The 72,089-nt window shown below is 35.6% G+C and overlaps 1 long non-coding RNA gene across 2 annotated transcripts; it reads left to right on the top strand.

Annotated features, from left to right (window-relative positions):
* The first annotated feature begins 25,196 nt into the window (after positions 1 to 25,196).
* LOC135289092 (uncharacterized) lies at positions 25,197 to 35,179 on the top strand. 2 transcript variants are annotated; one of them, XR_010351892.1, is made up of 3 exons: positions 25,197 to 25,252; positions 33,394 to 33,563; positions 35,111 to 35,179. It is a non-coding gene; the product is annotated as an uncharacterized LOC135289092 (long non-coding RNA). The 2 variants fall into 2 exon arrangements; XR_010351893.1 differs by having other exon boundaries at positions 35,114 to 35,165.
* Positions 35,180 to 72,089: the final 36,910 nt, after the last annotated feature.

Raw genomic sequence — 72,089 nt, forward strand, 5'->3', positions numbered from 1 at the left:
CAGATCACAATACTTCTGTGTGAAAATCAGAGCAATGTAAGTACAGAAAGGCAGAAAAATGGGGAGGAAAAAGAAAATTATTCTATATATGGTATTAAAGGGAAAAAATTAGCAGTAGATATAATAATTGCTGAATGATGAAAACAATACTGTTAAACAGAAAATCAATTGCAACATTTGTACACAAAGTGACTTATATTACAGCCTGTCATTGAACCTTAGACCTAATTGACACTCAATAGGTCTGTCCTGTCCAGTTATCTTTTCTATTTTATTTCTGTGTTAAAAAATGACAAGTCCAAGACAGCACATTATCTGATATTCTAAAAAGCTTTTATTGCATAGGTCAATTTTCTAGTGTTCCTAAGGGCTCATATGAAAGAAAGAGTTTTACCTTGAGTAAGTCAATGTGAAATAAAATTTTGGTGAAGAAAACATAGACACTGATTTAACAAGCTTCATCAAATTCAGTGAAGGCTTAATATATTCTTCATCACTGAAAGCAGTTCTTAAATGCACTGTTTTTGTAGCAGCAGAGTCACGTACCTAAACTCCCCGTATGTTACTCAGAGAGAGATAAGTGTCAGCAAATAAGTTTCTTGACTGCTATAATACCCTGAGTCAGGAGGAACTAATAAAGAGAGATTGTATCTTGACTCCCTCACACTCTGAGTCTTCAGGCTATGCACTTCCATAAGAACAGTGGCAGGTCACAATTGGATCTGGAATTTCTCTTAAATGAAGTAGCAGATCGTTGTTCTAAAATTTAACAAGGAAAGGGGAGGTGTAGAATCAGTTACATCTGCAGCTGGGAGAGACTTAGGGCCATAGAAACAGACCCACTACTAGTTTAATTTTACTGGCGGAAACAGCCAGAAACAGTTCTGAATAAACTAGTAACTAAGAAGCTGTTGTCTAGCAAATTTCTTATAAGATAGATCTTCATGGGAGCACAGGCATGAGACAATTCTGAATATTTGCTTACTGGTGAATGTGTAAACAGACAGAAAATATAAACAGTTTTGGGCTTTTTTAATGTTAGTTCTTCCTCCCCAGAAAAAAAAAAAAAACAAACAACTAAAATGCTTAAAGCATAGTCAAGCTAGGCCTTGACTGGATGAAAATAAATATCTGGTTTCAGTATAAGGCAGCTCAGTTTATTCTTCCACCTGTATCCTGTACCACATAGAGAACTTTTGCTCTTCTACCTGTATCTCTTATGACTCACTCCAGTGTTGTGTCTGGTGCCCCATGTGTGGAGACGTGAATCTCAACTCCATGTTTCAGAAGGCTGGTTTATTATATTATGATATATATTCTATTAAAATACTATACTAAAAAACTATACTAAAAGGACAGAGAGAAAAGGATTCATCAGAAGGCTAGAAAGAACAAGAATGGAATGCATAACAAAGACTTGTGACTCTCAGAGTCCAATGAAGCTCCATCTGTGATTTGCCATCAATTAGAAACAACCAACATGCACCAATCACAGATGCACCTGTTGCATTCTACAGCAGCAGATAGTCATTGTTGACATTGCCTTTTTCCTGAGGCCCTCAGCTCCTCAGCAGGGAAAAATCCTAGCAAAGGATTTTTCATAAAATATCATGGGTACACTCCAGAATGTGAGGTTCTTGTTAATAGATCCCTTGGGGCACATTAGAGTGAAAGAGCACTGAATGATCAGAGTTCATAAATACATAGATCTATGTATGTTTTATTATAGGACAATTTAGTTGCTAAGGAAAGCAGGTAAGTAGCCATTTTGCTTATTGTATATTGTAATACAGTGATACAAAAGCATAAAAATGTATAAGGAAAAACAAAGAAATTACGAGTAAAAAGATACATAATCACCACCATGGATCCAGAAATAAGAATTAATTGTTGGAATTTCAATATATGTTGACATTGTCTGTTGTACTGTATCACAATGCCCTAAGCATATTAGCCAAGAAAGATTGCTTAAAGGTGCAAACTTCATAAAGGTAACTTTCCATTTAAGAAATAAAAAATCAGAATAAATTGAAAAGTCTGGGATTTCCATACTTCTTCATGGAAATGCTCTTTAACGTGTGCATTTCTGTCTTAATTTAAAACTATCTTGAAGTTTACTAAATTAAGTACCCTAACTCTAAAATATTGTTTGTAAATGATGCAGAAATGTTTCAGGGCAAGTTTGCTTTTTCATCCATAATTATATATCTATATATCTCACAGGATCTTGGTAGCCATTTACCTTATCTAAGAAGTAGTAGTATATATGTAATTCTAAATTACTTGAAAATTGAATAATGCAGGGAATATCTCACTCAGATAATATATCAGTCTGTAATACTATTAGAGCCCTACATTTGCATTTTGTATGTATCAGGCACATTTGTTTAGGTCCATTATTAAAGCAGATGTAATGAATGATTTAATGAATCAAGAACAGAAATCTATACTAAGGTTAATTGATATTGATTTGTAACTAGCACCACATGCAACAACATTGAGATCACAAGAAGTGATAACATAAATTAGTGAAATTATTCTGTCAGATCTAATGGCAAAAAAAATTGTAGTATTTAATTGTCCCAGAGAACTTTTTCTACAATAAATGAATCTACTTCTAGCACCATTTTACAGTCTAGTCCATTAGTAATCACATGAATTTAGAGAAGAAAATATATCAGTCAGAGTTGCTAGAGGAGTTTTCAATTTGTACAATGGATCAAAAATAAGAACCAAAACATGTCTTCACTGGATTGTATTAACACACATTTAGAAGGACAAACCTGGGGGTCCTAACAGATCTATCAGAATAGCATGATCAAGGAACTTGATGCACTTAAGCCAGAAATAATGCACTTGTCTTTCTGGGAAATGGCCTTAATTAAAACAGAAGACTTTTCCCGGCACTCTGTGCTCAGTAGGCCAACTTTATTTTAAGAGTTTGCTCTTAGTATTTGTTCTGGTGTATTATGTTTTTATTTCAAACAAGTGAACAAAACGATCTGATTTGAAAACATTTCCTGGAGAAAAATGACCTGAAGTTTATGCCAAATGGCATCCAAAAAACCAGTTTGCCAATACATAAATGCCTATGTATGCAAAACACAAGCTTTATTTTTAATGTATCACTTTCAGCATAGCTGAAAATAAGTACTCTTAAAATTTTTTTTAGAAATTTTGTTATGTAAAGCATAAGAAAAAAGTGTAAGTGAAATATATGACTAGGGGCACCTTCAACTACATTGGATTACTCAGAGCCTTGTCCAACCTGACCTTGAATGTTTCCAGGGGTGTAGAATGCACCATTTCTCTGTGCCAGCGTTTCATCATCCTCACCACAAAAATGTCTTCCTTATTAAAAAAAAAATATATCCGTTGTCCTATTACTGCTAAAAATCTTGTACATATCTTTCGTATAGGCCCCCTTTAAGTACTGGAAGGCTGCTATAAGTTCTCCCCGGAACCTTCTCCAGGCTGAACAGCACTGACTCTCAGGCTCTCCTCATAGGGGAGGTACTCCCTCCCTCTGATCTTCTTCATGACCCTTATCTGGAATGGATCCAAGAGGTCCATGTCCTTCTTGCAGCAGGAATCCCAGAGCTGGACCCAGTGTTACAGGTGGGGTCTTGCCAGAAAAGAGCAGAGGGGCAGAATCCCCTCCCTCATCCTGCTGGCCACGCTGCTTTGGACGCAGCCCATGTGCTGTTGGCTTTCTGGGCTGTAAGTGTATGTTTGTATATTCCTTGATCACATCCAGCTTTTCACCCAACAGTCCTTCCAAGTCCTCCCCAGCAGGGCTGCTCTCAGACTTCATCCACTGAACAGTCCATCCATCAAATCCACATGTCTCTAATTTAGAGTGAAGGATGTTGTGGGGGGGACCATGCCAAAGGCCTTTCAGAATTCCAGAGAGATGACTTCTTGGTGGGGTATATGATATTTTATTCATTTCACAGTTTAGCAAGCTATCAAGATGCCACAGGAATTCTTGGTGTTTAAAGCATTTATTACCTAAAAGTGTTTAAATACCTGCCACAGGACATTGTGTTGTGGTGGCCAATCTCTCGTTTAGATTCTAACACCCCTACCAATGTAGTACTTATCCATTTGGCAGTTGTCTTGATCAGATATCATCAGAATAAAGAAAAAAAAAACAGGAAAAGAAACTTCAGTAGGATGGAAGCAAAAGGAGGAAAATAAGGGAGACTGACATTTGGAATGCATAAAAATTTAGGTTCCTTTTAACATATTTTTTTGTCTACAGAATTTAGCATTCCAATTAACACTATATTAAAAAAAAAAAAAGACCAAAAAAATCAACCCATAAAATGAAAAAGAAATTCACTGTTACTGCAGTTCATTCCATGAGAGGAAAATAATAAATTGAAATATTTAAATTATATTCTCTGTTATCTTTCACCTTGTACTGAATATATTCAACTGTCCTCTATTAACCAAAATAACTTAACATTATTAGGATATTCTTGTTCACCACTATTGGACTTTGAAATTGGTTTTGGTAATCAGTAAATAGTTACATGTACAAAAGAAACCCACAGGTATTCCCATCTCTTATAAGGGAATCGAAGGAAAAAAATTAATTTTTAATACTGTACAAAATAAGCCTGTTTTGGAAAAAGTGCTGCTATGGCTTAAGCATTGTTAGCTATTCTTCAGATGTACTCACCGAATCTCTTAAACAGAAGAATTTAGTGACACTAATATAATATAAACTCAAAAACAAGTTAAGCTCAAGAAGAAATAGAACTTTATTTTAAAATCAAATCTATTTTATAACTGTTGATTTCATTTTCCTCAAATATTTCTTCAAACACAAAACAATCAGAACAAATTTCTCCAAATCGTAAAGTAGGAAAGGACCAAGAGACATATCAAAATACGTACCAAGGGAGATTAATATTTTATTTTGCATTCCTTTGCCATTCAGACACAATGATCATAACCTTATTTTAATATAAATCAAATCACACCTAAGAGAAAAATCTCTGAGATTCATTATCTATTTACAGTAAGAACACTATGCATTAATAATAAATAATTTGCAGCAGCTTAGAATGGGACCTTGCCTAATTAGGAATGGTCTCCCTACAGCCCTCAAAGGGAATAATTAGTTCTTATTCTATCAGGATATTTCAGATTTATTTTAACATTAAAAAAGGAAAAATATTAATGAGTGAAATTTCTTTAGTAATAATGAAGAGATATGTATTTCTTGCACATTTGAGTGCTTCTGAAATTCTGTATAAAATTCATTTCTTTCCTTCACAAAGTACCAAACTCAAAGTCCCAGATATTTGCATACTCTATTGAGAATGTTCAACAGGCATCATGAGATACCTGTAGAACTGATGGAAAATCTTATAAATTTTAGCTACATTTGATCATATTATATTTTACATTCAATATGTTTCTAGTATAGAATTAACTTATTTGGTTTTCAAGTTAGATTGAAAATTGATTAATTAGCAGATTAGCTAATTGATTAGCAGATTAATTAGCAGATGTTCAAGTTTCAAACTATTCACACTTCCTAAGCATGAAGAAAATTGTTGCAAGTTTACAATTAAACAGTCAGAAAGGGGAGGAGAAACCATGGGGAAAGAGTGGAGAACATAAGGCTGTCATCAACAGCTCAAAAGATTGGATAGCTCCAGAAAAAACATGACCATTTGAAATGATCACCCTATGTTAAAAGTACGATATTTCCAGTGAGATTAGGTTTAAGATTAGGAAGAAGGAGAAATTACTTGTTTAATTCCTCTTCTTTTGCAAACATCTTAAATTGGCTACAAAGAAACTTGGGTACATAATACTGCTTTATTAGTTAAAAACTAAAATAAACTTTTGGGAAGTCTCTAACTGGATCTCATGTAGGAACATGAGGAACATGTAGGTCAGGTCAAGTCTTTTGGTCAAAACTTTTCCAGGTCCTGGCAAACAAAGGTGACATGGATTTGCAAGAGTGTGGACAGTCTATCAATTTTCTAAATGAGGAATAGGGGATGGGCTTCAAAATAATTGTCAGACATACCCTGACTGACAATGCAGCACTGAAATATCCATCTCACAATCTGTGTGATGTTCTCTGTATTATTTGTATTTCTTATTGAATGGACTGCGGAACAAAAAATCTGGATGCCATGGATTTATCTGTCACAGCCATGAAAGACATCCTACTCTGTAGCCCTGCCAGTGTGTCTGTTGCAGGAGATCAGTTGTCTCTCTTTGATTGGATATGTCCAAAAAATGGAAAACGTGGGAAGTAGACAGGCACAGATTGCTTCAGATGAAAACAGAAAGATGTTTTCACAAGTCGTTCTACAGGCACAGAGGAAGACTAAAACATGGAAAGGCAAATGTAATTGGGTATAACAGCAACAAAGGTACCTGGAATACAAACACTAGGGATTAACCAGTTTTACAAAGATTTTTAGGCTCAGGATATTTATCCGGGTTATGATGAAAAACTGGACAAAATATTATGAAGTAGGCATAGATAGCTGAAAATCTCTACAAATAGCGGTGGGATTTCTTCAACCTACTGAGAAATTTCAAATAAATGAACTTTCCAGTCTTTAGAAAAGCTTTTCATTTTTCCAAAGCTGTGGGAGAACTTACACTGTTTGCAAAGGACAACCTAAAAAGTCAATTGAGGACTTGGAAGGATATGGAGGAGTTGTTATCCCACTTGATCTGTGAGCACTTCTAGTTTAAATTAGCTATAAAGCTGTAAAATTCTGTAAAATTAAGCATTGCCACTTAACAACACAAAGTCATCATGAGGGAAAAAAGCTTATGAAATAAAATGTTGGTGGTTTCTTCCCATATGGGAAAGACAAGAAGAGTGTAGTAGACTTGAACCAGTATGCTAAGGACTGGCACAACAAACAAGTTAAATAAAAGACATTTGAAAAAACTTCAGCATCTAACACTTTCATATCTATTCATCGGGTATTTTAAGGAAAAACCATTTACATGGTAAATATTTTTCTAAATGCGTTTGTTGAGTGACCGTTGCCATGACCGTTGAGTGACCAGTAAAGCCTCCAAAAACATCTTGAACCAACCGCTACTTCCCTGATCTCTTCCTTTTGGACACAACCTGCAAGGTAAATATCCATGTGGCAATATTTGTACCTCTATTTATATCCAAATCTTAGGTGATATTGAAGAAATTTTCCTGTGTAGATCAATCTAAATCTATATTCTCTGTAAATATTTTTAACAGTGAAATTTTTCTCTTACTTGTTGAATAGAATCAATGATTTAAAAGAAACAGTAGAGCTGGAACTGGAAGTGGCAATAGCCCATAAAACAGTGTTGATAATTATCAGACTTCTGCAAAGATAAAAGGCTGGAGCATTAGTCTTAGAAAAGGATAGAAAATTCTGCATGTTTCCATAATCTTACCTTTGAGAAGCACCATATCTTATTCTTAAATGTTGCACTTCCTTTAGTTTGTACCTTAAAGTCATCCAACAAAAAATACTGTAAATGATGCTTAAAATTGTTCTTGATAAAGAACATCAGGAGTGGAGGGAATTTTCTTTTTCTACTAGTAATTTAAGTTCTGACAAGGAAAATATTCCTGGGTATTAAAAATTTTCAAATATTTTCATGACCAAAAAAATCCAAAAATTATTTTTAGGCCAACAACAATCAACTCCAAAAATTCTGTACCATTTTTAATTTGATTCAAATATGGTATGTTGTTTTAAGGAAACCACAGGTATTATTTGTATTTCTAAAAAACATAAATGGTACTAGTAATAAATAGACTGTTCAACTGCAAAAAAATTCCATATGCAAATTAAACCCCCTCTGCACTTAAATAAGATAAACTATGCTCTGCATTAATGGTACTTGTTTTGTGCACTTTCTTGCCAAACACCTGCTGGTTGAGCAAGATTGCTGACTGGTTAAATTGATTAAACTCCCATGTGGGGATACTGTGCTATTTCTTTAACTCACTGAAATACAACACTTCACTTGGTGAGTGACAAAATGTTTTTGAGTAGATTATGTGTTTAATAAACAGCTATGTGGTGCCCTAGGAAAAAAATCGTTCTTGGGAAAATTCTCCTTTTAAATGTTACTTTCTTTTCACCTTTTACTATCTCTACTAAAGGAAAGGAACCTACATTTATAAAATTTTCTATACTGATTATAGGAAAAATAGGTTATCAGAATTTTCTACTGTAATATACAATAATATTTCACAGTTTTGTCATTTTAGTTTTTGTGCAATTTAAGTTGCACATGTCATGAGGATGTTCACATTCATGTGACAGACAGGGAAAAGAATTGTTAGTTACAACATCTTAATCCATCAAAAAAGAAAGCTAATAGTGTGGGAAAACTCTCAGTAGATGTAAGAGAAGTAACACTAATTCATGGAAGCCATCAGCTAGTTTACAAATCCAGAAAAATAGTGTTGATATGCATAAAACAAAATATGTAATGAAAGAGTCATAGATCCATGTGGAAGTTTTATTGATCTGAATTACTAATGAATAATAAATGAAAAAATGTTCATGATGTGGAGGACACCAGAGTGCATTTCTAGTATATGCTTTAAATACATAAGTAATATTTATTAATAGTTGATTCAATCTTGAATGCTAGTAATATAATATTGAAAGGATAGATAAACTTATACTGAAACTGAAGGGAAAGTGTTTTGCACCACACAGACCTCAGTCCTGGTTTAGCAATTACACAGATTGTTAACCTGTCATAGAAACCTATTTTTCCTTCTTCCCTGTGAAACGAGGGCTCATTTTTATTTAAACAGAAGTAGATTCAAGTACTTTCTATGGCAAAAATTACAATGACAGGAGTGGGGACGGCTCATATTTCAGTTTCATTCTGATGGGAAGTTAAAGAATTACAAAAGCTGAAAAACATTCAGAAATGCTACAGTTAAGATACAAACACTTAATCTTTAAAAGTAATGTTTTTGCACATCTGACATTTTTTTCTAATAAACTACTAGTCCATTTTAGAGGAAATTTCTGAAATTTCTTTACAAAAGAAATTTAAAATAAATGCCCTTTTTTCCTGTTCTGATCTTGCTAATAACTAAGCTAATAGAACTAACAGAGGAAATATGCAGCCTGTTCCATGGGTTCTTAGTACCAGTGCTTTCATGCTTCATTTCATAAATATAATTTGTATCATAATTGAAATAAAGAAAATATCAAGAAAATGAATTTTCCTTGATGAATTATTTCTTCTCTTTTTGTATCTTCAGAGAGGCCTTGAAGTTGCTAACAAAAAGAGAGCTCAGCCCCAAGCGTTATACGAAACAGCTTCTTGAAAGCTGCCTCTTTCCTTCACAACAGGATGTTAAATCCAGGTAATTGTTCTTTAGCAGCCTTTTCAATTCCTGGAGTAGCCAAAGAGTTCAGAAAGTGTTTTACAACTACAAGTCCTTCAGAAACATGAAGGTCTGTGGAGTCTGTGAGGAGACCATATATTAAATAGGCAAAAGGATGCATGTGCTGTCAGAGCTCTTCTGAAGTCTTTGGTAGAATTTCTTGTGCTGATATTTGTCTTATCAAAGCCACAAAGTATGCTCAAACTAATAAGCAAGAAAAAACATGTATTACTTTCTTAAGTAGAAGGGGATAAAATATGAGAAGAAGCCTTGCTGAGGAAGACATTGGGATGCTGGTAAGTAAAGCTGCACATGACCCAGCAGGGTGCACTTGCAGCCCAGAAAGCCAAACATGTCCTGGGCTGCATCCAGATTTGGGGTCCTCAGTACAGGAAAGGCATGGACCTGTTGGAGTGAGCCAGAGAGGGGCCACCAAGATAGTCAGAGGGTTGGAGCACCTCTTCCGAGAGGAAAGACAAACAGAATTGGCGTTGTTCAGCCTGGAAAAGAGAAGGCTTTAGAGTGACCTAATTGCACCCCTCCAGTACCTGAAGGGAGGCTACAGAAAAGATGGAGACTGTTCACCAGAATGTGTAGACATAGGACAAGGGAGAAGGGATTCAAACTGAAAGACCATTGGTTTAGAGTAGATATTGGGAAGAAATTCTTGGCTGTGAGGGTAGTAAGGCACTGGAACATGTTGCCCAGAGAAATTGGGGATGCCCCATCTCTGGAAGTATTTGGGACCAGGCTGGATGGGGCTCTGAGCAATCTGGTCTAGTGGAGGATGTTCCTACCCATGCCATGGCAGTGCGGTTGGAACTAGACAATCTTTCAATCTGCCTTTTGATGCAAAGCATTCCATGATTCTATGATATCATGCTCTGGGTTACCATACACAGTCAAAGCTGATGTCCAGGCCAAAACTAATAAAGTTCAATGGCACTACTCTCTGTGTCTAAGTATAGTTGGCTATGTGATACAGAATTAACCCCAACCCTTATCTTCTTAAACAATCTCTTGGTTTTTTTCCCTTTGTAGGCACTTCTTCAATCATGAAGTTGTTGTCTGCTCTGTATTTTAGAGAGCCTTATACACACCTCTGAAAGAGCTTTACAAGATTCTGTGAAAGGTTTACTTGACAAATTGCTGTTTGGCAGAAAGTCATTGGCAGCAAACTACAGACTGATAGATGTATAGATACAGCAAGGCATTGAAATATTAAAGGAATGTGTGCGACCCATGATTTGAAGGCTGGCATTTAAAACAAAGTTCACGAATGCCTTTTCCTTTCCACGTGCAATTTCAACCTGTGACTGAGTTCAGTGTTTATTAAAGCTATCACTCAGTTAAATGGGAGTTAACAAAGACAGCAAGAACAAAGAGGGGGGGAAAGGTAGAGCTGGGGATCTCCAGAGAATTAAAGCAATTTAGGAAAACTGCTGATTTCTAAATTCTTTGAAGTTAAGGCTAGGTTTTTGATAATATTATTTTAACTACTTGAGAAAAAAAATCTCTTCTGTATATAAGCTGTGTGGAAAGGAAGAAGGTGAGACAAAAATAGGTGTAAGAAATGTAAAGGTGAAGAATCATTTGCCTGCATTCTCATTCTCTTTAAAATAGCATTTCTCACAATGGACAATTTTTATTATGAAGCAGGAAGTTCACAGCCATGAAAAAGAAATATATGCATATCTACCCAGCTAGCTAGCAGTCTGTTTGTATATGCACACAATGCATTCATGCAAACGTTCACACAAAGTTTTTCTAATTTCCAGTTTGGAATGGATCACAGTGAATGGCAGCATCGCATTGTGCATTTTCAGGAGCTGGAAGTGACATGATCAGATATTTTTAAAAACTGTTCTCAGTGCCAATTTACTAATAAAGTTTTTTTCATGTTAAATAAGCAGAACAAAAATGCTCATACTGGGAAAAAAATGAGGAAAAGTGGAAAAGGAAAGAGGGAGAGTAGCACAGGAACTCTACTAGAAACTAACTACTTCTGCAAAGAAAATGTACTAGAATTAAGGTTTGTATTGTTAACTGAAAGCCTGATAGTGAGTGTTGTACATTCTTTTTAGTCACCATCTTCTGGGAAAGGCACTGGACTGTAACTTAGAAAACCATGATGATGATGACAATGTGGCTAGCCAGGACACTCTGCTTTCTCACAGTGCAGAATCTTCCCATGTAGAAATCTATAATCAAAGTGCTGACAAAAGCTTTTTTTGTATTGTGTGGTGATGTTAAAAAGTCAGGCTTCTTAGAGTGAGTTCAGAGAGCAGCTTCTAGCCCTGCAGCTGCCCTGTCCCTGCAGCCTCTCAAGGATATGAGAAGAGGAAGGGAACACCAGCCACCTCCATTCACATTCTCTGTGAGTAAGCTTTGGAACCACCAAGCAAATTTATAGCCAACAAGAGCACTTAAGGAGAAACACAGACCAGGTCACACAGGCAGAAATTGTCTAAAAAGCATTTGTCAATGTGTCAGCGACTTTTCCCCTTTGGTGTTCACCTGAAGGTGTGCTGTCTCTTATTCCAAGACACTTCAAATAAGGTATGTAGTAATGTGTTGATATCAGGAGGGGACCCATCTAAGTAACAATATTGACATATTACTTGTGATGGAATGACTTTACATTGCTGCCTGAAGACATATTCATTTAAAGTGCTGCAGAAAGGCCACGGAATATGAATTCCCTGCTGAATTACTGTATCTCATTCATAACTCAGTAATAACTGGGGAGTTTCTTTAGTCCAGATCTATATCACACAAGTAATATATGATGTAGGGACTAACTCAAAGTGCCGAAACACCAGGATCCCCTGAGAGCAGAATACAGATAATTGGTTCACCATGAACCCTTAATATCCATTTTTAGTGTTATTTTTTGTTCTAGAATTTTTAAAACAGACAGTAGGTACTTTTTATTTGGCAATGACAAAAAGCAGGTAAGATGGAGAGATGCCTCCATGGTATGTTTTCTACCCTGCCTAGAAACTCAACTTAGATCTGTCAAAAGGAAACTAAATGGAACTAATGAACATTTTGTTTTCAAGATCTGTGAAGTCTGAGCTTGGTAAATAACAAATTCATATTTCATAATATAAAACACAGAAATTATAAGAACAGGTTACACCAAAGGTGTATGTTCATATCTTGTCCTTTCTGTTTCCTCTTTTATTTTTTCTAAACAACAGAACAACATCCACAGCTGAAGTGTTTCACAGTAGAGATTATTCAGGCGGGAAGACAGGCTGCTTATGATTAACAACATTTTTTCTCTTCGAACAAGGAATAGAGAGAGGCTACATATTGATAGAATTAACATAAATTAGCTTTACAACAGACTCCTCTTCCTTTCTAACTATTGATAGGTAGAGTCTGCTAGTCAGAACAGTTTTCTTTTTCCACAGTATAGACATAAGACTGACAGTATAATTTTCTAATTCTCCCAATTCTAGGTCTGTGGTGTGATTGCCAACATTCATTCTCATTATATATATCATGTAAAATAGAGACAACTAAATTGGAAAGTGCAATGGGAAATAACTTACTTTGGCTGGACTCTGGTGTGTGACCACATCACCTGACTAGGAGCACTTCTGTGTAGTCTGTCCATACTGGAAAATGTTACCACTTTTAAAGAACTATGAAGTCTCAGGGACTGGATACTGTTGAACACTGAGAAGCTTCTCTTTTCTTGGTGTGGCAAAATAGCTAGCAAAAGGTTTGTACATGGATTCATGTGTTCTAAAAATGGAATTGAATGTATGACCATTTGGTACAAATTTATACAGAGAATGAAGAAAGGTCATAAAACTGAAGGGCATGAAAAGATACAAACAAATGCAATGGAAGACTTTCATCATCTCCAAAGTTATGGAAACTAATTTTCAAATTGCTCAAACAAAAAAGCATTAACTTTGCTTGTTGATCTATTCGATAATTTTAATAATATAACAAGTCCTGATGACTCAAGCATGTTAACATAGATATTCCAGTCATAAATTTCTTCATGCACTTTTTGAGAATAAATCTTCAGTTGTGACACCTTCTAATTCAAAATTATAAACAAAATATTTTGCAACCTGTACATTTCAAGATGTTTCTGAAATTTACAAATATTTCTCTTCATCTCTTCAGTTGTAAACCTTCAATTACCCACTGGTGGGATCGGATTTTACTACTGGAAACAGGAAAATATAATAATATCCTTCATTAGGGTGATTCCAAAGTATGCTGGATACTATTTTGACACTATTGCAATGAAGGTGAAACACAGGTTTCTCTTTAATCTAGCCTTACATAGAAGCTTCCTAAAATCTAGAACAGTCACAGCATTTTGCATGTACCACACTGTACCACTTCTTCTCTCTGTTATCAAAGATATCATACAACTTGTCAGTGTTAAATAAATAGAAAATTTTCTTACCATAGCAAAGGTCTTGTTTTAATCTCTTGGTGAGCTACTGGCATGTTCCGATATGCCTATTACAAACATTGCTGGCCATAAATACGTTTATTTATTCTCTACAGTATTTCAAAAGGAATTATGTAAAAAAGCTCATGCAGAGCAAATTATTCTGAAACTTTCAAAGAATCATGTATTGCTGAAGTACTATTCACAGAATTTATTCTATTTCAGAAAAGGTGAAATGAGGATAAAGTTAGTAATGTTATTTCATTGAAACTATTTCTTACAATCACTGGTTTTTTCCAGCTTTTGTCAAACAGATGTAATAGCAATGTAATATAATTATATAACAAAACAACTTCTGTGTGCTTATTCTGATTTATACACTAAGTTACATAGGTTCTGTGAAAGAAATAACATTTTTCCCTCTGAGTCTTATTTTCCTTGTGATGTGACTGTAATCAACATGCCACATCAAATCACTGGAGTCACTTGAATCTAGTGCAACTACAAAGTCAGATAAATTTGGGAGTTCATTTCCCTTCCTGGCTGCTATTGCAAGATAAAAAAGCAGAATGGGGGCAGGAGGAAATTTTGAATGACATGAAGAAAAGTGCCTACAGACTGTTGTAAATTACACCTTTATTACAGTGCACTCTTGGCATTTTCTGAAGAAATGTGTAAATCAGCTGATTTTTTTGCAACCGACCTTGTTAACAATGGGATTCTTTTCCCTGTTTGTAAGACTGTCTTTAAAAAACTAAAGTCTGAAAGTTTCGGGTATTGAAGAAATTTAATATTTACAGAACTGGATGGGTCTTTTTTTTTGAAGCTCTGGTGTGACACATAAAATCAAGACTTCATCTCTGGAAATGTCACACCTTTCACTTCTGACATTGAATAAGGCATTCTTTCTATACAGGTAGACACTTCAGCTAGCTATAAATAAAAGCAGAAAACTTATTTTACACTTACTCTTTTTTTCTTTCCAGATGTATTTATTGACTATCATCTGGGATCTGTACATTCATCAGCAATAAATCCTCCAAGTGGTATAAATTGTTTTGGGTTTTTTTCCCCCAAATATGTACTCTTTCAAGCTGGCTTCCTCTCTCTTGTTTGACATGACTAAGATATGCAGTTTCCTAATTTGGGAGCACTGACATCACATGTATGAGCATTTTCTGTGCTGTACTTGCATAAAAACCCCCACGGATAATACTACATAGGGGGAAATGTAATAATTTTGTTTGACAAACAAAATATTTTAGGTTATTTTTAAAGCAGATATTTATAAAGACATTCCTATGTCTTTAGGACATATAAAGACATTCAATTTCTTCTAAAGCTTGACTACCAGCACCAATATCCATAAAAAAAAATTAAATATATATTATGTTTTTCTTGTCATTCAACAACTTGTCCAGTTTGATTGCTTAAGCTTCATCTGCCATCCAGCTTGCATGGCAAATGAACATACCTGAACAGTTTGTTAATGAACCCAGAGTCTTTTTTCCTTGTTTTTGGAGCTACCACTGCTACCTCTCTGCTGGACCACCACTGCTAAATTGTTTCTGTTGCAAAGAAGAAAGGTATGATCAAAGGTTTAATTTTTTCAAAGTACTTGTTGAAATTTTGCCAGTTCTTTGCCATCTCCCAAGGTGCTGAATTTTATACTCTAATTATTTTTCATATTATAACTCCAACCTCAACATCAGAAACACATATTGGATTTTTTTTTTGCCTCTTCCTGGGAGTATCACTAATTCCCTTGTTTTTAAGAGGAAAGAACCTTAACTGTGATCCTAAAAACTATGGTCTGACCTTCAGAAATAAGTCCAAAAGCACAGTAAGTTGAGACAGCAGGTTTCTCTTAAGCAACAGCAGCAGCTGTGGGAGATCTGACAAGTCTGAATAACTGATTAATTTTTAGGTTGCCATGGTGAAGCTTCTAATTTATAAACCATTAATGTTATCCTTTTGTTCCTCAAAGCCAAAATTAATTGTTTAGCAAATGTCTTCCACAGGAGGTGAGTTAATGAAATAAATCAGTGTACAAATCCTACAAAATAAACTAGTAATCTATCCTTTCAGGATCTCCTCTTTTGAAAGTCTTATTTTTTAAATTCCTCATTAAAATCGTGCATGAGTTTTCAGTTGTCCATACATTATTATTTCAGGTAAAATAAACTTTTTTTAAGTTTCCTCAATGCTATCTCAGCTCTCAATGCAATGCATGGATCCTGCAGCCTGTCTTGGCAACAACTTGTAATTAATATGTGTTGACCAAAGAAACTCTTCTGATTATAAACAAATCACTTACTGAAGTTACAAATTTCAAAGCAACAACTTTATATCATAAAACATATTTTCTACACAAAATTGGTGATTACATTCCAGGTCTCTCAGTTTTATTCTTTATACATCCTCTTTGCTTGTCTTTAATTTCTAGCTGTTATAGAGAAGTCCCGCATTTAGTACGATTGCCACACTAATAAATTTCAAACCTACAACACCCTTATTTCAAATAAATATTAAAAAAGCAAACCCATTATACAAGCTGTATTAAAATGGTCCAAAAAACCAACCACAGTGACAAGTACGCTAATTAGTATCATTTGGACCATAGGAATATATTCTTTTATATTTTGGGGCTACTAAGTATTATCAATTTTTCTAAAAGTAAAATTCAATCACTTTGTTTTCAGCTCCTGAAACAAAAGTGTCTGGACATGTGATTTATATCTGATGGCCAAATCATATATGCACCACTACAACTTCATTTCAAATGATGCAGAAAAGATTGGTCCCCAGGCATTAATCCTCCAGAAACTGAACATTTAGCTTTTCAGGAGCACCTATTTGCTAAAAACACAAGCATGGCACAGGAATAAGTAGTTAGTGATTTATGGTGATGAAGGCTAATCAGGGCTATCTGTAATATGAGAGAGATTCAACTCAGAATGCTTTTCTTCAGGATCTGAAGGGTTCATCTGGAATAGTACAGGTGAAGACAGCAAAATAAATGGAATGAAGTGTCACGTGAAAAAGAGACATTTGAAAAAGAAAAAAAAACATGCAAAACCAGGTGTACATAAAAATGAAAGAAATATACACTCATCAAATTGAAATGATATGAAGTACCAGTACATGGAGAAGTGATAGGGAGGGAATAGTCAAACAGCCAGCTGAGGAATCATAGCTGGAGCACAGCTGCTGCAAATGGCCAAACCTTCAGCCTTCAAGTGTATTATTTTGATAACAGAGTGTGCAACTTTTCTGTACAATTAAGAAACATACTGGTACATAACTCAGCTGCTGGCCTAACCTTTTGAACAACTGTTGTCATTAATTCTACATATTTAATGTACTGAAAAACTGAAGTCTCCAAAGAAAATTAATTAGCATATAAAAATTGTGCATTTAGGACCTGAATTGCTGAGAGGAAAGTAGAGAACATTTCTTGTCTAAATCCCATTGAAATGAACTTCTAGTTCAAGCATCTTTGACAGAATTTACAGGTTCCCATGATAGCGGTGTTATGCTTGCCATAACGAAAAATTTCAAGGAAGCACAGCTAAATTTTGTGGCAATATTTATATTTCATATATTCCTCTCATATCTGCGTTATTGTGACTTATGTTAAAAATACACATTACTAAACCATTTTAGCAAAATTATATATTTCTATTAAATTATTTATCTTGAGTACAATGACTACAATAGAGACCCCAGTCAAACAATTCAGAATCTCCTTACCTCTTTTCATGAGTGTTTGAGAACTGGAGCACTAGTCCCATCATCAGTCCACTTTCTCATACCCTTTGCTGCTGTTCTCTTCAGATGTAGTCCTTATTTTCCAGAATTATCTGCCTGTGACAGGAATCCTTGCTCTTTCTCTTCTCTTGTGTTTGTTTCCAGAAATACTGGAGACATCTGCAAAGTAGTCCTCCTTGAAGAAAAATGGAGAGCAGTGGGCAGGTTCAGGAAAATTCTCTGAAAATGGATTGACAGAAGCTTATACTTGTGAACCTGAACACCCTAGGGCTGCCTGATAGAAAGTACCCATGGAACAGGGTACCATCCATAGGTACCAACTTACTCCTATAGATGTGATGGCAAAAGTGTGTTCTAGTGACAGATTTTGAAGAGGATGGAGCTGTACTGTTTTTAACACCCACTGGGACCTCTTCCAAGGCATGAGTGACAAAGTTGAAGAACACATCCAAGTATTTGTTTGAAAATTTTAGTGGAGAATGAGAATGAAAACCGGCAGTAGAGATTTCATTTTATCTGAAGGAACTGTTCACTTCTCATAATGGGCATAAAGATGGAATCAGTATCTCTTGCAGTTTTGGGGGTTTTCCCCCATCCCTTGAAATAAAGAGAAATAACTGATTAACTGATTCCCTGACAAATCCACTGACATTTATGGATGAAATAGTCTGAGGCAGTTTATGTCTCACAGGGTCCTTGCACACAGCTGAGCTTCTAATACACATTTTTAATCTCTTACATTAATAAGGGTTTGAAATGTTTTATTCCCCCAGATGAGAGCTCTGATTCTCCAGTGAGATGGAGTAATAAGTTTGTAATTTGTAAAGCAATTTGTTGATTGTAAAATGCACATTATATTGTGATTATATTATTTGAAAGCCGTCAACATTTTTAAACAAAAACACTAACATTCCTCTCTTCCTCGCAAAATTTATTATACTTTCTGTCTGGTATCAGATCAATAGTATTAATGTGAAATTGAGTTTATGGTTTGACAAAGATACCAAGCTCATTGTGCTAGACCAAGTCATGTTATTCCATTCATGTTCATGATTTTGTAGAAACAAATAATAGTCTGTGTTGGAAGCAAACTTGAAGATTTTTGGTTCATTGCCATGGTCGTGGACACCTTCCACTAGACCAAGTTGCTCAGACCCCCATCAATCCTGGCCTTAAAAACTTCCAAAGATGGGGCATGCCCAGCTTCCCTGGGCAACCTGTGCCAGTTGACCTCCACAGTAGGAATTTCTTCCTTAATCTGTCTAAACTGATGCCCTTTCAGTTTGAAGCCATTCCCCCTTGTCCTGTCTCTACATGCTTTTGTATAGAGTCCCTCTTCATCTTTCTTGTAGGCTCCCTTCAGGTAGTGGAAGGCCACAATTAGGCCACCCTAAAGCCTTCTCTTTTCCAGGCTGAGCTATTCCAGTTCTGTTCACATTTGCTCTTCTAAGAGGTGCTCCATGCCTCTAATCATCGTGGCCTCCTCTGTACTCACTCCAATGAATCCATGTCCTTCTTGTGCCAGGGACCCCAGAGCAGGATGTAGCATTCCAGGTGTGCTCCCATGAGAGCAGAGCAGAGGAGCAGGTTTTATGCATTACTGTTTACTCTGGTCTTTTTGAATCAAGCACCAACAAAGAGTCAACTGGAAAAATCAGCAAATAAATATTTTAACATATTACTGTTTTGTTTGTTGGTTTTTTTAATGCCAAATGCTCCAATTAAACAACCTTGTGGAAACAACCTCATAGAAGTAACGTCTCCTCCCATATACCTCTTGAAAAATTAAAGGATTTTTTTCCTTCCATTCTGACATGGATTTAGGTCCTGAAACAACCATTGTCATTAATTCAACAGATGTTTGTAATATTTCAATGTCTTGGGCAATCAGATTTGAATAGTTTGCTAAGTATTTCATATTTCCCCCAAATACTAATGAATATATCCAAGAATGTCCTGAATCTAAACAAGCACTTTCACGTGTTCCTACCAATGCTTTAGTCATGATAGTGGTTTCATTATTAATAATGTAATATTTATAATGTAGTATTAATGTATATGTAATAATGTTGATTACAGGAAGCCCAAAAAGTCAGCTTTTTCTTCATTTTCCATAAATCTTCCATAAAGCATGACTGTAGTTCATAATCGGCTTTGCATCCATACAAAAATACATAAACACTCCACAACACAAAGCACAATAGCGGCTGTTATAGCAAGATCTTCCCATAATTGCCTTTATCTTGGCATGAAAACATGTTTTTAAAACCAAAATCAGAATTAGAAGAAGTTCTTCAGGAATGAATTTTCTCCTAAGGTTAGCTATGAAAGCAGGTCTCCTCCCCTAGTTGCTGCTTACAACATGAATAAATGCTGCAGGGAACAGGTAGCGGCTGTAATTCTGCTACATCATTCTGTAAGAGCAGCACAAGGGTGTGGCTGCAATTCTTTGAATGTCTGCGTAAGCACAATTCTCCATGTATTATTCATGTCCACAGGAAGTTCAGGTTCATGCTTAGCACTCTCTGCCTTCTCTTCTTGCTGCATGCGATACATGGAACTGGGCATCCACATCAATATCAAAGAAGGTATTTAGGTTGATCTAATTTTTAATTTTATAATATTATAATTTTTATTTAAAAGTTACAGAGTGAATTAAAATCAGGCACTGGAGACCTTTTTTACAAAAATCCCTCATTGAAAATATTTGCATGAAGAATTTAAATTAAATTGTAGCTTACACGTTGAACATATTAAATGCCAGTTTTTATATTTTATGTTTTTTTTTTCTTTCAAAGTCTTGGGTTTTGCACCTTGGGTAATCTTAATATCATGTAGTCTGGAAACTAACTGAAAAACATAATAATTTCTGCTCTCAAAAATTAAAATTATCATATATATACGTCTCTCTACATTGCTTTACAAATTCTATCCACTATAAATTATTCAAATTTCATGTGCTTTAAAATCCACAAATAATGCAATGTTATATGACACAAATTGAATCAGGAAAAGTTGTCTTAGAGTGATTTTGTGCTGTGATTATATCATTTGTGATAAGACTTGCCTACCAATTTATAAAACAAAACATTTTTTTCATGTCAAAATATTATGAGTGTAAGAGATGTCAGTAGTAATAGAACACACCATTTTTCAATCAGTAAATATATTTAAATTGTATTCAGCATTACAAAACCATGTTTATTACATAAAAATATGAAATGTATAAACAAATAAATAAATCAGTTTTGAGGTATTTTGTGTGTTGTACAACATATTTACATTTTTAAAAGCCATGAATGTTATATGAGATAATTAAAACTCAGAAAAAAAAAATAAACACCACATTTCCTTGGAAGATTTCTATCTACTTCTGTTCCACTCAACAACCAGTTTCCCAAAGGATTGTTTTTAATATATGACAGAGAGGTGCTATATAAAAATTATATTATATTCACTATCCATAAAAGCTTCTTTTAAAGTTCAGAACAATCTTAGTCATAAAAAGATTTCAATCAGACATTATCAATCAAGTTTTTACCAAAACCTTTAGGCAGAGAGGAGATATAAATTATCTGTATTCTTTACACTTTATATTAGGTCGCCCAATGAACCTCTTCTAAGTAAATGTACATGAGTGGGGCATTAAAAACTTTTGAACAACTGAATGAAAAATATTTTTAATAGCTAAATATCTTCTTCATGTATCCCAATCATAGTCAAAATGTTTCTCCTCATGATTACTTGGAACTTCATTAAATCCTCTGAATTCTCTTTGTCTTCTTAGCTGAAAGTGAGAGTTTATCTACAAAATTACATTGAGCATATTTTTTGTGCAAAGATTTTTTTTGCATTTCAGCATAATAATTTGAATATAGAAGAATAAATATATTGGAAAAAAAACATAAGTTTTCAGAAGCAGTTGAGATTTTGCAAAACTTGCCCTTCTTACACCTGTGTCTATTTCTCCTAAAATAGAGTGGGGATACTACTTTATGCACCTGTTCCAAAATACCAGTGGTTAAGGCAAACCAACATAGTGGCAATTGTCACAAAGAAGGCTGAAAAATATTCAAAGTTTTAAAATCTTCTATACAGTTTTGCTACATTGAAGTAAGAGGGTCTGCCATAATTAATTTGATAAGCTATATTCCCTCCCAACTCTGAAGTTTCAAGAGTAGTATCAAAACTTGCAAAATACTGTAATATTGTACACAAAAATGTCAAAATTAAATTAAATTTCATGTTTCAAAATATGAAAACCCTAGTAAGCTACCTTAATTCTGGCATATAAAACTATTTAAGCAATTATTTATAAATTGTATTTATATATTGTATTTTATCTTTAATTTTTGATAGAAAATATATTTAAATGCTAAAGTTTTAATAGATAGTTTCATCATAAGCTGATTTCAACATGAACAGTACTCAGAAATTCATCTCTGCTTCTTCATCCATTTAACACCACTCAGACACATTAACCGGAAGCTAATAGTAATTGTCTACAGCATGTCAAAACAGATAAAATTAAACTTCTTCTTTTTAAAATCATAAGGTATTTAAACACATCTCAGGACTGTGTTTAAATGAATGGCAGTAGAGCTGCCTCTGCCCATGAGATAACAGAGTACCTTGTGAAAGTGTCTGCCCTGATTTGCTCTGACTGTGAGACATTGAGCAATTTAAGAAAGCTGCTAAACAACAGGCTTTCTACTTTGAAAGTCCACCATTGCAGAAAGTTGAGGAAAAATGGAGGAGAAAAAAATGTAAAGATTAGCTGTCAGGTGTATTAAAACAGTTATTTACTGGAACAAATCAGGAATTCTGCTTCCATGGTCATTAAATGTTAGTTTAATGTAAAAATACGCCTGCAGACAGTGTGTGACTTATTAAAAGACATAAAATATATTGAATACACCATTTTTTTAAGTATTTCAGCCCAGTTTTTATGATTCATCAAATTTCAGTCTCAACACATCACCCAGAGTCTTCCCAGTATGAAATACCCAAAAGCAGCACAATAAAAAAGAAGTATTTTTCTGCTATATACATCAGGGTTCAGACACTTCTTTTGAAACAGGTTTTTAACTAGATTAACTAGTCAGCCTGAAGGCACACCTAACATTCATCCTTGGCTGCATCTGTACAACCTGGTCTACAGCACATCCTAAATATGAGAAATTATACAATCAGAATGTTTAAGGATCTGTTATTAATTTTCAAAAACTGGAAAATAATAAAGCTATATTATTATTCTAATTCTAAGAGTGCCAAGCATCTAGCATGAGAACCAGGCCCATACAAATACACTCCTGAGACCCCTAAAAATAGGTATCAGGATAGGCATTCTCACTGCAATATTAAGGTGATGAGTTTGTGAATCCACGTCAAAGGAAAAGCTTCTGCATGAGAAACATAGACTTAAAATCTTATAAATCAATATTAACATCTCTCCATACAAACATAAAATATTTAAAACTGTATTTGTAATATGCCCCTTTTTGAAGACAAGGAGATTAAGCTGATAACAAGGTTCAACATTCAAGCTGATCACTGTGAAAATCTTAGTGATATATTGAATAAGCTTTTATTTTTAGACTTAAGTCCAGCTCAGAATTTGCATTTGTGCAATGGTTGATTTAAGTTTAAATATTCCATTTGCAGTGAGACAATATAAACACTACAGGCTAGATATTTTTCTTGGTTTCATGTAGAGTCCATCTGGACTTACAGTATATTCATCTAGAATCATAGTAAATTAAACAAGAATTTGGTTTTGTAATAAATACTCTTTAAAACTATATTCTGATATCTCAGAAGCTATTTTGCATGAGGTTTACATCACATTTTTATGAAGGTGACTTGTGGCTAGCTTTGGAAAAGACTGTCAAGGGAAGTGGAGAAATCATCCTTTGAAATGTGCAAAAAACGTGAACGTGGCGTGTGGGGACAGGGTTTAGTGGGGAGCTCGGATTTCATGATCTCAGAGGTATTTTACAACTTATTGATTCTGTGATTCAAATTCTGTCATGAGAGTGATTTAGAAATATCTTTTTGTGTCAAGATAACCTCAAATATTCTACCACTTACATTGCATGGTTTCGAATGAATGGACTTAATTAGAAGTTGATCTTTAAGAAATTTTTGTTGTTGTTTGGTGAAAAACCATTGCTTTTTCAAGAATAGATCTATCTGGATGCATTTCAATATGAAACAAAGAAATAAAATGCAGCAGAAGATAAAAATTTAAGAGGGGAAAATATGCTTATGGTACTGCTCCTTTCTTTACAATGAGCGAAGTCAACCTTGAAAAATAAAAATACTTCATTAGGCAAAAGAAGCATTCATATGTTAAATAAAGGCTCTGTGATTCTTTAAACTATGCATCTTAATTGAAATGTGTGTGTCTATGAGTGAGAATAAAGTATGTAAATATTTATACATGCCTGCATACATTTATGTAAATATCCCCCACTGGAACTAGGTGCTGTTATTATTGATATTATTATTTATATTATTAAGGAGGCAGTCCATTTTCTGACTCTCAATTATTCAGCATTTTTAAGTGAGTCACACACAGTGTATTAACTTGATATGAACAACTTCATCTGAATTTGGAATCTTCCTGCTTTTCACATGTTTCTCTTTCCTGTATTTCTTCTTTCATATGCTGAAGATTTCTATTCTAAATTCTCATTTGGGAAAAAAAAGTCAAAACATAGTCAAATTATAAAATAAAGACATTGATTATATCCTTCAGAATCTACATAATGCATATAAATGCAAGTAGGTGCTGGATGCTCAAGTAACTGAGTAAGGTCAATAGAGATTTCTATATGTTCATTTTAAAGGTATAATTGGCATCTTAAATAAAGACTGTATAATAAGAGGTGTGAGGAGTAACTGTGACAGCTTATCCTATCCTGTGTTTAGTACACATTTTCATATGTATTCACATGTAATTTCAGTTAGGTGTGCTTTCTTAAGATGCTTTATTATGTATTTTTATTGTATTGCTCTATCACATATGCCTCTTATAGTGCTTTTTCTTTGTTTTGAAGACAATTCAGTTTTATGGGTTCTGTTTTGTTCATCCTTTCTTTCAGTTGTCCTTCTTTTCATGATTATATTAGTAAAATTCTGCCATACTTTGATTTTGGTTTTGTTCATTCTAGTCACCAAAAATATTTTGTCTCTCCAAATTTGTTCCTTTGTCTTACCTGTTATTTTTCAGAGATGACTGGGCAGCCTTTGCACAGTTTATCTGCTTTGCAGTCTGTCTGCTGCTCTTTTGTGCTGTTTGGCATGTGATGTTTGCTCACACTGCTCGGGATAAGAGGTGAAAATATCCTTGATCAACTGATCCTTCAAGATTGCTAAAGGGCAACAGATCTTCAGCTGAAAAAAAAAAAGCTGCCACCACAAAATGCTGTTGTACTGAAATATCTAGTATTTTATGAGTATTTTACAAAGTTTGAGGACTTCCAAACCCATTGGTTCGCTAACACTGTCCAGAGTTTGCCCCCTATTATGACAGAGAAGGCCTTGTATCTGTGACCCAACAAAAGTAAAAATGTTAGTTCATTTTCATGTTTGAATCTTTTCTCTGCATGAGCATCTTACCAAGCACCATGACAGATTTTCGTATAATTAAGGTATTTGAGCACTTTTTAAAAAAGCTAAAATCAATCTGTTGACAGCTCCTTCCTCTTACACCTGCTCCTCTACTACTGAATCATCTTTGTGCTCATCAGAAATATATTATTTCCACTGTAGTTCATATCTTTTTATGCCTTGATTTGGAATGCCTCATCTTCCAAATTTTTTTTTATTTTAATTGATTCCTTTCTTTTACCAAAAGATACTTTTTCTTTTCCTGAACTTTAGGAGATAATAAGAATTCTTTTGCGGGTTAACCTAACTACATTGCTTCTAACATATAATTATGTGGTACACAAATATCTGTGAGTATTTTCAAGGTACTCTTCTAGGTATTTCTAAATGTAAAAGAACAAGCTCATTATCAGTTCAATAATTTGTTGGTTTATGATCCTCTGTCCCATATAACAGAGCCCACAGCCACAAAGAATACCACACAGTTTAGGAAGAGAAAATATTTTCTATATGCACAAAGAATCTCTTTCAAAAACAGAAGTCAGAAGTCTGAATCAGAGAGAAGGTAACTGAGTCATGATAATAATAATTTAAAAAAAAAAAAGGTAAATAAAAACTTAATGTGGAAAAAAAATCACTTTATATAATTAAGGAATTTTTACTGACATTTTGGGTGTCAGATGGATGCACAAGCTCTAACATGACCTCATATAGAAAGAGAAGTAGGTGAATCAACCAGTAAACCCAGGCTAAGGGGCAAGTATAATCAAACAAACCCATGTAAATTATTTACTCAGGAGGGAATACTGACAGTTCTTCTGCATGGTAACATTAATAATCACATCTATTAGGGATCTCTAAGTCTGTACAAATGCCATTCATCTTTACTTCATCTTCTGCAAAATTCTTGTTCTTTAAAATTTTAGCTTTCATAATATAATAAAATATACAAAATACAGAGAAAAATTTTATCAATTCTTGTAGCCTTAACTGATAATACTTACTAAGAAAATGGAAAAAATAAAATTAATCAAAACAAATAAGAATTTAATTAGATAATAAATAGAATTGGTTAATAAAATAAAATTAAATAAAAGAAAATTTATAAAATAATGTACAACTGGGAAGAAGTGGAAGAATGCAAATTACCTGTACTTAATAAGACTAGGACAAAATGCTTAAAAAAAAAAATAGAGACATCAGGCTAAATTACCAGGCTAAAACTGGAGTATATTAGGAAAGCTGAAGTAAAGTTATTCAGGAACAGTTAAATAGAGGAGATTTTTGCCACCAAATGCTGAACCAGCAGAATTTGTCTTTCATTGCTGCCATCTCTCCCAACAAACATGAAAATCTTGTCTTGTCTAAAATCTAATGTCAGTTTTTTGTGGCATCTGATGGAGTGTCTGCCTTCACAAGGTCTGCTGCTCTGAGCTCAGCTCTGCATGTACACTGCCTTGGGGACAGGGACCTGGTGCTTTCAGAAACTCCTGCTCTGTAAAGAGCAGCCAGGTGTACAGGTTGGGGTCACAGCCATAAAGGCTTCCAGATTTCCAGAGCAGCTGGTGCTCTGCACTACCTGGCATCCACAGTTACAGAAAACATCTGAGCAGACTCAGGAGAACACAATTGCACAGATTCTTTGCTACAATGTGATCTTTTTTGTAAAATCCACATTAAAAGTTACAATTTGAGCCAGACAGGTAGGAGTACTTTTGACCCTTTGAGAATGTGGTAACAAAATGTCCCAGGAGGAGACTGGCAAATGGTTTTTCCAATCCTGTACCATAGCTACACTGTTCTTCCTATAGGTAGTCCCTCCTTGTCTGTCCAAGGTATTGCTGCAATCTTTTCAGATACAAACATCTATTACAGAGAGATATTTTCTTAAATTGCATGCATATTACACAAATATGGACATAAACGCCAGTATTGAATCAAATGAAATGTCCCAAACATATAATTCCTCAAGTGGTAGTGTTACCTTCCATAGGAATTCATGAAGTGTTTTTTAAATTCTGTTAGAGGAAAAAAGGACAAACTATTAAATCTGAATAATTTTAACCATTAAGCAATGATACATGTATCAGAATTTTTAGAAAACTATTCACACAACTGTTTGTAATTTTACTTTATAGCTTTCAAAAACGGTTGCGCTCTCACTTATAACCTTTTACCTGCAAAATGCTAAAAATCAAAACCTGAAAAGTTTCCTTTAATTTCTGTTATAGTTCCATGTCAACAGAATTAATTAGGACCTCACTTATCAACAAGAATCTTTTTGGTTGTAACACAGTTCTCAGACAAAACAGCAAAAGTATACGATACAAATTTAAAAAAACAAGGGTTTTTAGAAATTTCACTGATGTCAACATCTGTGCATATTTGGGAACAAGGGGGGGAGTTAAAAGCATATAACCATAAAAGAGACATCATTTGTATATATATAACTATTTCATTTGATGCAGAAATATTTTAAAGTTCTCAGCAAAAATTCTTCATTTTTGGAATCATAGTAAGCAAACTTTCTTTATGTCTGTAACAAGCCATAACCTCTGAAACTTAAAATCTGTAATGAAAATGTTCCTGCACGTTTGTGGAAACTCCATGGTTTCCAAAAGTTTTGACAAATTGCAATCTGCTATTTTAAAAAATCTGTATAATATCCAAAAACACAACCTTCTTTCATTTGACTGTGCATGACCATACACAGATCTCAGAGTCCTCAGATATATTTTCAGTAATTCAGCCTAGGAATCTGTAGGAGCCCCTGTGAGTCTCCCATTTAGCCCGTGCACACACATCCAGCATACAAATATAAAGTTAACAAACTCAATGGACTTTAGATCCCATTTCAAATGAAAAAGCCTAAAGATATCAGAAACCTTCTCAAAACTGAAGCATTTAATGTGTCAAAAATATCTTTAAGGAAAAGATGAACACTTTGTTCATGTTCTGTAGGAGAAAAATACTGGTAATAGGAATTTCCAGTTTAGATTTCCAGTTAAAACTCTCTGTACATCACACCATTAGCAAAATTTGGAATTCTGTTTGATGCTAGCAAGTACAACTTTCTGAGAGAAGTAGTAGGAAAATGAGAATTGTAGTTTGACAGTACACACAAAAAATTCTTCAAAGAAAACACCACTATATGTTCTGCAACATATTTCGCTTTTTAATCAACACATAACCCTACAGACATCTTAACAAAAAGAAATACTTAGTAAAATACATATGATATTGCATGAGTTTGTATAAATGGAGTAACAGTTTTTACATGCATATAATCAAAGGAAAAATTAAATTATTTTCCCTCAGTCCAGAACATAATACTTGTATGTTTTTATTTTTAAAATAATTAATCTTTAAGAAATATATAAGTAAAATTTAAAAATGTGATTTCCTATTGCAAATTTGACCATTTTTGATAGCTGTTTTTACATGCAAAGCATCTACACATAGTTCTCATGTTATCTTATTTTATATTTTATGCTATGTTGTTACATTATGTTATGTTTGTTAGGTTATGTTATGCTATGTGTGCTATGCTTCTGCAATGTAATATTTCATCCTGAAAGCTGATCTTCTACATTTTTTTTTAATAGCAGTCTTTAAAAGTTTTGAAATTTGGATTACAATGTCCTATCTCTTACAATGTTGCTCCTGCAATATTCCACCAGAAGTAAAGCTTCTCAAGACTTTATTTGAAAAGGATACTTTATTAAAACTAAAGTTGTTTCAAAACAAATTTTAAGAGGACAGGGGAATATTTGGGTAAAAGGAAAAAATATTCTTGAGCATGCAGCTCTTTGGTTATGAGTGTGCTTATTTGGAAACATTGAAAAGCAAGGGTTTGAGGGGGTTGGGGTTTTTTATTTGTTTTGATGTTTGTTTCTTTTTTTTGCGGGGTGGAAGGGTGTTCTGGCTATTATGAGGGATATGGAGCATTCATATTCATGCTCAGATCCTTCAGTGTCAAAGTACTTTTTTACCAACCTCCTATTTCACCACCTAAATTTCAGTATTTGTCTGCTTTCAGATTAGTGTTTCCCACTGAATAGCTACTCGGTATATTTAATAAATGGTACAGGGTCCCTTGTTTCATTTTTTGTTATTAATTATGTCATGCCTTATTTCCTTATAAGATTTTTTACATTATGGTCATCGATAGTCACTCTTTCAAATCCTCCTGACAAGAAAAATAATGTTCCACAGGGTTAACGTAGATTAAAATGTCCATTGTAGAGCATCCATGTGAGACTGAGAGATAAACTTTTCTTGCTCAGTAAACAACACCTGGGACCACGTTCTGTAACAATGCAAATAATTAGGAAATTGCATGAACAGCTTTTATTCTCCTCCAGAAGAGAAATGAAAAGAAACTATTAGCTCTGGGAAAGGAGCTCAATTCTTTGTAACATGCCAAGACAAAAAGCTATTAAAGAAAACATAATGATCACATTTTTAAAACAACAGAGTAATTTCTAAATATAAAAGAGTTCCATCCCTAAGCATTAAACTATCTAAAAGTCTGAACCAGATTCTGTACATGCTAAATACTAATTGCAAGGTAGGAGTTTAAGGGAAACTGAAAATCATGGAATACAAAATATCAATAATTGCTGTTGCCTCATATCAACCCAAATATCTTTAGCTATGGCTGCAATGAATTCTCTGGTATCAGATCGATTTTCTGTACTCCTCAGTATTAGAGAAAATAATTTTTATGGCAAAATCCTTTTTGGGCACTATAAAAATGTAAAGAATATAATATTTCAAATATAAATTGGAACTTGATATAGAAACAGCAACAAGAGCTTAATTTGGTACAATAAAATATCAGCTTAATTCTTAATTTTAAAAAAAGGAAAAAAAAAAAGAAACATATATATGCAATACCCTAAAGAAAATAACGAAGAGCAGTGAGCCACATGAATGTATTGTGATCCATGACATCAATAACATTAGTCTAGACACAAGACAATAAATTACTAAATATTTTATTCTATGTAATCTAACAACTTCAGGCCTGGAAACCTGCAGAGACATGAATTTGCAGTAAAGAGGAAATACCTCTCATGATTTTTTTTTAATTTATGCCATTATTTTTTTGGGGGCAGCTTCAATATGGTCTGCCCAGGAAGTCTTTCTTGGAAAATATCTACATTCTCTGTGCTTCAACATAAGCTTGGTGAGACATGTTATGTTCTTAGTGTCAACCTTATGACATAGCTCCTTGAGAAATCTAGTCCATGACAGCACAATATGGCTTATGAGGATATCAGGAAGTAAATGTAAAGGTATTATAGAGCATTACCAATGCTAAAGGGTGATTATTTTGAAGCTCAGGATAAGCTACATTTCTAGCTGTCTTTCTTACTTTCCCAGACTTCTAATTTGAAAGATATGTTTCAGTCACTCCTTGCAAAAGCAGATTTTGAAGCAGCCCTGGGAGAGAGAAAAAGTGCTGGAGCATTTATTACAGTCTGTCCAAGAAATAACAGGGTTAATAATGTTTGATAAGCCTACGCAATGTAAACAGTGAAAAGAACTGATGCATTTTTAAAGGGATTGTCAGTCTCACTCGAGGCAGGTGCAATAGTCACCCAGCGAACTCCATCAGTAAGCAGTGTCATTAATAATGATTCATGGATATGGATATTCACAACAGCTGTGTCCTCACCTTTAAGTACCTCATACAATATTTAGGAAGTGCTGGGCGATATTGCAGCAGGGAAGCAACTAAATTGCTAGAAGGCAATGCTGGTTTAAATTGTTTAATGTTCCTCCTCAAAACGGGTGTACCGATTTTTCAGAGTAAATGTCCCTTCCTCTGTCTCTCTCCAATAAACCTGTGGCAAGCAAAATGAGCAACATGCTAATCAACTAGTCAGTAAAACCTTAAAATGCGGTGATGTGTTGGCATCAACACGAATATATATCATCAGCTTATGAATAAGTTGTCTGTTACCAATCTTCCTTCCTCCATTAACATAGAAAAGAAACATGTGGAACAGTTTCCCTGGAACACCTTGAATTTTAAAATTCAGAAGTACATACTTAATGTTCCTTTTTTTTTTTTTTTTTTTACTCTGAGCTGTTGTAGTTCAAAAGCATGAATTTGTTGTTTTCATAAAATAAGATATATTTCACCATCACACTCAGAAAAAAAATTGTCTAACTACAATCTAATTATTCTTGAAAACAGGACAAATTACTAGTAAAGTATTCTTTTGGTCTATTTCTCCTCATCTTTAGGAATATGAAAAATGGGCCCTAAAATTACAAACTAAAACTTCTTAAATGTTAACACTATTGCCTAGATTGCAATGTTCAAAAGAACTTAGTGAATTTTTGGAAGGAATCACCATAAGGTGAGTCCATGCACAGTTCCTGGACCCTTCCTAATTTCCTGAATGACTGTACTTTGGCCCCAGAACTTGCTCATGGATGGCATGCAGGTGATCAAAAACACAAAAAAATTACAAGTCCTTAATTTTTGCAGCAATTCAGGACCATCTTCAAGCCAAGGTCTGATTCAATTTACCAGTATGTATCTCAGAAGGTATCCTAAGCACACTACTGCTGCTTCAACACCTTCTCAAATTGTGTTCTTCTTCTGCTGGTCCTCAATGTAGCAGAACTGACAAACTTTTGCACTGTCATTGCTGGCTTTGCATTAACAGTGCATGGCTGTCACAGACAGAGTGGGAGCTTCAGATGAAGCTGATTAAAGAAATCCTCACATTGAGTGTCAAGGTGCAGGAAAGACCCCCTTTGCTTCCTAAACCCTTCCTCAGGATTGCCTGGATGCGGCTGGATCCAATCCTAGGCCCAGACTTAGTCAACAGTTTACATCTAAAGGATTATACAGATATAACTGAACCTGTATACAATCCTGTTCTACAGGATTAAGCATGGCAAAACAAATCTATTTTACAAATATAATAAATAATTTATTCAAATTTATTAAAATAATTACAATTATTTGCTAAAATAACTTAATCATAATTAGTCACTATACAATACATATATTTGTACCTACTAGTACACCAACATCTATTTTGAAGCAATTATATTAAGGCAATTATAGTGACACAAATATAGTAAAGCTAGCAAAACAATTATTAAGCAGAGATTGATGATGCTGTGGGCAAATTTCTTTCTCTCAGCTTCAAGGAGTAACACTGAGGGGCATCCCCACTCAAAGCAAGGATCTTTACACACCTTAGGGGGACATGCTAGAAGTTCTCACTGTGCAAAAGTGGGACTGGCCTCTTTGACTATAAAGTGATTTGCCAGTCATATGCATTTCTTAGATTATGTGCTGTCAGGTTTACTCAGAAACACATGCTTTGCGCTGAAAAAGGTGTCAGCAGCTCTTTGATTCATTTTGACTCTCCCCTCTCAATCGGCCTGCGCACCCTTGCTGCTGCCAGGCTCAGTCAGGGAGCATCTGTCTTGCAAGTCCTCCTGGTGAGTCTGATAGTTGGTCAAGCTTGTCTCAGCATTCTTCAGCATTAAAGACCTCTTTGCTCGATCTTATCACTGATCAGTAGATCTTCCCTGCTCTAGCAAGCAGCAGATCCTCCTTGTTCCAGCCATGACTGATAACTTGCAAAAAGTGTGATGACACACTCTTAAGGTTAAGGAACAAGATTAATTTCAAGCTGCTGTATGTCTGCTTAGGTAGAGCACCTTGCTACAATAATGTGGCATTAATGATGTGCAGCAACAGCAGGGCGACTACTGTGGTTCTTTCACCCTGGCTTAAGCCTCTTGCACCAGAGCCAATCCAGCAACAAAAGCTGAGTCACTTGAAGTGATGACTGGAAAGGCTCCTCTGTGGGCCACAATAATTACAGAAGTAACCCTGCCAGCTATCCTACCTCTAACCCAGGTTTCATGTCTTTAAGTGACATTCTGCACCAGTACCTGGAACATCGATTCTGATAATGCTGGTTAAGGCCAGGGGCATTATTGACAAGTGATTCCACTCTCCCCAGCTTCCAGTTGTGTAAGAGCGTGGAATGACAGCACCAAATCAGAGCATGCTGATAACAGCTGGTGCCTCATAGATGTACATATCTGATGATGCCACTTGGTCTCTCAATAACTATTATTCATGTCTATTCAAGCACTCACTGTCTTTCCACCTCATTCTTGTGCCATTTTCATACAGGTATAAACAATTCTTACAGTCAGTATGAAAACTTTGATACAGAGAAAACAAAGATAGAAGTGTCTGCTCTTAAGAAACAAAACAGTCTTCTAGGAAACCCAATTAGACTGCTTTTCATGGATCAGTCTTCCTACACCGTGCTTTGTTTATTGAATCCATGGAAAACTAAGGTAAGTGGTATAAACAATACTAGTTGTTACAGCATCTATTTCATTTTGATCCATAAAATATTATAAAACATTGCAACCTATATTTTATTTTCCTAGCAAATTCAATTTTTTTACAAAAGATCTGTTGGGAGTCTAAACTGTAGTACTCATAAAGATGCAAACACTTGTAAAAACACATATCTGTGAAGCTCAGATTTCAGCTAATAGCATTTTCTGAGAGAGGAAAACACAAAAATAACCAAAATATACTTAAATCACCAAATAAAATCAATAACTCTCCCTTTCACTTTCCTGAAATTTTGTTCAGTATCACAGAACCACAGAAACACAGAATAATTGAGTCTTGAAAAGACCTTTGGAGATTGTTCAGTTCAAGAGCTCTTCCGAAACAAGGTCAAATACAGCATGTTGCTCAGTATTTTGTTCAGTCAGTTTTTGAGTATTTCCAAAGATGGAGCCTCGACAACTTCTCTAGAAACCTATTCCAGTATTTAAACATACTTACACTGAAAGAGAAAAAGGTTTTATTCTCTTCGGTTTATGTGAAAATTCCTATATTTCCATATTACTAAATAAATATTTGTGGATTCAAATTATGTTACTCATTTTCATTTGTGACATACATGGATGTTCAAATTTCCACTCACAGAAATGAAAGAAAAATGCATTGCCACCAATATTTTTCACAATTGTTTTTAATTGGATTGCTAACCTACAGAGTAACCAAGGGTAGGAATTTATCCTTTGGCATAGGATTTTTGTTACTTTTGAGGAAAAGATTGGTGAAATAAAGTAGTTCTTTAATCACACTTCTTATTAGTTTTGACTCAAAAGGGGACAACAAGCAGTTGGCTAATTCAATGCCATGAGACAGAGTGAACACACACCCTGTGCTGAAGACAGCCAGCTGGCACAATCAGGTGCTCCAGGCATGTTTCCAGTTTATGAAGTGGAACATTTAACATATTGGTTCAAAACACCTACCCACTTGCCAATCATGTGAAAACAAAATTAGCTATGGTCAATTTAGCTATGTGCAGAACATAACCAGCCACCTTATTTAGTGCTATTTCTTTGTCCCCAAGAGTGTATACATTCCATGCCTGTTGAATTATCAAAGGGAAAACACATTTCATGACTACTTTATTGGAAGGCAGAAAACAATCTACATGCTTTGAAATTGGACCACCTCAAATTCAGGATAGAAAAACTATAAGAAGGTCTTGGCATGTAAACCTAACACTTAAAATTCAGAAGGAAATGTTAAAGCTCATTGTCAGCAAGTTGTAAATTTCTTTTTCTGGTCTGTTTAAATATTTTGTCTCTTGAAGATATCTTGTTTAATAGTGCAGAAATTAGCTTCATTTAAAGAAATGGTCAAAAGCATTAAGAGTGGTTAGATATCTAAGTCCTATTGAAGGTCCTAATTTACTTATAAGAAATTACTTGAGAATTTACTTGAATAAATCACAGAATGTTTGTGGTTGGGAGGAATCTCTGGAGACCATCTAGTCCAACCCTCCCTGCTAAAGCACATTCTCCTGAAGCAGGTTGCACAGGATCACATCCAGGCATGTTTTGAATATATCCAGAGAAAAGGACTCCACAAGCTCTCTGCGCAGCCTCTTCCAGTGATCAGGTATGCTCAAAGTAAATAATTTTCTCACATTCATATGGAATTTCCTGTGTGTCATTTTTTTGCCTATTGGCCTGTCACTGGACACCACTAAAAAGAGTCTGGCTGTATCATCTTGACACCCATCTTCTAGATGTTTCACAGAATCACAGAATATTCTGAATTGGAAGAGACCTCCAAAGATCATCAAGTCCAAGTCTCAAACCCACAAATCCTTGTCATTATTAGCACCATGTTCCAACCACCTGAGCTCATCTCAGGGTCACCTCTGTGCCTATAGATAAGGTCACATCATAGTCATCCCTTCTCTAAACTAGAAGTCCCAGCTACCTCAGTATCTCCTCATAGGAGAGATGTTCTAGATCCTTCATAATCTCTGCAGCCTCTGATTCCTCTCTGGAAACTCCACGAATCTTTTGTAGAGAGGAGCCCAGACCTGGACACAGAACTCCACATGTGACCTAATCAGAGCTGAGTAGAGGGGTAGGATCACCTTCCTTGACCTGCTGGCCACAGTCTTCCTGATGCCATCCAGAATGCCATTGGCCCTGACCAGCCCACCTCCCTGTCCACTCACGTAACCCACACTTCCTGAGCTCACCTATGAGGATGCTATGGGAGACAGTGTCAGCAGCCTTGGCATCCACACACCCGCTGCTCTCCCCTCATCAATCATGTCATTCCATCACAAAAGTCTATCAGAATGGTCAAGCAGGATTTCCCCTCTATTATTCCATTTGAATACTGCTGATAGACATATTTTCCTTCACATATTTAGAGAAAGCATTCAGGACATTTTTAACATCTTTCAGGGATGGATGAGATGATGGAGAGACATGTTTTTTATTTTCACTTGTTGGGGAGTTTGCCCTTATGGTTCTTTTCACCAGCACAAGGTGACAGACCACTTCTATTTTGTAACAATTTAAATTCCGATAACCAGATGAATTGACGTAATTTTTAAAGTAATATAATTTTGTAAAATTAACATTTAATATTAAGACTCTAAAATGCTGGATAGAACAGCAGTCCTACATCTACTGATTTAAGTATCAGGGAAAATTAACAAAGCTGCATCAAAGAGCAGGAAATTGTATAGCAATAGTAAAGTTACTAATAATAGGGTAATAACTGCAGGTCAGAATCTACTCTTCATCAAGTGCTCTATTTGAGCAGCATTGAAGGCGAAACCAAATGCACATGAGGATATGAACTTCACTTATTTCGGGTTAATTCTCTTTTTTTCACCTTATGATTCACTTTTAGTTCCATTAGGGTAATAAATTTTTTGTATTTAGCTCCAGGGTAGAACTTTGAATTACAGGAGTGTTTTGTATAAGCTAAGTAGATACACAGAATCACTTAGATAGGAAAGACATCTGAGAATAGCAAGTCCAACCTTTGAATGAACACCAACTTGTCAACCAGACCCCACGGCACCATGGTCTGATTTACCATAGTCCAGTCATTTCTTGAACATCTCCAGGATGCTGATGCTACCATATAACTGGTAGCAGACATTTAAATGTTTAACAACCCTTGCTGTGAAGAAATTCCTCCTTATGTCCAGCCTGAACCTCTCCTGGTACATCCTGAGGGCATTTCCTCTTGTCTTGTTACTCATTACCCGGGAGAAGAGACCAATCCCCACCTGTTGACACCTTCCTTTCAGGTAGTTGTAGAGAGTGGTAAGGTGCCTCCTGAGCCTCCTTTTCTCCAGGACAAACAAGCCCATCCACCTCAGCTGCTCCTCATAGAACTTACCCTCTAGACTGTTCAGCAGCTTTCTTGCTCTTTTCTGGTCTCACACCAGCACCTCAATGTCTTTATTGGAGCTAAAATTAAATACACTTTGTTTTACATTTATTTAATTACATTGTATTAATCTTTTGGTTATGTTATATGAATAATAGATAAAGTCTATACTAGTTGAGCAAAATAGTTCATTACAAAGACATTTCTTGGAAGGAAACTTTATCATCACACCTATAAATCACTATTATGAATGTTATAGCGAACTTACAGAACTATGTTAAATGAAATAGTGCAAATTATTCTTGAAAAGAATTGCAAAATATGGGGAAACACTCTCTCTTATATGCAATTTTCTTCTGTATATTTTCTGCATCAACATATAGAAATCTCGGGTCATCCATGAACAAGTACAGTGCAAACTACTATCATTCAGAGAGAACTTACCATTCAGCAACAAAACTTTCATTTCCTCATTAGCAGAAACAGAGTGAACACAATGAATAGAAGTTTCATTATTTATTTATTCATTATTTGTGGATAAAAGCTAGAACCAAGTCCTTCCTTTAAGCCACTGAAACTTTATTGATGTTAAAAGGTTATGTGAGTTAGGCAGAAGAAAATGAAGTTGTTACTTTTAAATGCTAGGGTAATGGAGCCAAACTTTCTTTCAGAAACAGTAAAGAAATGTGCTTCTAAGACCTTGACATTTAAATCTATTGTATGATCTGTGGTTTTCCATTTCTCTACCACTATCCATTAGTGTGCTAGGGTTTATTTAGGATTTCTCTTTATAACTGAAAGGAGACACGGATATCATTTGACCTGATGTAAGCTTATTGAGCTACTTAGACAAAACCACTGTTTCTTCTCTGGGTCATTATCTCTGAGGTATAACAGTTTCAGATTTTTTGGGGGTGCTTTTGTTACTTGAGCAAATGCTTTATAAATCAAAAGTAGCAGACTTACAAATCTTCTATACCATGACTATTTCAGACTCATAATACAATATAACAGATTCACATTCAATTTTAAGCATAAATCAAAATTTTATTAGTATCAATAGCATGTATTATATAATTTAAATAATAAACAATTGGTTTACTAAAATGGGATTTGATTTACTATTCAAACTTCTGTTGATGTGTATAGAGGTATCTCTCTTTTATAAAGGCATGGATCATATCCAGCTCCCAGTGCTGTTCACAGCATGGTATATTAAATTGTCACTAGAATTACCTGTCACCATAGGAATTTGGTACAGAGAGTGTGAATACCGAGAAAGGAGAATTAAAAAAAAAAAAAAAAAAACACAGGGATTATCAACAATCTTATACTGAAGTGGAGAGCAGGGCATGGCTGGTCAGAGGAAGACCTAAGGATGTGGTAATACTGAGTTTTTCTCACATTTACAGCTGAGATCAGATGGGGTTTCTGTTGTGCCCACTGGTGTAGCCAAGCATCTGCTGTTTGCAGTTCAGTGGTTCTGGTCCTTTTTGACTGGTAGAGATCAGGATCAAGGAGCATGACAGCAAAACAGAGAGTAACAGTGCAGGTACAAGACAGAGTTGCAGAAGAGGTCTTCCTGTGGCTGCATAGCTGACGAGAAGGTGAAGGAGTCAGGGGAAAATTAAGTTTCCTTCAGACTTTTCTCCTGAGATAAAATAAGGCTGAAACTGTGGTGTTCCTGTAGGGTAATAGCAGCAGGGAAGTTTTCAGCTCAGGGAGGGGCTTCACACAAAGATGCTTTGATCTGCCCCATGCAGTATAAATATTCTGCACCAGGAAAGGCTCAAATGAGGGAAAGGGGGAGACCCTGAATACTGCAGATAATAAAAAGATCCAGCTGTCCCTCAGCTGCATCATGGAGTATGAATTTCTTTACAGTTTAAAGAATTTTCAGAATTACAGTAGAAGCTGTTACAAATCACACTGGAATCAATAAAAAGAGTTTGAAATTATAGCCTTTATTTGAGTTTGGAGTAAAATATCTCCTGGTTGAACATCCAGTCTTTCAATGAATGAGTAAGCCACAACTAGCAAATATTCTCACTATTTTGATGCTAAAGAAACTCAAGCCTATTCTGAGGATGTTTTGCTAAATGCCAACATTAAGCCAACAGTTAGCTCTTGGTGTGTGACATTTGGCATTTGTGCGTGGCAGCCATAAAAAGATGTGGATCTAGTCTTGGTTCAAACCCTATAGTATTTTATTTTTTTATTGTTTCTTAGTTTTTCCAGTATGTGCATACCATTGATTCAAATCTGCTGGATTTCAAGGGAAACACCAGCAGAACAAGTTCCATGTTTTCTGAGGCCACATAATAGAGGCCCATGTTCAATTAATTCAATTTTTACTATCAGACTTTATGTACTCTGAGAAAACAGGCAAGTCAAAAAAACATTTTAAAAATGTGTTTGTCTGGCTGGGGCAGAAGACACCCTTCCTGGAAGTGGTAGCATATCTTTTGCCTCGTGAGGGAAGAGGGTTGGAAGAACTTATTGTGAAACTCCATATGGTTGCCCACAGGCTCACTCAGTCAGAACACTCACCTTCCAGGCTGCTTTCCACTTCCAGGTCTCTCACACTGTCAGGCCCTGCCAGCACCATTCTGCCCAGCATGGGGACACCACTGAAATTCAGGCTGGCTGCAGCTGCCTCCAGGTTTCACCTGTGGCTGCAAGTACATGCTGGCTCCATGGAAAACATTCCCTTTTCTGCGCCTAAAACTGCTCATTCATACAGCATGTGTCCCATTCTTCTGTTCCCAGGAATGTGGATTTTTGACACTTTCAGGAGGCTGCTTCCATAGCTAGTTCAAGTGTTCTGTGATCCCAAAAAGCCAGATAACAGAAACTAATAATGACATTTAGATAAAAGGTCTCACAAAGAAGTTTGTTCCTGTATGTTCCTGAAGCCATAATACTTCAATTTTTTTTTTTCTTAAAGATATGGCTTTAAAAATATCTCTAACAGAAGAAATACATCTTGCCAGCTTAATTATAAACACATTGGGAAAAAAGTGTCTATGGACTTCTCACTTTCCTTGTAAATGAACTTAGTCTGGACTAGACTTTCACAAAACACCTAGGTTCAAGCTCAGTTGCAATGCCACCAGCTAATTACACATCTTTCAGTTATGCTTTTTATAAAATTATCTGACATTATTTCACTGACAGTTGCATGTCATGACACATAATATAACTATGACATGTCAGCAGAGAAAGAAGTTAGAATCCCTCATTTTAATGGAAGGTGGAATAGCTTGCATTTTTTCCCAGAAATGTTGAATTTATGAAAATTGACCTTGAATTAATTTGACATGAAACCCATCTCAATGGAAAGATTATTATTACATTGTATTACTTGTTAAATCATCCTATCATTATTTTTTTCTTTTTCCTTGTAGAGCTACAGCTTTCTTTTTCCCTTCTGCTCTTTCTTTTTTTTTTTTTTTTTGCAAAGACAAATGAAGTGACAATTATTTTTTGAATTGCTTAGAGCTATTTTCATGTTACCTGAAGATTTCAGCAGTGACACCTTGCTCATACAGGTAGTGCTCATCATCTATTGGCAGAGAGTGTCAACTGAGAAGTCACACTCATCATTGCACAACGTATTCAGCACTTTTATGGTAAATCTTTTTTTTTTTTGGCTCTCTTTTCAGAATAGGTAGTGCTAGAGCAGAAGACCAAGAAGAAGGAATATCTGCATGTCAGCTCTGAGGACAGCTCCTAGAGTTGGTCCTTCTGAAGGCTACAAGTCCAGGAAGAGCACTCTGTTGCACTACCCTTTTTTAAAATAATAACAATGTTACTAAGGAACAGCAGAAAATCAGGACACTAGTGCACAAAAAAAAAAAGCTATCAAAACAAAACCAGTCTTCTTTTATGCTTATTGATTTCTCCTATCAAATCAAAATGGGGCTTGAAATCTCCTGCTTTAAATACCTTTATGTATTTTTGACAGCAAAAGCAGAATATCTCTCTAATGATGTTATTACAATCAATTAATTCCCTGCTTTTGTTATGGCAGAAAAATTCTCTTTTTGTATTCATAGCAAATGTGTCAATATTTCAAATATGCCTAGAATTTAGATATTTGAAAGATCCTATTTAGATTACTTTTTTAAAGCCTCATTAAAACTAAAAATAAATATTCCTCATAAAAAATGCCTAAACAAATTACATAAAGAGTAATGTTCATAAAATAAGTAATCATATTTTCATCTGTCCTTTTTGTGGCACAAAGCAAAGGCCATAGAAATAGAAGAAACTATTTTTCTATGACTTCAATTGATTTTGAAACAATTTTTCTTTACATGAAAATGGTGAATCTGATACTACTCTGAAGTCTACTACTACATGAGTATTCACAGTATTTAGTCCAGAGATAATTGGGTGACTTAGATAATGTGGGAACTTTGTGGTACATTTATTGTCATGTATCCAAGGACTGCAGAGTGCTATAACTCTACACCCACAGAATAGCCCCATTTTTATGTCCCCACTAAAGCTGAATAGATTAATATATTGTTTGTGAGGAAATAAATAACACATCATTTTGTGCCAAATGAGCCATTTGGAATTGGACTCTCATAGCAATTTGAGGCAACAAACACTGTATGCCTACTCACTTCTGAAGACAGGAGTAAGAGGCCTTGGAGCAAATAGGCTACTGGGATTGTAGGCAATTTAGAAAGGTTTTACTGCAGCAGAACAAGAGATGTAGAGACAAGACAGATTCCAGGAGTCATGCTGGGTCAGCTCTCTTACTGAAGGGCCCTCCATCTTAACTTGATGAGGAATTTCATAAGCTGCTGTACTGATTTTGGCTGGAGTTGAGTTTCTTTTCTCCACAGCAGCCAGTATGAGGCTGGGTTTTGGATTTGTGCTGGCAACAGTGCTGGTAACACAGGGATGCTTTTGATACCATTGAGCAGCACTTGCACAGAGCAAGTTTTTTCTGCTCCTTACCCCACTCCCACCAGTGAGGAGTCTGGGGAAGCACGAGGAGATGGGAGGGGACACAGCCAGGACAGCTGACCCAACTGACCAAAAGGACATTCCACACCTCATGGCTTTGTGCTCCATTATATTGCCTGTTAGGAAGGTCGTCTGTGGCTGCCAGTGTCTGGGGACTACTTGGGCATGAGTCTGTGAGCATTTGGGGTTTTTTGCATCACTTGTCTCTCTTGGTTTAATATATTTTCCTCTTTGAATTTTTTCTCTGGTTTCTGATATTTTAGGGTGGGGGTTTTTTTGTTTGTTTTTTGGGGTTTTTTAATTACTAGATTGTCTTTATCTCAACCCATGACTTCTCTCATTTGCACAGTTCAGTGAGTGGCTGTGTGGGGCTGAGCTGCTGTCTGGGGCTAAAACACAGCTGCTGCATTTCACTGACCAATAGATTATTACTTTCAAAGAAAAGATTATCTTCAATGTCATATTTTCCTTGAACTTTGAAGGAAATTTCAGACAATACAGTCAAAGCTGTTTCTTACAGAAATTCCTTGCAGAAGTTCAGACAGACAAGGAAGCACACTTCAGTCCAGAGGTTCAGACATTCAGAAGAAGTAGTTCTCCCATAAAAAGCCACTAAGATATAGTACTGAAATCTAATACAAAAATATAAAATTGTTGGTTTAGATTTCACAGGAATTATATTTAATAAGAAAAAGATTGCAGGCCAAAACAGAATTTCTTAGCACTCTTCTTAGCTGAGCTATTCTTAAGTCACCTGCCTTTGACTAAAGTTGTAGTACTCAACCTTTTCTGAAATAATAGCCTCTAAAAAGTATTATTCATTTGGTGATATTTCTGTATAATGCAATCATCTAAGAAGAAATTTTAGTATAAAATTATTGAAATACAAAGCTCAGAAGCATCATGATGTACTTACATATCCAGCTACATTCTCACTGCAAGGAAACACTGATGAAATCTAATTATATTTTTAGTGTGTGACTTCCTTTTCTTAGTTTCTACATGTTAAACCACTTGGTTTTCAAATTATTCTGACCAAAGTTTATAGTATTGCTTTATAATTTCTCACCTAAAGTATTTTCTTTTGCCATTTCATAAATGTAAGTGGAAAGCATACAATGATAATAATTTTTGTATACAAGTCATAAAGGAAAAATAAGATTCAAATTCAGATTTGCCCTATGGTTATAATTGGGGTGTCAATTGGTATCAGAGCAACACTGTGTACACACCCAGTGCACTAAGGTATTATTTTTCTGGTCCAGGAACTCCCCAGATGATCTCTGAACGGGGACTGAATAGATATAATGGACTGGCTTGAGATAAGAAAAGGTGATTGAACTGGAAATTTTGGAAAGGTCTAGAGATTCCCCTAGGCAGCTTCTGCTGTGCATACACCAATTGTTATGTTTAAATATACAGATTAATATCCTGGGTGGAGACTGGGACTATCACAGAGAATCTCAGGTGATTCCAAATTGTAGAACTGGCCATATTGTACATAGTTGTAAGTACAAACTGTTACTGCAGATGCAGCATCATAAAATAAGTCCTTTGTACATCGATAATAAGGAGACATTTTGTATTAAGACTAATATAATCAATAGTAAAGGGTCAAAGGTGCTGCTGAAGAGGTTATGTAGGACCTTGGGCAGCAGGAGTAAAACCAAATAGAAAAGTGATTCAAGACATCTATCCTGATTCAGCTGAAGATGCTGTTACAAGCACTCCTGCAACAGAGATTTCCAGACAGCATTGCTATTCAGATAGCAAACAATCATTATTTAGAAGTTTTATCTTCGGTGTGAGCATTGTCTTATGCAACAAGGAGGTTTTAACAATTTTTCTTTGTCTGCAAATCCTGCAATAAGAAGCCTCCATTTTATTTGAACACTCCTTATATAACACTCCACAAATATATTAAACTCTTTTATAATAGCTCATATTATGATAAATGTTTGTTATAGGAAATTTTATAACAGCTTGCTTCAGAGTCCCTTATCAATACCCAGGTGGCTTCAGTTAATCATTCAAACATTGCCATGTATGGTATTCTAGCTGTAGGGCAAGTGAAAAGAGAGAGGGGGGGTCTGTCATTTCGTTGACCTTCTCAACAACTGGATAAGCTTTCATCAACTTTCTCGTAGCAACATCTGACTGATTGACTAGATTAATCCAAACAGAGGAGCAAAAGCCAAGCAGACCATTTACATATTATATTAATGACATTCATAAAACACCATTTGGCATTCCTATGGGAAGTATAACAGCACAATCTGATTGCTTTCACATTCACTAATTGTGGCAAAGAAAATGGCAGTGTTTACCTCTAATATTTTAGGAATACAGTTTATTTATACTTTTCTAAGAATGTAAATCATAACTGCATAAGAATAAAATATGCTTCTGGATGATCTGTGAAGGAAAATAAATTAACTGATAAAGAAAGAAGGGACAAAAATTATTCTAACTCACCTAAAAATTTAGGTTAAAATACCCACATTGAACAAATCTCCAAAGATCAAGCAATGTGCCCTACCTTGGTCAGAGGCAATAAAAGCAGGCAGTTAATTTTGAAATGAGAAGCTCATAAAAACTCAGGGCAAGAGGTAGCTCATGAAGTGCCTCCGGTTATACAATCATTGTATAACCAAATATTAAAATGCAGACTGTGTAGGGTTTTTTTCCAATATTATTATTATTATTGTTATAGTTATTATTATTATTGTTATTATTATTATTATTGTTGTTGTTATTGTTGTTATTGTTATTATTATTAATATTACTATTATTAAAGGCCTGGGTATAACTTCACAATCTCAAGAGCTAATGATTGGGAGACTCAGTTCTATCCCTGTTTCGTTTCCTCCTAAAAGAATACAAGCTGTAGCAAACTCTGCCTTGTAATATTTCATTATCACTCACGTATGAGTTCAGAGGTGCTGCCCAGTGTGAGAAAAAATGAGGGAAAATGAAACCTTTCTTTCTCTTTCTTTCTTTCTTTCTTTCTTTCTTTCTTTCTTTCTTTCTTTCTTTCTTTCTTTCTTTCTTTCTTTCTTTCTTTCTTTCTTTCTTTCTTTCTTTCTTTCTTTCTTTCCTTCCTTCCTTCCTTCCTTCCTTCCTTCCTTCCTTCCTTCCTTCCTTCCTTCCTTCCTTCCTTCCTTCCTTCCTTCCTTCCTTCCTTCCTTCCTTCCTTCCTTCCTTCCTTCCTTCCTTCCTTCCTTCCGCCACTTCCTTCCTTCCTTCCTTCCTTCCTTCCGCCACTTCCTTCCGCCACTTCCTTCCGCCACTTCCTTCCGCCACTTCCTTCCGCCACTTCCTTCCGCCACTTCCTTCCGCCACTTCCTTCCGCCACTTCCTTCCGCCACTTCCTTCCTTCCTTCCTTCCTTCCTTCCTTCCTTCCTTCCTTCCTTCCTTCCTTCCTTCCTTCCTTCCTTCCTTCCTTCCTTCCTTCCTTCCGCCACTTCCTTCCGCCACTTCCTTCCGCCACTTCCTTCCGCCACTTCCTTCCGCCACTTCCTTCCGCCACTTCCTTCCGCCACTTCCTTCCTTTTCCTTTTCCTTTTCCTTTTCCTTTTCCTTTTCCTTTTCCTTTTCCTTTTCCTTTTCCTTTTCCTTTTCCTTTTCCTTTTCCTTTTCCTTTTCCTTTTCTTCCTTCTCTCTCTCTAGTACACCAAAAGTTAAATACTAGAATATAAAGAAAGATGCATTTTCAGATGTAATTATTCAACTGCGTGCAATTTAAAATTATCAAGCAGACCGGAAAACACCATCAGCACTGACTGTTCCTGTTCAGACCTTCCAGAGCCTCTGCAACCCCTACATGATAGATAGATAGATATAGATAGATAGATAGATATAGATATAGATATATATAGATATATCTATCTATATATATATATTATATATATATAAATATAGATATAGATTGGTATAGATATAGATATAGATATAGATATAGATATAGATATAGATATAGATATAGATATAGATGATATAGATAGATAGATATAGATATATGTCTATGCATGCATATATTTGGCATATTCCCTGTATAACCATGACATGTAACTGCATCTGGGAGATTAAGAGTGAATGGAATTGAGTCATTGTTTCTCATTATGGACCTTGCCAAACATAGTGGATCTTTCCCTTCAAGGAAAGTTATTTGCAAACACTATCATCACTGCGTTCCACAGGTGTATTTCTTTTACCACTAAACCACAATGTACCTTGGAATGTCATCTGTGTATACATTAATAGAAATTCTGTGCCTTTTAGACTGTGCTGAATTCAACTGCAGGCATAACACAGCATGCTTGGGAGTCAGTTCTAACATGTTATTGCCCTCCACATCTATGCTGTCTTTCTACAGGAAAATTATGGGAAATGAGGGGCAGGTAAATAACTCTGTTTCCTGCTGTCATGATTTATACCCATTTGGAGATTAAGCACCACACAGTCATTTGCTCAGTACTGCCTTCTCCTCCCCGTCACCCCAGTGGAATGAGGAGGAGAATCCAACTCGAGCTTCTATGTTGAAATAAGAACAATTTAATAACAGAAAAGAACTGTAAAATGCAGTAAGGGTAAATAATAAAAAACAAGTAATGCACAGTGCAATTACTCTATGCCCTGCTGACCAATGCCATACCTCCCCTTCTTCCCCCTTTCCCCACTTTATATACTGACAACATGCCATATGGTCTGGAATATCCCTTTGGTCCCTTTGGGTCACCTGACCCAGTGGTCTCCTCCCAATCTGCCATGAACCCCCAACTTCTTTGCCAGTGTGGCGGTACAAAAGCAGAAAAGACCTTGGCTCTGTGCAAGGCCTGTTTAGCAATAAAAAAACATCTTTGTATCCTCAACCCTGTGCTCAGCACAAATCCAAAACCTAGCCCTGCTCTAGCCACTGTAAAGAAAATTAACTCTATCCCAGCTAAAACCAGCATGCCTGCCTGTGACAGCATCTGATGTTTTTTAATTTTTCTTTTTTACAGATCTTGAAGCTCTGCTGAAACTTTTTACTCAAAAATAAAAAAAAAAAGGAAACTAGATTAAGGAGTAGATTAATGTGTCAAATGAAACATAAAGGTAGTAATAGTTAATTGCTGTACACTAAATACATGCCATGTACTCTGTGGCTTTTTTTGAAATACTGATATACTTAAGCATGAGAAGACAAACTCCTGTTATCTATATTCAGTTTAATACATAGTACTCAAGATTTGTAGAAACTCTCATGAAAAACAAAAGTAAAATACTGCAAAGAAATTTGAGGAAATCCCTGAGGAAATGAACTTTTACTGCTTATATAACTTTGAGATGATTACATGACTACTGAACTAGTTATTTGTAAGCACTATAGTAATGTTTGATAGCTACATTTCTACCAATCTATGAGTTTCTAATTAGCAGAGGAGCTGTCTCCCTAAATTTAAATTAAATGCTTATTGGAAACATTTATACTCAAGTTGCTTCAAATACAAGAACTTGTACTTAGTATTAAATATGCATATTGATATTTTACTGATTATAGTTTTATTTTCATATGTCAATTTGCAACCTAGACTCCAGAGATTAAATTAGAAGAATAAAAAGGGATTTACATATTTCACTTGCTCTTCAGTCCAACTTGTTTTCCAATTAAGTTCTGTTTTTCCTGTATGTCCTTAAGCCTTAGAGGGATCTCTGCTAGCAGTGTCTGAATGTTGAACATCGTCTTATTTAAATGTGCATTATCTTTGTAACTGCCACCCTTGTCCCATTAATTATTAAGATTTTTATAGTTTAACCTGTGCTTCCAAACAGGTGTTTCCTGCAAAGCACAGACTAAAATAGCATGTGCAATGTTATACTTCCGATTAGTGCAATTAGTATCTGCAGTATAGAATTTAGAATTTCCTACCATGATGCTGTCAAAAGAAGAAGACGAGGAAACCACTGTGAAAACACTGTGAAAGATTTAATTTTGGATTCAAATTTGAGGGCCTACATTGTATTCATAAAATGCATCTGCTTAGATAATTGTTATTTGTTGAGTTTTACACCGCTGTCAGACACAAGGGACATCTGCTGTACTTAATAGCGTATTTATGCATCAAGTGAAGTTTTGAATACATGGTCATATAAATAAATTATCCCTCTGAAGGATGAATTAGCATAATTTATATCAACATGCACTGAAATCCATACCATTTTTTTCCTGTTTAAGTAGAGCAGGTGAATGTTTTCTTGCACTTGTCATGCCAGCATTCTGTTTTACAGAATTAAACCTGTTTTATAGAATAATCACAGTCAAAATTGAACCAATAAAGATTTATTCTGCTTTCAATATAAATAAGATTTGGCTTTCTTAATGCTTAGCAAAGTGTTTCTCTGGTACCTTTACTTGACAAAGTATTTTTTAAAAATGCTATATGTTTTCCTTAGAAGAGCAAAACAGAGACAATTGTGAGACACGAATAATTACAAAGTTTTTTCCATGTTTTTTATTATAAGCCATATTTTAGGGTGGAAGAATAATTTCTCTATACTTCTAGTTTCTGGAAGTCATACTAAAGAAGTCCTATTAACAGATAGATCTAATGACAACTTCTAACTAGCCAAGATGAGAGCTGTTTGGTATTTTGAAGCACCTGAGCAAGAGTCTTTCAACTGACAGGGCAGTTCTTGCGATTTCTACACATTCATTTTGTCACCTTGCCAATTCCAGAGCTCTTGACAGCTTCTCCTTGCAGACTGCTTCTCCCAGCACAGCCAGGATGGCCTGAAACCCTGTGGCAAAGAGCAGCATTTTCAAGCTTCCTTAAACATCTAGGAAGTGAATCTGAAAAATTAAAACATACATATGTAGATTCTATGGGTGATGCTTCTATACAAGAAAAGCATGCTTTGTTTTTAGGAAGCAGTTTCACTCATGGGCACTAAACCACACCAGTTATAAGGCAGTGTAGGGTCACCTTAACCCAGTGCTGCTTTGTGTAGTCATCAGATACTAAATCATCAATTTTGCCATCAATTCTGTTTTGTATTGCAGAACAGACAGGGTTTACACTCAGAACATCACTATTTTGTACAAAGGATTGTTCAGGAAACACTTTGATACAGAGAGACAGCTGTCCAGTGAGGCTTTGCACAGACACAGCGTCCTACAGATTGATTGACAGAGCTGTGATACAGCTTTGGATAAAAGGATTCAGTAGTGGCTTAAACATATCAGAATTGCCCAACAATCACCTCTCCATTGACTGCTACTCTCTCAGCTAGGCTAAGAGCCACTGGGATAATGGACTGTCACATGCAATGCTCAGCATACACAGCTTTCAGCCAGGATCATCCACAGAGCCTGGCACTCTGATTACAATGAACTAAACGTGGGGCTGACTCCATGCAATCCTCCCTTGAAGCTATTTCTTCATGGTCTCTAGGGTTAAGGGAGGCCTTATGTCCTGAGCTCCCTGCACAGCACAGAACTTTACCCTGGCACCTGGAGCACTTCCTCTCCCTCCCTCTTCCCCTCTTTAACTGCGTTATCCCAAAGGTACTACCACCATCACTGATGGACTCAGACTTGGCCAGCAGTGGGTCTGTCCTGGAGCCAGCTGGCATTGGCCCTGTCAGAACTGAGGGACATTTCTGGCATTTCTTCACAGAAGCCACTTCTGGAGCTCTCCTCTACCAAAGTCTTACCACACAACCCTGATACACTTCTCTCTTGCAGTTCTCAGCACTTATAGCACCATACTTCTGCACTGAAAGATAAAATGTGGTGGAAAGCTACGCAAGAGAAGACAAGGCTAATACTGGAATGAATAAGGGAAGAATAAAAATTCCACTTATGTAACTTCTGGCATTAATAATGAAAAAGGCTGCATCTACAAATGACCATCTCATGCTATAGAAGTGTTTCAACATGTTTTATTGAAAAAGACATATTTTGCTCTGACCATGTAGCTATGCCAAGTGTTAGTAACTTTATCTCTTTGTGGAAATTTTTTTTCTAAGCAAAAATTATATGTAAAGTTCCATTGCAGCATAAAAGAAAAATCTTTATTGGGGAAGACACAGACACAAATTATCACTGTTGCAGTTCCCTGATTAACACTCTGAAAACAGTGTCTGTTTGTACCCCACAGTCTAAATTATCTCAGATGCTAGGATGTGCCAGTATATTTTCAAAGTCCACTTCTACCTTAAAAAAAATGCAGCACTCTAGTACCTTTCAGTATCTGTAATTCCACTCCATCTGAATTGGAGGTGTGCTTTCCATATTTGCTTGTTCTGTTGAAAAATGGCTTTCATCCACACACAGTCAATGTTGCTCATGAAACTTAGTGGACTGGCAATTTGCTTGCACATCAGCAAGATCATATGATCACTCCTCTTTAGTCACAAAGATCAGTTCACATAATACAGTATATGCTATTATACAATATTCAAAAAGAAAACATAGTTGAAAAATCTTTGTTAGTCTTGAATGAAAAACATTTGTGCATTTTCAACTACCAAATATACAGTGTTCTTCATAGGTATAAATTTTTTAAGAGTCAATGTATATGCAACATATATATATGTGCATTTATATATATTTTATTACATCACATTTTTAATTTTACAAAGAACTCTTAAGATAATTCCAGTGTCCATCTCTCAGACTTGCATACATACCCAGTTACTCTGGGAGCAGAATACCTCAGAGCTCAGAATGACCACATGTAATGGAAGTGTGCATACCTTCACTCTGACTTCTCAGAGTCAGAGTGTAAAGGGTAGATCTAAGTAGTGACCAAATCACCGCCTATTTAATTCTATTAGTAGTTTCCTGAAATAATCTGCTGTATCATGACTATTTTATGCAACACTATAGCACCAAATAAATGTCGTATTACTAGCACCCAAATTCTGGCCATCATATTTTAGTGACAAAATGCCCAGTATGCTGCATTTCATATTAAGCTATCAGTCTTCTTTAGTAAAACTATTTCCAATTCTTTCTGTAGATCTCAGAGGCAGCTCATTATAGAGCAGATCCTCTTGTCTAACAAGCTGATTAATGAACTAAGCTTTTTTTTGGTTTTTTTCTCACTCCTTCTTTTTCTCATGGTAGACACTGAAATGAATTCTGTCATTCCCATCAGGAACCCACTGCACAGGTAATATTCAGACAAGCCTCCAGAAGTCCACCTACGCAATCACTTTCTTGTCAGAACATTGCTGAATCTCACATTTTCTCTCCTTCACTCTTTGTCTTCCCACATCCACCTTCATAATGACTGTCTAATTTTCACTCCACAGCCAAAATATTTTTAAAAATTCTGATCTTTATTAGTAGCTTATATTACAACTGAGTGGCATTTGGAGCTGTTAGCAGCAGAAAAGTAGGAGACAAAGATCTCTGAATAAATAAAATACAGTGCCCTCACTTTTTGATGACCTGATAGAAAAAATATAATTTTTGCAAGTAGTAGGAATCTATTCACAGACATGTGCATTTAGGATAAATAAACCTTGGGCTTAATAGTAAACTACTGTATAGTACATATACTTTACATCCATTTGGACATACTAAAACACAGACAAAATTTTTTTTGCCAAAATAAACATAGTAATGCCTTATATTTGGAGTCTCAAGAAGCTGCACTCATGTCTCCCTTCCTGTTTCAAACTAAAGAATCACAGTTTATTTGATTTCCATTTTTGGACACTAAGAACCCACCAAAGCCATTCCATCACTCCCCTCTACAACTGGGCAAGGCAGAGAAAATTCAATGCAGGGTTCACGGTTTGAGATAAGGACTAGGAGAGGTCATGCTCCAAATACCATGTCAGGCAAAACAGATTTGAGTTGGAGGTATTATTTGAATTTATTACTAACAAAATCGGAGCAGGATAATGTGAAGTAAAATAATCTTTAAAACACCTTCTCCCCACCTCTCCCTCCTTCCCAGCTCTACCTCCTACCCCTGCAGTCTGCAGTGCAGGGAGACAAGGAATGGAGATTATGATCAGGTCATCACAGGTGATTTCTCTTGCTGCTTAGGGATAAGAGCCTTCCCACTGCTCCAGAACTGTCCACAGGAGATGGCTCTCCATGAACTTCTCCAACATGAGTCCATCTCATGGGATACAGTTCTTCATAAGCTGCTGACTCTTCCATGGGATACAATCCTTCATGCCCAGCCTGTTCCAACATGGGTCCTCCACAGGGTCACAAACCCTACCAGGAAACTTATTCCATTATGGGATCCTCTCTCTGTGGGTCTGCAGGTCGCTGCCAGGAACCTGTTCTGACACTGGTTTTCCACAGGTCCACAGCCTTCTCTTGAGCATCCAGCTGCTCCAGAGCAGATCTGCTCCGCAGTGGATCTGTCCCCCCATGTGTTGCAGGGGCAAAGCTGCCTCACTATGGTTTTCACCATGGGCTGCAGGGGCATCTCATCTGCAGCACCTGGAGCATCTCTTCCTCCTCCTTCTCCACTGACCTTGGTGCCTCCACAGTTGCTCCTCTCAGTTATTCCCACCCTGCTCTTCTCTGGCCACAGCTACATCTGCACAACAACTTTTTTTTCTTGTTAAATATGTTATCAGAGAGGCATTAACCAGCATCTCTGATTGGCCAGTGGTAGGTCCATCTCGAAGCCAGTTGGCATTGGATCTGCTGGACATAAGGAAGATTCTGGCAGATTGTCACAGAAGCCAACCCTGTAGCCCTCACACTACCGAAACCTGACCATGCAAACCCAACACATATCACTTTTCCTAAAGCCCTGCCCATTCCCATTTGGTGAACAGGACAAAGCACTCCAGCTCAGGCATTGCCAAGGCTTCCTAGAACAGAGGACTGTGCATTCCAGGGAGGTGTTTTCCCTTCTCTGCAATGGTATCATACTGACTCAGGCTCCAGATTGCCATCCAGTGTCCCTGGCCTCTTCTGGAGAATGGATTCCTGTCATGCTGCTGCCTTTCCTTGCAAAGTTCAGGGATGGCATAACTCTTCAGTAGCTGTCTAGGCAACCTGGGGCAGGAGTTGCTGATGCTACAGTGGTACCTTGCCTTCTCAGCATAGGAATTCAGGTTATTAATCTTACCTTTAGTGCATTAATCTTAGGTGCATTCATGTTAGGGAGAGTCCTTATTTTCCACTACCAGAGCACGACAGATTTCCATTATGGTTGGAGTGTAGACATTATTCATGTTTGTTTATTTTCAGTTCAATATGTAAAACTATCTTACTCAAAACAAGAGTCCAAGAGTCTTACCTAGGATAGCAATAGCATCTGTAACAGCACTGTGATGGCAATAAGAACCTCAGATCATATTCACTTTTCTACTCATGTGGGGAAATAGAAATGAAATTAAAATAAGTGGTAATATTTAATGTTGTTTTGGAAAAACATAAATCAAGAAAACTGAATAGCTTTATGATTAACAACTGGATTGTAAACTTAGGGAATTAAGTTCTTTAGCTACTTTTACTATTAACTGATTAAATACTGAATATCTTTACCCAAAATGCATTGCTCTCAGTCTCTCCTGTGTAAATTCCAATATGATATAATACAATTTATTCTAATTAAAAACATAAAAACACAGCTTCAGTGAACAGCAGCAGAATCATTTTGGCAATATACACAGTGACACTGTAAAAAGCAGTATTTCAGTAAACAAAAAGACATGAATCAGAAGACCAGAATTCAAGAAATCCTTTTTTTTTTTGACAATTTTGCATAACGACATCACTCATCATTAGAAAGCTGTCAGTTGCAGGTCTTTGGATTTCAAAATTAATTTTTCAGTCCTTGCAGCATTGTTACAGGTTCATAATCACTGGCAAAAGCAAATGCCTGTCAAGCTCTATTACCAGTAAACCTACCTTTTCACTGGGAAAGTAATTCTCTGCAAACATTTTATTTTAATCACTCCAAGGCAAATTTCTCAGGAATTCTTTCTTTTAGCCTCAGGATATCCTGGGGGCCAGCTCACACGTTTGATTGCCATGATCTGTAAGAGGTCCTCAGTCAGAGCCATTTCTCTCAACCAGCTGTGCAAGTGGAAAATGTGTGGTACACAAGGTCATTTCAATCCTGTCTGCACTCAGATTAGTCTGGCCCATGAACTCTGAAAATGTCTATAAGACACCATAAAAATAAACAAATGCTCATGATGCCCATTCAAGGAAACAAAACAAAAATAAACTAAAAAAAATGCCCAAACAAGAAAACCACAGCAGCAGCAACAACAACAGCAAGTATTTAGGACTCGGTTATTACAGAAAAAGAAAAAAATCTGCTGTAAGAGTATTGACTTGCATCATCCAGACTCACAGCATCTGCCTAGCCTTTGAAGGAGGAAACTAACCTTAACATCTGAACCATAAAAGACTTTTAAGCTGCTAGTGGGGAGATTTCCTGCCAAGTGAAGCTTAGACACAAGACATCAAGTGTTCTACCCAGAACAAAACAAACCACACCTAAAATCACTCTTCATTTACTGTCCACTCACAGAAAATAGGAAGAGTTTACTTTTTCAATCAATATATATCCTGGTTATTTTCTAACTCTGAAAGCATTGTTTAAGCTCATAGCAATTGACATTGCACAGAAACACACACAATGGATTAGCTAATGAATAAAACAGCACTAAGAATAAAACACAACAAATGACAGACAAATGGCATTTATAACCACATTCTGCACCCAGGAATTAAGAATTCAAATTACTATAAATTTTTAAAGTACAGGCTTGTCAAGAGGAAAAACAATAAACATAAAAAGGAAGAAGGAGATACTCTGAAGAAAATTATGTGTATAATAATACCTATTGAACACATTTTTTACATTAATAAATCTCTGGAATTACAGTGGGAATTTTTGATGCTTACTTGTGAATATTTAGTTATTTAATATGCATATCATTATGACAAACAGATAGAAAGACTGGACATCATCAGCAATAACCACAGCTGTCCAGATACAAAAACAAAAGCATGTTCCCTTTGTACCCGTGCCAGGTAGCTGGAAGAGACCCTGAGTAGTTAATTTCAGCAGAGGAATTAGAACTGGTCTGTGTAAAACCACTGTTCATCATTTAGAAATGTCAAAGTGTATAAAAATGGAAAGAAATTAATGCCTTATCTTCATGTAAGCAACAAAGGTGACATAAAGTTGACCTATTTTCATGATGAAGAGTAAAATAATCACATAAATATGAATTAAGATTAAATTGACTAAAAATGCAAGAATGCAATAGTACACAATCAGAGTTACATTTTGAAGTAGCAATGTGATCATGTCTTCACTTTTTTCTATTATATTAAAATTTATATTAGAGAATCAGTATTTCAAAATCTTCTTTTCACTTATTTAATCTGAAACTCTTTTTCGTTGGCTTGTAGATGTTGCAAAAATATTAGTTACCTAAAAATAATTCCTGACTGTTCTACTTTAACATCAAGTCAGTACACTTTGGTTTGATAGCTATTTCTGATATAGCTATTATATATTAAATGAAAAATTATTTGGCATTATTTATTCTTCCTTATATGTAATTAGAGCAACCAAAGTACATTACAGAATAACATGAATGGCTATTTTACTTTCATTGAAATGCTCTGGGGCCAGTGGTGTCTTTAGATAGGCAGCCACAGGTTTTCATTTGACCAAAAGTCACATATTCATACCCAAGACAGAATCATTCTATTTGTTTTACAATAATGCAAAGTTTTTTTCACCAAGTTTATAAAAAAATAATTAACTTGAATAGTTATGTTTTAAACTTTGAACAAAAGATTATGTTCTCATGCAATTTCCAGAGTATAGACCATGTATTTGTCTGATACTGTTGAAAAAGCTGAAATTTAGGTGTGGTAGTCTGGAACAGAATGGTTAACACATTTTTAATACAACTGCACAAGGAAGTGCAGAAATACCAGCACTGCATTTCTCACTTCTGTTTTTTGGTTTGGGTTTGTTTGTTGGTTTGGAGGTTTTTTATGATGGTAACAGCAAAGCTGAAAACAGGGCTGTACTCTCTAAGGAGATATCTCTGTAAGTGTAAAAGTAACAGTTGACTGCTATTTTAACCTCTCTTTCTTTTTTTTTCTTTTTTTTTTTTTCCTTTGGTGGCAAGGAGGTTTTCAGTTTAAATTTCCAGAATCCTTAAGGTTTGACTCTGTCCTTTCTGAAGTATGAATGACAACATAGTTTACACCAGTCAAAATCTGCTAGGTCACTTTTCAAATTGATTTTGCATTTCTTGCTCTCTTCTTGCAAGCTCTAGTATTTGAGTTAATAGCGTTTAACTTTTGTCGACCAATTTTTACTTCAAAAGCATCAGGAATGTAATATTATCTTTAAATAGTTTATTCAAAGGACTTTAGATAAGTAACTGAAAAATTAATCATCTAGTCTACTTTAAAAGAGAAAGAAATAAGAACATCAAGTTCTTTCTCTAAGACTTCTCTAAGACAAAGACAGGAAGTGTTACTGGAAAAAGAAAGCAAAACTTTTCCCAGAAATTTAAATTTCAGATGTTCTTGTCCAATGGATGAATTGTAAGAAAGAATTATCTCATTTTATAATTGATTGTAAGAGTACAGGGTGAACCTCAGTGCTCTTTTTTGTGTCTTTTTAAGATCTAGTATATGTATTTTAACATAAAGGGAAGCAAACAGCACACCATTTTCAAGATGGGGCCCTGCTGAGTATACTCAGGCAGGTTTTTTGCTTTGTGACCTATTGCTTTCTGAATCACTCTAACTTGTTTTACTTTCACAGCCATTCTTGAGTCTTCGTTCATGTGAAACTGTGTGTCAAAACACAAGGAGTGCTCTGCAGAGGAAAATTGCAAGACCACTGCATGCATAAAGGCAGACTTGGAGGCAGAGGGAGGTTTCCCTTGCCTGTCTTATTTTATCTTTGTATATGTTGACCTTTACGTTCCCTACTACCACCCAGTCACTTATTTGCATAACATTTCTGTAATCCTTCATTGTCAGTTTTCTTGAATTTGAATATGAATATAAATGCTACACTGAAGAGCTTACCATCAACAGTAAGTTGTGTCACACAGCTCTTTGGGTTTCCTTTCTAGAGCTTTCATGAATATCTACCATTCTGTAGTAAATACAGGTTGATAAATACAGGCTGATGACTCAGGAAATGTTTACAAAATTTGCTAAACTATATCACACAGATTCAGGAAAAGCAATTGGATTTAATCCATTTTATTTGTCTAGAATGAAGTGATTCTTAACTTTATACTGCAGGTCTCTATACTATGTGTGAATATAGATATTTTCAAATTATTTTCAGTCTATGTAGAAGGATTATGTATAATTTTGAGTATTTTAAATATTCATCCTGAATAGAGTCATGTTCTTCAGACTAATTATAATAAAAATATCTTTATTTGTAAATAAATTATAAAAATTACAAAATGTTATGTTTTGAACTATGCATTATAGCATAAAAGTAACCAGAAAAGGAATTACTAGACTTCTTTGATTTCTCAGTTGCATTGTGATATGAGACAGAAGGACACTTCCCTTTTTCTGGCTCTCCCTGTTTTATGTATGTCTACAGAAACCTGATTAAAAACTGTGATTCTTGGCTGCTGGATTTTTTTTTTTTAATTTCATCAGCCTCCTTTTTCTTTTTTTCTTTAATAATGATCATCAGAGAGCAGTTGAACATAGAAAAGTGAATCAAACACTCAAGTCCTCTTTTTTCAGGCTGAACAGCTCAAATAAAGGAAGCACCAATGCTACAAGTTTTCAATAGCCAACATGAGTCACATACTGTTTGTTTCTCCCATGTTCCTGCTTATAAGAAAAAGTAAATTGTAGCCTGTGGAATAAAGGAATGATCTATATGCACAACGTTTTCCTGCTTGCCAGAAGGACTTATCAAAAAATGAGTGACATATCTAAGACATTTAAGATATTTAAGATATACTTCAGATATTCAGATCTCTGCGTGGTTGAGCAATGGGTCATTTCAGTGCAGTTGTGAATGATGGAGTTAGCAAGTCCCATAACTTTACATCACTTCATTATTTTGCTGAGAATTGCATTCAGCTCCTTGCACAAATGTATGCCTCTCTCAGGGAAAGTGATTGAAGCTATTTTGAAGTATTCAGTTTGGTTTGAGAGTCTGAAAATTCCACTGTTTACTGAATAACTCATTAGCCACTTAGTCAAAAAAAAAAAAAACAGTTGGACAAAGATGTATTTTTTTAGTTGATCAGCAAGCAAATTGTGGCTGAAATAGATTACAGAACAGCTCAGCTGGTAGACTACATTGCAAGGATATTGCCAGTGAGAAGATCTTTAAGATAAGGGGTTTGCCTCTCCACCCATGCACAGGACTGTGGACACATAGTTACACACTATGTAGATTGTAGGTCAGTGTATAGAAATATTCTACCACAAAACCTATGTGTATCTTTTCCCCATGGAATTTCGAACAAAATTTTGACTATTTCTCTCTCACTTTTTGACTATTGCTCACCAGAACATTAATTGAAATAGCTTAAGGCACTTTCTGTAGAAAAATCAGCAAGCCTTACTGGAATTGCTATTCTAGTTTAATTTTGACTAAAGAGAATAAATTTGGCTTAGTGATGTCCTTCATTGTCAGAAACAGCAAAAATCTTTTCCTGTGATGGTTTTTCCCTCTAAAAAAATTACTTTTAGCTTAATTTCCATGTTGAAAATAGATTTTCAGTCATGATTTTTCAAATCTGGTATCTGGAAACAGACATGAGTGAACAGATCACTTTCCTACCTGTGAAAATATTGTTCATGTCAGAACAGGAAGGATTGTGCATAGGTATGCCACAGTATACTGAGTGCCATTATTTGCATGTCAACATCTGGAAAAATTTTAAATTTTTATTTAAAAATCTTGGAAGAAGATAAAAAGAATTCTACTTTTTAAAATTAAAAAAAAATTATTTAAAAAATTTAAAATAAACAACAATAGATAGAACTCCAGGCTCCCTACTTTATTGACTTAGTCAACTGACATTTTCTAATTCTCAGTTTTGTTCATAGGATTGCTCCCTCCAACTGTGTCAGGCCATAAGATTTGTCATCTTTTAAACCACCTAGAGGTGTCACTTTCTAGCAACATCGTTTTTTAAGTCCCTATCCTACAAAATCACCCTGGCTGTGGCACAAGGGAAAAACAGGACATTGTGGATGGGGAGCAGTGGAAACAACACGTGACTACTAAACGCAAGCTCCCCATCTACCTCCTGTGACAGCAGACGACCATGAGGCCTGATGTCTGCTCAACCATAAAAGATAATTTTGCAGAGTTCAAATGATTCCTGGAAGATGAGACAAAATCCAGTGGCTAAATAATGGCAGATGGCCTGAAGCACTCATGCAGGCCAAATTCAACTTGTAGTTTTTGAGAGCAACAGCTTGCAGAACAGAGTTCTTTGCCAATGGATTTACCAGATATAAATCACTTCTTCAAAGTAAGGGTGCTGCCCATTTTTCTCACATCATTTCAGTTGTTAAGCTGGAGAAAATGTCAAGACTGTAGATCTTGCAATATTTTTTATTTGAATGGATCATAGGTGCCAGGGTATTGTGTTGGTAAAGCTCTTTGACTGTTCCAGGAATATCACCCTGAGATCAACTACAAGTTTGCTTATACTTTTCTTATTTGCAAGACATGCAAGTTATTAATTTTCTTCGACTGCATATTCTTACTGAAACAGACTTTTTACTTCGCAAGTGCTGAAAAGGTGACCTAAAGCAGAAGAAAAATCCTTTTCTGAAGAGTCTCCTTTAGAGCCCAACATTTTGTATGGAAGCTCCCATTCTAAAAGTAACCATAACATGAATCTCATACTTCTCAACCCTCGTGAACAAAAAAGTTCAGCAATTCTGTTGGCTTTTAGGCATAATTAGTGACGTGCATAGACTGAAGAGATTTTCCTTTCAAGGAAGCCATTAACACCCTACTTTATGCACATGAATCTTCTGCGATGTTTTCATTTCTCCCTCCCCTTGTGAGAAACTGCAGGAAACAAAATTCTAGGACTCATCACACAATCAATATTCAGTACATTAAAACCTCAACATATCTCAATGTAGATGCTGAACATTTAATCTCTGTCACTAGCCCTGTATACTTTCTTGAGTACACAGAAGAATTTCAATAAATGTTTTATAGATCTCTTCCAAGGCTTATTTTTTTCACTTTTTTCATCTTGTGTTTTATAACTCCTTTTTATCAAAAGGTACAATAATCATATGGACAATAATTATGATATTTTTGAGGTTCTGTAGCTTGATGCTAATCCCTTAATGAGGTTCTTTTTATTTTAATTTCATTTTTCCTGAAAAAAAGCATTAGATGTTTTCAATTGAAAGCTCTCTGGTTTTGGGTTTAGTTTTTCTCAGCCATAATTACTATTAACACCTCTCTGAACTATCCTTCTAATAGTTTTATTTTTCAGTACTTGCTCTTTCATACCTTTTTTAAAGCTGCAGTATTGATTGTGGTGGGAATTAATTTATCATCTTAAGAATAATGATTTAAAGTTTCTCATTTAATTCTTGGGATTTTTAATAACTCTAGGAGAGAACCAATAAACTGAATTTGTCTAGGTGTTCTCCTAGGATTTTTCCTTTATTTTTCAGAACAACTACCTTCCCACATTTTACTCTGTGACAGATGAAATAAATGAATAAAGGTATTAGATCTCCCTGTACACACCACCACCACCACCACTTTCATGAGCTTAGAAATCATTCTAATATTTCCAAGTGTTAGAAGTATAAAAGTCTAAATTTCACAAAGTACAAATGAGTGCATGACTAAGCTTTTATTGCTGCATTTCACAGATTTTGCTTTTATATTTTAAACAACTTACATTTCAGTTAGTAAACTTGCATCTGAAGAAAACATGGGCAAGCCTAGTGAAGTGGAGTTTTATTGCTGTTTCGAAAAGGTATCATTCTTTATTGTTCCTATCATTCATTTCTCAGCTATAAATAAATAATGTCTGTTTCACTAAATTGCAAGTGTTTTATTGTTTTTAAAGGCAGAAGAGAAAATTACATGCAAACACAATCTCTTATGTACTAAACATCTAGTGAGAGATCTGAATAGGATATTACTGCAATGATTGAGGGAAATTTTACTTTTCACCTTTATTCATAATTTCATAGTATACTCCATCCTGTCCCATTCAGTCAAGATCTCTCCATTCTGTAGTTTGCCTAATTAGGTCGAGGGTGTTTGCCTACTTAGCTGCAGGGCTCTGATTAATTTTTTCTATGTGTCATTTGTACCCCAATCTCTTTTCTTTTTTTCTTTTTTTTCCCTAAGGATATTTTGCTTGCACCTACAGGTGTTTAATATCCCAAAGTAAAATAAAAGTCACAACAAACAGCTCCATCCAGTGGTTCTCTTTGTGACTGTATTTCTCATGTTCATTTTGAGCAAATAATTTAGATGAATGCTATGGAAAATATGTGTGAAGAATATGAACATCAATATGAAGTAAACAAACATCCCCTGAAAATCTCATTTTTCTCCCATAACTTCTCTTTTTTACAACACAAATTTCCTGTTTATGATTATGACAGGCAACTGCAAAACACTTGTAACCCAGAGATAAGAGGGAGCTTATATAAATACTGTACACATCCACAGAAGAGGCACTTCCTTGTATATTATTTTTGCTTTTGACTTGGAAATTTAGAAGAGAAGGTATTTTAGCTTTACTTTGATTTTGAGTCTAAAGATTTTTATTTTAATCAAAGGAGACCAATATCTATTTTTTTTAGTAAATAATAGGCAATATTTTTATTAGCATCATCACTTACGTGTGCCTTTCTGCAGTAATGTTACAAACAAAATTATGAAAAAGCTTCAAAATATCTTGAAGGGGAGACAGCTGGCATTATTTAGATATTAATCTGAAATGACCAGATTTCTAATTTATAAAACTGGAACATGTCAGGGAACCATCAGCAGGGGCTTTGGGAAGCCACACCTCTAGCCCCATTTTTTGTCCCATGGACCCTTGTTTATTGAGAAATTCAAAGGATTGTGCTTGAGGAGAGAACTTGCAGAACAATTCATTCAAAATGAAGGCATAATGCAGGTTTCTGAAAACTTTTGCACATGAACCCATTTGAAAACCTTTACATATAGAATCCATCATGCTACATATTTTCTTCTGTGAATGAAGTATAACTGTGAGGAACTAAACATATGCAAGAAGACATGCATATTGCTCTGAGACTGTCGCTCCTTCCTCATTGCTAGGCCATTTTCTTTTCAGAAAGAAATAGTCTTTTCTGTAAATTTGACGTGCAAATTGCAAATAAAATTAGTGTGGTTTTAGTTTGCAACAATAATTTTCTGAGATTATCTGCCAAGTAATGTTTTAATTATTGAAGAATTGTATTTTGACTACTAAAATACTGCTCAGGACTGGGAATTTATGCATCTTCACAACTCTTATTATTGCTATTAAGCTATTTATATTTTTTATCTTTGCCATCAAGTTTTGTATCCAGTGCTATAGATTCATACACAGCTGTTTATTTTCCTTAAAAGAGAACACTTGAATATCAAACTCTTCTGAAAGTCATTCTTGGATTGCCACAGAATAAATAAGCAAGAATGATAAGCAAGGCACAGCTATTCATTATGCCTAGATTTAAATATGTCATAACAAAAACAATCCTGATTACTCTAAAAAAGTTTGGCTGAATTATTCTCTGAATTATAGAAAAAAAATTAGATGAGCAAGTACAAAACTGTATCTTTAAAGATATCCTCTTCTGGGTAAACAAAGAAATTATCCTACTTATAAAAATACTACTCTATTTTATCTTAATTCCATATTTTTATGTTCTACTAATATTGAAAATAGCATTTGCTCGCTCAATAAAAGATATCAAAGTCAGTGGCATAGAAATACAATTTAAAGCATTAGGGTGCTGTACTGTCAGAAATTATAGAAACACAATATATTGTTATTGCAACACAAGATTGGGCTGAAAGGCTAGAAAAGTAGAAAGACATGTAGGTAGTTCAGCTACAAGTGATAACTTCTCCAAAGATGAGCACATTTCTCCATTGAAGATGTGGTAGTCTGGGATCTGATATTCAATTTGTTGCTGTTTTTCTTTTAATTATTTTCCAGTTTTAAAATTTCTCTAACCAAAATTTATTTCTATTTCAGCACTATATTGTACACATTGCCAAAACTACTGTTGTGGAAATTGGTCATAAAGTCAATGTGGAAAAATATAACTCAAAATAAGAAGGCAGCAGTACTTTCCAACAGAAGAGCTCTGCAAATCCATGACACAGCAATAAGTCTAAAGACAGCAGCTGGTAGTTCCAATTACATCTTACACAAGGGATCTTCTCTTGTTTTAGGTCAGAATTTTCATAATTTAGGAGCAACAATATGTGATAAAAGCATATAAACCTGTACAAAGCAATCCAACAAGAATCACTAGGTATTTCATCATCAAGAGTACAAAATCTATAAAGTATTCATAATATACTTAATTTAACAAGTGTTAGTAGACAATATTTCATGGCTTTATTTAAAGACAAAGAAAAAACCCCACAAACTTCGATTTTTCACTTATATACGCATTATTTAATTTATTTTTATGTTTGGACTTGGTCATGTCTAAAAGGACTGCAGATTTATGTTTTAGAAAGCAGAAATAATTGCTGCAGTGGTTATGTGACCCTATTATTGCCACCTTATTGGGCTAGAATCAGTAGGCCAGATACTCAGTCTGAGTTTTATTGCAAAGCAGACTAAATGTATTGAGTCTGCTTGGAAGAGGAATGTCTGGACAAGGCTACGTGCTCCATATTCATACCCATCACAGCAGACAGCTTGATATGCCCCTTAGGAGGATGGGAGTGCCAAACCTTCACCACAGTGCTACTTAGAAAGGATGTGTCATTGTGATACTAAAACACTGCAAAGAAAAAAGAAAATTTTGACCAAAGAATTTTTTGACCAGGGGTTTCACTTTTGCTTTAGAGCATGCGTCTCATGTGAAGTACTCTGCACTTGAGTACCAATCATAGCTGCTTAAAATCCAGATCTGCATTTAATTGTATATTCATGCGTGAATTACATAATTTCATCACATTTTCAGTGAGTGGCATTTAAAAATAAGAACTGATTTTAGCTTTAATCTTTGAAATAGTAAAAGAAACAGAAAATTAAGATTTCAATTGCCTTTGCATAGATTTTTAGCAAGGAAGTTTACATCTGCTGACTGAAAAATAGAATAACTATCATTATACTAAGTATACATTACTTCCCGTGCTCACTGCCAACCTTAGAATTATCATCTGAATCGTAACATATCATTTCCCAGAGCTGGCACTTCAGGAAAATAGTCACTCTTCAAATTAGATACTTACCATAGAAAAATACCAACAGAAAAACAGAAGGAAATTAATATATTACATACACAGTTTTCACTTGCAGATCTGCGAAAGGTGCAGGAAGACAGAACTATGAAAGAGCTCCACTAGGTTTCAGTGCTTTTTAAAGTATATTGAAATGGGCAGAAATGTTCTCACTGGTCCACCAAGAGGGCATGTCAGTACCTGATAGGAGAAGTCATACCTAGTGCAGAAGGTTTCTTTTGACTTCTTCAGCTCCTACATCTTTCAGTCACAGGCTCTGTTAGAAATGCAATTGAGATGTTTATCCCAAAACCAAAACATTTCTTTCTCTGCCAGCTGCAACCTGGTGTACTACAAAGACTACTCTTTCTGATTCACTCCCAGAGAATATTAATGTAGACTGACCACACTGTAAGATGTAACCTGGACCTGCTAATGAATTAATACGTCTTCTCTTTTGTTTTCATAGCCAAGGACTATTGATTTCTGCAGCAGTGAAACATATGAAGTTAGTCTGTGCTATAAATAGATTTGTCTTGCTGCATTAAATCTTAGAAAATTGAAGGATGGAAAGTCTGTATAAACCCCCTATTCCAATATTTGTTTTATATATTGTTTCAATAAATCAAAGATGTAAATTATGGACTTTATTTTTTAAAAATATTTTCTTAAAAAACAATTTAAAAGGATGACTTAAAAGAATTTTTTAAAATTATCTTTAAAACCTGGTTTTAAGTGTCTCAGAGATCAAGTCAAATAGTGGTAAGGAGTCCTTTTTCTCATAACAAAGAGCATTAGTGAAGGGTCTTGTTACTCAAAGAAAGTGAGATCAGAGAAATTTCAGTCTTGTTAACACTTGTGTGGAAAATATTTTATTCTGCCTCTGCTTACCCTAGAATATGAAAACTTTCCCTATTTTTCACAATTTTGCAGTTATTTCCTTAACCTCTCTTTGCCTGGCAACTAGAAGACCAACTCTTCCTCTCTTTGAGAACCAGTCTCAAAGACTGCAAATACAACAATTACTAAACAAAATAATCAGGATTACATGTGTCTGAGGTGAAGGGAATGGGACACAGCATTAGAAAACTGTTGTGCATCAGCTTAAAATAGCAATTCCTTTTCCTATTTACTGTTTTTTTAACAGTTTTACAGTTGCCAGGCAGCCTGTTAAACAGACAAACCACAGAGACTGCATACTGGGTCATATCAGGTATTTTTGCTGTTAATCAGCTACCAGTGGTTAGAATGAAAAAGCTACATTTATGGAGAAAATATTTCAATTATGCAAATGGATAGGAAGGAACATGCCACTCCATTAGACCTGTGATGCATATGATGACTTCCTTCTTGTCCTTGCCTAAGTTTTTATCTAGTGCCTCTCAAATGCTTTCATGCTTTTAGCAAAATGAGTCACTTCTCCATTTCACAGATATTTTTCAGATATAAAATCTGTATGCTATAATACAGAAACAGAAGAGAACCAGGATGCCTCAAATGCACACTCTGTTGTCATTTAAAGAACTTTTCCACAAAGGAAAGCAAGACTGAGTCACAAAGCATAGAAAATTAATATCCAGTATTACTTGCTGGAAATAATATAACAAGTTCTGTCTCATGGTTCCCTCAGGTATTCCATAAGCTGAATAGGTGTCGAAGTGAATAAACTGTTTAAAGCTAAAACTTCACAGCCTGAGGTGCTGTAAACACAGTTAAGAGTAAGCTGCAGAGACTTGGACAACCATTACCCATATGGCACAGGACTCCATTCACCTGTGTTATCAATACAGTATCTCTTCCTCAGAGCTACATTAAAAAAGAACTGCTTTTCTCCCTCCAGTTCATGATTTATAATAATAATATTAATGTTTCTAACGTAGAGATATAATTCTTCTCTTATTTTTTTCTTATTCCTCATTACCTGATGGTTTTATAGTATGGAGATTTATTAAAAATAGCAGTTTATTTTCAAAAAATAAAAGTGACTTATGTCCTTCTAGCTATTTTGATAGCTGCATTGGGAAGTTTATTCAAAATTAAGTCACCCAGTTTTATACATAAAATAAAGAAACGGATGAAACACGCAGCTATTAACTTCACAAACAACACTTCCTTTGAAATTATAATAATGAATATAATAAACTCATAATGTCTAGGAAAAAAGTCCTTTTGAAAATAATTGAAATAAATATCTCAGGTATATAATTACTAAGAAATGCAAATAAACTAGAGAGGTATGTATCAAGAGAAAAAGCATACATTTTATAATGAGACAGGACATGACTATTGTTCCTCACATACAATTCATAAAGTTATGCACCTTAGGCAGAGGCAGTGATCAGTAGAGTGTAGTCTGCAGCCAGCAGCTACCTCATTGAGGTATCTAACAGTAATAAAACATTGAAAGAAGAGGAAATAATTAATATATTTCACCAAATCATGTGATGCCATGCCCTAGCATCAAATAGTAACAAATTTGAGTCATATAAATCTAAAATGAAAATAAAGAAGAGGTTAATCCATCTTGAGACAAGTTCCCAAGCTTCTATGTTGTGTGATTCTGGACAGCTGGAGGTGAAAAGATGTAGTTTTTCTCTAAGGTTTGCAATCAATGATGCAGGGTGTGGAGACTTGATACTGTACCTTACATGTCAATCCCCACACTTGATTATAACTGTAATAACTTATACTGGGTTTTTATCTATTTTTTTACCTTTGTTCCATTATTGCAAAATATGTGCTTCAGTAAAAACTTGGGTTTTGGCCTAAGTTATAGAATAAACTCTATAAATTTAAACAAAATAATTTTGTTCACAATGTACAACAAGTCTTAAAACCAAGATGTTGATGAGTAGTACCAACGACCCTATTTACCAAAAAGTACCAGAACCTCTCTGCCCTACGGTGTGGATTGGTCTAGAAACTGAAAATGTGAGAGTCTATGCAGAATGGTTGAGTGACCAGGATTCACACCAAAAATTGTCCGACTTTCAGCAAATAATGGAATGAGAATTCAACCCAAAATATCTGAATACGAAGTTTTTGCAACACTATGAGAAAAAATATTTGCATCTTTTTTTCTTTAAAACTAGGAATTTCAACAGTCTGCTGCAACAGATAATCTGATGTGGTCTGGATGAAAGCAACTTGCTTTAAAAAAAGACCAGTACTAAAACCTAATTTCTTAGATTTAGGATTAAAATCCTAAAGAAATTTCAACTGAAGTAGTCTAGTAGGAGGCAAATCTATACCTTGCTAATCTTGTATCTGAAATTGCATCTAGCTAGAGTTAGATCTTGACTATCAACCCCTCAGTTCATCCTCCTGACCACAGATCTTTTAAAAGTCTTTTCCATCATATATTTCAGTCCCCAGCAAAGACAGAAAAAGTATTTCTCTGTTCATGTCAACCTGGCAATGAACTCTGTGCTCTCTCTCTGGTTTAAGCATTAAAAATTTCAAATGGTCTCTAAGCAAGCAAGGAGGCATATTGTGCTGCTCTTTTTATTACAAGAAAAATATGGACAAATCATTCCATTGTTAAAAGAACCCACAGCCTCCAGATTCTGAAATAGCTCTTCATTCCTCAGACACTAAAACTGCTCCTCTCTGAAGAGCCTTTTGTGACACAAACAAGCAGAAAGCCTTCTGGCTGTTTTATTATCTTACAGAGCCGTGTGTTCTTTTGCAGAGGCCCCATGCCCGCTGCAGCACCAGCACCATAAATAAACAACACACTGGAAAGGATGAGCCCTTTCAACAGGCCTCCACGGAAAAAGGCATCTCAGGGCTGCCTGCTGCTTGCAAAAGTGAAGTGTGATGAGCAGCGGGAGAGGGGCAGGCACGGACAGCCCCTCAGGAGAATGCTGGCTGGGAAAGGTTTTTAATTTATCTGCTTCCCTTAGCGATCATCCTGAGGATGTTAGATTTCTGCAAACTGATGGCCTTCCCCTTGGGTGCCTTCCCTCTTTGTTTGCTGTCTCCCTTCAGATGTACATGCACAATGCTGACAACGGATATACCGCTAGGAAGGGTTTGAAATCAGGTAAAGACAAACCTGGGTAACCAGCACTCTGTGGGAAATCATGAGCAAAACCTACCATCAGAGGAGGTGGGGTGCCCTCTTGGGAGACTCACAAAGGTAGAAAGTACACTTTCTGTGTAAGTAGTTTTGCTCTCTTTTTTGTGGCTAAACACTGAGCACTTTCTGCTTGCTTGAACAATTGATGGATTTTTGTCTGGTCAGATAGCAAGACTTGTACAAGTTTAGATCAGAAAATCTCTGATGTGCTGTCATGCATAGCATCCATATCTCCATGCTGTCAACAAGAGGAGGACTTGCAAAGCACAAACCTACAGAGGTGGTATTTGCATTCTTCTGCATGTCTCAGGAACAGCTGATAGAGGTCATCTGGCTCCTCTGCTGCTTAGTCAATAGCAAATGGGATTTGGAGATGCTGTCACTTTATTCAAGGCAAGCCAAGACAGGCTCTGAAAGGTACCATATCAGCTGTAACAGCAAATGCTGAGTTTCTGTAATGCTGAATAAATGCTGATTGGAAGGAACTTTAAAGATCATCTAGTTCCAACCTCACTGCCACGATCAGGGACACCTTTCATCAGACCTGGCTGCTCAGAGCCCCCCAACCTGGTCTTGAACATTTTTAGGGATGGAGCATCCTCATCTTCCCTGGTCAACCTGGTCATCTTGCCTTGCCACCCTCACAATCAAGAATAATCTAAACACCTAATCTAAACCTACCCCCTTTCAGTTTAAAGAGATTTCCTCATGTCCTGACACTACATGTCCTTCTGAAAAGTCCTTCTCCATCTGTCTTGTAGACCCCCTTTAGATGATGAGAGGCCCAACTGGGTCACCCCAAAGTCTTCTCCAGACTGAACAATCCCAATTCTCTAATCTTGTCCTCATAGGTGAGATGCTCCAGCACTCTAATCTTTTTGGTTGCCCTCTTCTGGGCTTGATCCAGCCAGTCCATGTCCTTCCTGTGCTGGGACCCCTGAGCTGGACGCAGCACTGCAGGTGGGGTCTCACCTGAGCAAGGGGGAAGCTTCCCTCCCTTGAACAGCTGGCCATGCTGCTCTGGATCCTGCCCAGGAAAGGATTGGCACTCTGGGCTGTGAGTGCACGTTGCCAGGGTGAGTGCAGTCTGTAAAATGTATCACTAGCCCCATAAATAAAGCCATTTGTGAGCACATTGCAGCATCCCTGAGTAGCCTGGTGACATGAGTTCTCTCTATGTAGGGCACAGCTGGTGTCCCTGGTGCTATACATAGCAAGTCCTGCAGCCTCTGCCTGACATGAAAGTGCCTCTCTGGTGCGATGTGGTGAATCCCAAAGTTCCTTTTACTCTCATTAAGGGATTTTCTGCACACAAATTAAATATTTGGTTCATAATCTGTATAGATGTCTAAGAACCTTCCCTTGCTAGAGAGTTAATATTCTTTGCAGACCTCAAGGACTGAAGAAACCAATATTTGACACAATCTTTCTGAGAAGGCTGCCTGACTTCCTTCCAGGGCACCAGTCCTACCTGCCTTCAACCCCATTTCACTGAATCAAAGAGTATTATTGCAATGCTACTGTGTACAGTGGCATCTGTGCAAGAGATTTATTTAAAAAATCAAAATGGATCCATCCCAGCAAGTAAGCTATAACTGAGTAGAACTAGAAAAGAGATGCATCTCCCAGGCAAGTAATCAATGAATGGAATTTGTGGCATCCCTGGCCATCTTTTCGGAATCACTGGCAATTAATATCCAGCCAGAAACTACCATAGAATGATATTTCATTATATTTGTCTTCATGCATTAGATTTTTTTTTCTCTGTTCCTGGTTTTTCTTCCCTCTCCAGTGGTCACTTTCCAAAATCATCTGGAAAACTGGATCTCCATTTCTAGTCTGTTGTATGTCTTTCTACCTGGTGGTTCTTCTTTTAGTTCTCAGCTTGTAAGTATTGATGTCAGATCATTCACAGTGCACTGCTTCTGCTTCTGTCATTCTGTTAGTACTATTCAGGTCTGATAATTCCTGATGAGAGCTTTGTAAGAATAAATTCAAACAAGTGTTTGAATTCTGTTTGTAAAGAGTTCTTACTTAATGCCCACACATAAAGTAAAAACTGCTATTTTCCACAGTATAAATTTGCTTCTTTAAGCTCCACTGATAAAAATGAGGAAAAAAAACCCCCAAGAGTACACTTTTTTCTTTTTCAGAACAGTAAAAACATTTATGTATTCAACATTCCTAATTTACTTTAAGGAAGTATGTGTTCATATATACTAGTAAACATGAATACAGCAGAAACACTATCCTGTGTGATAAGTAATACAGCAATTATTACTTATAAAAGGGCTGAAGGGAAATTTGAAGATCAAATAGCCAAAACATTATTTTATCAAGCAACTGAAAATTGAAATAGAAATAATGGAACCATTAAGACATGAGCATACTTTACACATAAACTAAATAATATCTTACCAAAAATTTCAATTTAATCACCTAAGTAGATAGTTTAGCAGTAAGGATATATCAAAAAGGTGGTACTGAAGAATAAACTAAAAGGTAGCAAATAGGCTGCTTGACAATTTCAAAATATATTTGTGCTTGCTAGGTCTACTTATCTCACAACTAATGAGGAAAAGTACTCAGAGGGAAAGGATAAAAAGATAACCAAAATCAAAATACAATTCAATAAAGAAGAAAAAGCATAGCTTTCTTTCTTCTGAAAAGTTTGGTCAAATTCTAGGACTTAGATGTGTAGAAAAGAGACATAGAGCTAGCTGGATGAGTCTTGCAATAGAACAGACTCTTAAATACAAGATCACTCACTTTGAAATTCTCTGATGGCACCTTCAAAATTGGTCTTTTGTCTGTTGTTGTCCCCTCAGAGATGCAAAATATGACAAGTTCCTGTTAAAATCTTATTCTTTTTTATTATACTTAAGATAAGTGTAAAGTTCTAGAGAATTTCCTTGCCTGTTAAATATCTTTCCGTTTCACAATGATTTCTTCTTAAAGTTCTGACTAAAGAAAAATGTTTCTTTGACCTCCTCCAGGTTTTGCTGAGAACAAAATTGAGCTGGGTTTCTAAGGTCCTCTTTGAACTTGATTTCACTGCTGAAGAAAAGCTACAGTTAAATTAGGAGCTTCAACAAGTTTCTAAAACTTATATAAAACCCTGTCCTATGGACTTCATCCTCTGTCAAGTTTTAGTTTTCAAACGACATAGTGTGTGCTATTTAAATCTTTTCTTCCTATCTCTTGCAAAGTGTATTATGGTGTAATAGAGCTATGGCAGCAAATTTGTGAGTTTTTTGTACCCATTATTCCAGAAAAATCTCTAATTAATACAGTGATTTTGTGTCTTAGTAGCAATTGTAAATTATGTGAATTATAGTGAATGCTTCATTTATTGTTCCATATAAAATTGGTACCATTAGTTAAGAACAGCACAAAAAAAGATGCTTTGTTTATCTGAAATCAGAATTTATGGAACATCTAACTTCTCCAAGGAATAAAGTCTTCTTTTCCCATGTGCCTTAGAGTAATCAATAATTAATGATGTCTGTGATATTAATGACTCTATGAACATCCCAATCTCTCTATTTTTAGGCACGGCTGATATTTGTGGAATACCACCAAGTCAAAGAACACAAAAGAAAGAAGAGAAGGTATGATTTTTAAATAGGTGGGATCTCTC

The sequence above is a fragment of the Passer domesticus genome, chromosome 1 (genome assembly GCF_036417665.1).
Source record: "Passer domesticus isolate bPasDom1 chromosome 1, bPasDom1.hap1, whole genome shotgun sequence".
Taxonomy (NCBI): Eukaryota; Metazoa; Chordata; class Aves; order Passeriformes; family Passeridae; genus Passer; species Passer domesticus.